Source organism: Solanum stenotomum, chromosome 12, assembly GCF_019186545.1.
Source record: "Solanum stenotomum isolate F172 chromosome 12, ASM1918654v1, whole genome shotgun sequence".
Classification (NCBI taxonomy): domain Eukaryota; kingdom Viridiplantae; phylum Streptophyta; class Magnoliopsida; order Solanales; family Solanaceae; genus Solanum; species Solanum stenotomum.
The window spans coordinates 7,351,754-7,404,596 of record NC_064293.1 but is presented as its reverse complement, the minus strand read 5'-3'; the positions used below and the strand labels follow the sequence as shown (position 1 = coordinate 7,404,596).

The 52,843-nt window shown below is 35.0% G+C and overlaps 2 protein-coding genes across 2 annotated transcripts; one reads left to right on the top strand and one right to left on the bottom strand.

The window, feature by feature from the left end:
* Positions 1-13,478: 13,478 nt before the first annotated feature.
* Positions 13,479-25,723, top strand: LOC125847965 (ADP-ribosylation factor GTPase-activating protein AGD12-like). The gene is made up of 9 exons (XM_049527731.1): positions 13,479-13,624; positions 14,356-14,432; positions 16,293-16,374; positions 17,939-18,014; positions 19,043-19,206; positions 19,375-19,513; positions 20,438-20,554; positions 22,364-22,459; positions 25,318-25,723. The coding sequence occupies exons 2-9, from the start codon at positions 14,393-14,395 to the stop codon at positions 25,597-25,599; spliced, it is 996 nt and encodes a 331-aa protein (XP_049383688.1). The 5' UTR covers positions 13,479-13,624; positions 14,356-14,392; the 3' UTR covers positions 25,600-25,723.
* A 1,491-nt stretch (positions 25,724-27,214) lies between these two features.
* LOC125847968 (uncharacterized) lies at positions 27,215-28,026 on the bottom strand. Its single transcript, XM_049527738.1, has one exon. It carries the CDS (start codon positions 27,895-27,897, stop codon positions 27,451-27,453), a length of 447 nt encoding a protein of 148 aa, XP_049383695.1. The 5' UTR covers positions 27,898-28,026; the 3' UTR covers positions 27,215-27,450.
* Between the last annotated feature and the right edge of the window lie 24,817 nt (positions 28,027-52,843).

Genomic DNA, 52,843 nt, shown 5'->3' with positions numbered 1-52,843 from the left:
GAATGTATTAATGAGTCTATATTATCATCACGAGATCCTTCATATCATGAATCAAAACTCTGGAATTCATAATTCAAATTCAAGAAAGAGTTAAAGAGTAGAGTTCAAGAAAGTCTTTGAGTTCAATTGTGAATCCATTGAGATCAACTATTGATTTGAGCTAAGTTTTGAGGAAGTATGAGAATGAGAAGAGTCATATACATGAGTCCCATATTTTTATGTAGACCCTCAAGTTGAGTCATTCATGCCCATAAATTCCACACGAACTTCGTAAACTGAGCATGTTTGAGAGGAGAAGTATCTTTGAGTCCTTAAGTTGAGTAGTTCATGCCCATAGTTCCGCATGAACCCTCTGAGTCGAGCATTCTTGAAACGAGTATTATCATTGAAGTTCTTGAGTTCTGAGTTGTTGAGTTCTGAGTATTGAGTTCGATGTATAGTTATGGAAAACCTTGAATTGAGTCGTTCAAGTCCATAATTCGACATGAACCTTATTTTGAGAAGTCTTTTACAAATTTTTCTAAACTTGTTTTAAGACTTGAGCACTTGAGTTGAGAAAAAGTAGAGTTGAGTTCATTTTATTTAAAATGATATATGGGAACTAAGTATTCCTAAGAGTAAATGTTTTCACATTTAAAAGAGGAGGAAACTGAGATTTCCAAAAAAATTTTGAGCAGTCGAGTACCATCTCTTTTTAGAGAAAGATTTTGAGAATAATCTCAAACCACAAAAAGAGTTATGTTTTTAAACATATGATCTAGTTATATTTTGGGAATAGTATTGAGCACCAATATGGGGGAGAGTTCAGACAACTCACAGCCTCCATAAACCATGTAGCCAACGTGTGTAGAAAGGGTCATACTTTTTAGATGATTCCTTAATGCTTTTTAGCATAGACTAGTGGATCCACTTAGTTGAGGAATTATATAGCCCGACAAGGTATAGGATAGTTCTGGCAGCGTGGGACGTTGTATAATCACATAGCTCATAGTGATGGTTGTCAGTAAGAGAAACCCCCATAAAGATATTTTTGTATTCTTATAGACACATAATTTACTTTGTATTTTCATTTACAAACATAGTTTATCTTGTATCCTTGCATTCAAATTGATTTACTATTGTATTTTTCAATACATAGATTTGCCTTCTACTATTTTGAAAGCTTTCCATATATTGCATTATTTATTATTGCTTTATCGAGAGTTGAGTATCTAGAGTTGTGTATCTACTTGTTGAGTTGAGCCTTATTTCAATGAGTTGAATATCTTATCATTGAGTTGAGTTGAATTATGTTTTCTTGAGTCGACTTGAAATATGTTTCTTTGAGTTGAGTTGAGTTGAAAAGAGAAGAGGTAAGTATGTTCTTTTCCACCAGTACAAGATTATGTTTATTCTTTAGAATTCCCTTTACATGCTCGTACATTCCATGTACTGAGCCATTTGGCCTGCATCGTTTCATGATGCAAATACAGTTATTTAGGATCATCAACAGACGTTTTGTTGAGGTCATGGGATATTCCAGTCAGCTTTGGTGAGCCTTTTTACATTCCGGAGGACTTTACCCTTAACTTACAGTTAGTAGTTTGAGATGTCGTGGGTCTTGTCCCGATATCCTTCTGTAATAGTAGAGGCTTCATAGATAGACAAAGTTGAGTAATTTTCAGTATGTATCTTCTTTGAGTTGTTTATACAAACTCTAAGCTATCTATTGAGTAATGTTCAAACTATTTTAAAGTTGAGTTTATTGAATATAATTTAGTTTTAAGCTTTTGTATGATTGAGTTAGTCTTCCACTTGTAGTCATCCAGGATGAGGGTTCGCTTGGGGATTAACAATGGTTCTCAAGTGCCGGCCATGTCCAGGGTGTAGGCTCGGGTCGTGACAATTGAAGTTGTCTGAAAACTCTTTATACCTTTTTTGAAAATAGTACTCTCTTTTCAATGTAAAAATGATACATTTGATACCATTTAAGTTCCCTTAAACTTTTGTGAAAATAATGTTTTTAAAACACTCTCTTGGACTTACTTTGATTCTCAACATCGGTGTAAGAAAATACTGGCTCGAAAATACCTTTAAAAGAACTCACTATATATGGGCTCATGTGGAAATGCAAACATGAACAACAATTCAAGAATATAATCTCAATGCATAAAATATTGCAATTCATAATATAAAGATTTAGAATTCGGAATAAACATATAACTCATATCAAGAATTCCATAAAATTGAGGGTATAACCCTAGATTAAACTTTCACAGACTGAATTGAGATGTAGGGCGTGAAGACGAACTTAGTCCAATACTATGATTAGTATTACATACTTGGATGAACAAAATTCTTGGCAAAACTAGAAGAACACTTGAAAACCCTACTTTTCTCCTCTTGGATCCTTGCTTTAAGACTTGGAAGCATTAATGAGAGTAATGGGGTCGATTAATACTATTTAGATACTTATTTAGGTGTAAAAACGTTAGGATTTAGGCTAAGAAGAAGTGGAAAAACACTGAAACACCCCTCTTAAAAACTGTCAGATCAACTCTACGACTTCGGTCTATGGGACCTTCCTACGAGTCGTAGGACTTTCTATGTTCTGTAGGACCTTCTTGTAGAACCCATGGTTCCTCAATTTTTCTAAGTCTAAATCTACTCTCCCGCCGCAGCTCCTACAGCCCATCTTGTTGAACCTCAGACACTTATCAAAGACTTGGTATGTTTTCAAAAATCAAGCCCATTCCTATGATTGATTTCTCTGGACCGTAAGACTTTCTACGGTCCATAGACCAGGTCGTAGAAATTGGAACCAAATCATTTTCTGCAACTTTTCCCCTTTTAGTCCAAGTCCCAACTTTCGATGTGTTACAATATCTCCCCTTGGGAACATGTTCCCTCGAATGAGATCAAATTAAGTATGAGAGGAGTAGGGAAAGGTATAATAGCCCCATATAACTCAAAATACACATAAAAGCTCATGAACTCAAAACACAAAGAATATCTGAATTGAAAGAGTACAGTAGGATGAGTTATTACCTTGGACTGAAGCTGAATCAGAGGAAAAAAGATGAGAGTATCTAGTTTTCATATTTCTTTCGATTTCTTATGTAGCTTTTTCAACAAACTAATTTCTCCACAAAATTTTGACGGATGCAACCTTTTTGGTTCTCAACCTGTGAACTTTACGATCAATAATCTGAACTAGAGTCTCCTCATAGGACAAGTTGTCCTTCACACCAACACTGTATATAGGCATAGTAAGTGAAAGATCTCCCAAACACTTCTTTAGCATAAAGATATGAATTATCAGATAGACAACTGCTAACTCTGGTGGTGGCTTCAACTCATAAGCTACATTACCGATCTTCTTGAATATTCGGTAAGGACGAATATATTGGGCACTGAGCTTCCTTTATTACCAAACCTCATAACACCATTCGTGGCAGAAACATTCAAATAAACCCAATCATCAATCTCAAACTCCAAATCTCTTCTTCTAACATTTGTATAGGATTTCTGACAACTCTGTGCTATTTTTAACCTCTCTTGAATAATCTTCACCTTTTTCCATAGCTTGATGAGTCAAGTCTACCCCTATTAACTCAGCTTCACCAACCTCAAACCATCCAATAGGAGATCTACATATTCGTCCATAAAGAGACTCATAAAGAATCATTTAGATACTAGAGTGATAACTGTTATTGTAAGCAAACTATATATAAGGAAAGTGATCATCCCAATTACCTTTGAAATGCATGACACATGCTCTCAACATATCCTCTAAGGTCTTGAACTATGCGATCTGCTTGACCATCTATCTGCGGATGTAATGTGGTACTAAGGTTTACCTTCGAACCCAAACTTTTCTAAAAGGTCTTCCAAAACTAAGTGGTGAACTGAGTACCCTCATCTAAAATATGGACAACGGGACTTTATGAAGTCGGACTACCTCCTGAATGTACAATCTGGTGTAGTCTTCTACTAAATCTATAACCTTAACTGATAAAAAGTGGGCTAATTTAGTCATCCGATCTACAATCACCCAAATCGAATCATGTTGCAAACAAAATTGGAGTAAACCAGTAATAAAGTCCATATTAATCATCTCACACTTCCATTACGGGAGGGCTATGCTCTAAGCCACACCACATTGTCTTTGATGCTCAACCTTGACTTGTTGGCAATTTGGGTACTTAGCAACAAAATATGAAATACACCTTTTCATACCATTCCACCAGAAGATTTCTCTTAAGTCATGGTACATCTTCATAGAATCCGGATGAATCAAATATCTAGAACTATGAGCTTTAGTCATGATCCTCTTGTAGAGTTCATCTATCTTTGGAACACACAACCTGCCTTGATACCTCAACACAACATCTCTCCCTTGTTCAAAAGTCATTACCTTCTATTTATGAACATTTATTTTTAGGTCAAGTAGGATGGGGTCTTTATCTTGCTTCTCCTTCACTTCCATCACTAAGGACGATTCCACCCTTACTGAAAAATATTTTTAGCCAGGCTTATTAATAAATTGCATGAACGGACTCCCAAACGGGTAAGTCTATGCACTTCCTTTGCCAACTCATTCTTCCCTTCCTCAACATGAACAGTGCTACCCATGCACAACCGCCTTAGAGCATCATCAACAACATTAGCCTTACGTGATAGAGAATACTCATGTCATAATTTGTGAGTAACTCTAGCCACTTTATTTGTGTGAGATTAAGCTTCTTCTGACTGAAAACATACCGAAGACTCATGTGGTTAGTGAACACATCCACATGCATGTTATAGAGATAGTGATGCCATATCTTGAGAACAAATACTACTGCCGCCAACTCAAGATCATGAGTCGGATAATTCCTCTTGTGGATATTAAGTTGTCTAGAGGCATAAGTTATAATCTTACCATTCTGCATCAATACACAACAAAGCCCAAGATTGGATGCATCACAATAAATAACAAAACCATATATTCCCTCCGGTAGGGTCAACATCGAGAAATAGTCAATCGAGTTTTCAATACCTGAAAGTTTTTCTCACAAGCCTCAATCCGTTGAAACTAAATTGTCTTGTGAGTCAATAGGGATGAAATAGATGAAAACTCCTTGATGAACCTTCTGTAGTAACACGCTGAACCCAAGAAACTCCCTCTATCAGTTGGGGATGTGCGTCTGGGCCAATTCTGCACCGCCTCAATTTTCTGAGTGTTGACTCGAATTCCCTCACCAGATAATATGTGGCCTAAGAATGCCATGTATTTAAGACAAACTTCACACTTAGAAAACTTGGCATATAACTCTTGATCCTTAAGAGTTTGAAGGACTACTGTAAGATGACTGACATAATCTTCCTTATTCCTTGAGTAGATCAAGATGTTGTGATGAGCATGTTAACAAACATATCCAAATACTACTTAAATACTCTATTTATGAGATTTATGAATGTTGAATGAGCATTAGTCAAACTGAAAGACGTAATAAGAATTCATAATGACCATAACGGGTCCTTAAAGCTATTTTCGGAATGTCACTTTTTCTCAATTTCAAATGATGATAGCCAGATCTGAGGTCTATCTTAGAGAAGCAAGTGACACCCTAAAGTTGGTCGAACATGCCATCAATTCTAGTAAGGGGTACTTATTCTTTATAGTGACATTGTTCAACCTGCAGTAATCAATGCACATCCTAACAGAACCATCTTTCTTTTGCACGAATAAGGCTGTAGCGCCCCTAGATAAGACACTTGGTAAGATGAAACCCTTATCAAGGAGATCTTTCAACTGCTTTTTTAACTCAACTGAAGTCATTTAGTATGGCGGAATAGAGATGAGTTGAGTATCCAGAAGAACGTCAATTCCAAAGTATATCTCGTTTTCGAGAGGGACTTTGGGAAGATCGTCGGGAGACACTACTACAAAATGGGGCATTGGCGGCAATTGTTTAGCAGCAATTTAGTTGGTTTTTGGATAGGATTTACCAACCATCTAAATTGCCGCAACCATTTGCTGCTAGAACAAATGTGTTTTAGCGGCAATTTAGTTGGTTTTACCGGCTATAAAAATGGACGCTACATGAGCATAACCAACCGCTTTGGATTGGATTTGGCAGCCTTTTAAATTGCCGCAATCAATTGCCGCAAAATCATCTTAGTTTTAGCGGCAAATGATCTTGGCTTTACCAGCGCTTGTCCTAATTGCCGCAACAGCCTTTGCCGACCCCTGATACAACGGCCAAAGAGCATTGGCTGGTAATGGCTATAGCGGCCATTTTTATGGCCGTGAAAACCATTTTTAATGGCTGCTAAATCCCCCTTTTGTTGTAGTGANTGAAGTTGGTCGAACATGCCATCAATTCTAGAAAAGGGTACTTATTATTTATGGTGACATTGTTCAGCCCGCAGTAATCAATGCACATCCTAATAGAACCATTTTTCTTTTGCACGAATAAGGTTGTAGCGCCCCCAGATGAGACACTTGGTAAGATGAAACCCTTATCAAGGAGATCTTTCAACTGTTTTTTTAACTCAGCTAAAGCCATTTAGTATGGCGGAATAGAGATGAGTTGAGTATCTGAAAGAACGTAAATTCCAAAGTATATATCATTTTCGAGAGGGACTTTGGGAAGATCGTCGGGAAATACTTCTGGGAAATCACTTACGACTGGAATTGACCAAAGAAGTGGTGTCTCAACACTAGAGTCATTAATTCTGGCTAAGTAATAGAAGCACCCCTTGGAGACTAACTTTATTGCCTTAAGATATGAGATGAAATGACCCTTAGGCACTGTTGAATTAGTTCTCAACTGTAAGACTGACACATTAGGAAATTAAAACTTGACTACTAGAGATCTATAATCGACTAATGCATAACAAGCGTAAAGTCAGTCCATGCCTAGAATGACATCATATCTATTATGTCTAATTCAACTAAATCAGCTATGGTGTCACTGTGATAGATGAAGATGGTACAATTTTGATAAACTCTTTCTGCTAGAATAGACTCACCAATAGGTGTAGAAATATTAGACCACTCAAGAAGTTGTTTGAGGCAAGTCTGAAACCGCATGGCTACATAAGGAGTTACAAAAGATTAACTCGCATTTGGATCAAGTAAGGCATAAACATTTAGATAAAGGACTTTAAGCATACTAGTGACAACATATGACAAGTTGTCCTGATCCTGGTGACTAGCCATAACATACAAACAGTTTGTTCCTCCGTTTATTCATGAAGTAGCATCCATTTGGGTGACCCTATCAGCTGGAGTTATTGAAGAAGATTAGGCTTTATTGCCCCCATTACCTTCCCCCCCTTCCCCCTTGGGAAATCTCTCAGGAAGTGACTTATTTGACCACATCTAAAACACCCATTTGTGCTATCACGCCACTCTCTTAGATGGTTCCTTCCATACTTAGCGTAAGCTGGGCTTCGAGTAGCTCATTGTGCTACGCTACCCTGGGATTGAGAACGTTGTCTGCTAAAATTTTGGAAATTCTGATTCATATGGTAATTCATATTCCTTGGTGTAGGCGCACTAGATTAAGATGGATAGGGTCCAAACGACCTCTGTTAAGAGGAGGACCAATTCTCATTTCCGGTCTTCTAATGATCGGACTCATGGTTTGTTATCTTGGCCCTCATATTTTGATAATCTTCTATATCCTTCAGCTTATCCTCTTCCACCTGTTGTACATGACTCATAATCCTAGAAATGTCCATGTCCCCTATCAACATAGTCACCTTACCCTCCCTATTTAATAAGCGGGAGAGTTCCGACACAAACTCATTCTACTCATTATATCAGCCACCATCTCTAAAGCATAGCAAGATAACTCGGTGAACTTAAGGTTGTATTCTTGCACACTCATCGACTCTTGCTTTAGGTTAAGGAACTCTCTTACATTTGCTTCTCTTAACTCTCAGGGAAAGAAACCTCTCAATAAGGCGTTCTTGAGCACAATCTAGCCTAAGAATGGTACACCTTCTCCCCTAGTCTTTTTCCATTGGTCGTACCATATCCCAACAACACCCTTGAACTGATATGTAGCCAACTCCATACGTTATGCATCATCAACATACATAACCTCAAACCCTTTCTAAAGCTCATCCACATAGTTTTTGGGATCTTTATTGAGTTTTGACCAATGAACTCCAGGGATTTATCGTCAACAACTCCCAACTCTTAAAGTTTCAGCCCTATCTTGATAGTCCGCTACCTGGCGACCAACATGTGCTGTCACAGCCTGAGCCAATAACTGGATGACATTTCGAAACTCAACAGTAGTGACGTTAGCCTGAGGTGGTTACACAATAGGTGCACTAGGACCTCCTGGTCCAACTAGTATAGATGGATCCTGAGGATTCACTTTCCTTCTTGTAGGACGTCTTCTAACATTTATTCATGGTGGTATAATATGAAAATACATGTAAGCACGATTTATAAGAAACCTTTATAAAGTTAAACTATATCGCACGAACGAGAGTATGAAAAAAAAGACAATTCCTAATTTTTTTATAGGCTCTCTATGATCGATGTGGCGTGTTTCATATCGATAAGAATGACTCTACTAGACACGACTTTATAGACACACTAGGACACTTGAACTCTGTGCTCTAATACTAAGTTTGTCATACTCTGAGCCTACACTCTGGACATGACCGACACTCGAGAACCATTGGTGGTTTCCAAGCGAACCCTTGGCCTGACTGACTACTTAACAAAAGATTTACTCAAGTCAAACAACTATTATAAGTTTAAAACAACTGAAATAAAACATCTAAGTCAAATATTGAATCTAAATTATCTGAAAACATTGAATGTATAAGTGATAGTTTTAGCAAAGCATCTAAAAGAGGAAATCCTGAAAGACTCTCAGATATTGTCTATTTATAAAGCCTCAACTGTTTTAAGATAGGCATCAGGAATAGACCCACGACAGCCTTAAACAACTACTAAAGCAAATAATGACTGGAGTTCTCCGAAAGCAATGAGATGTCAAGCTAATAAGAAGTTAGGTGATCTCAATAAAATGCCCGTTGATGATTCTGAACACATGTATCTACATCATAAAACGATATAGTTCGAATGACATTAGTTCATTGAATGTACAGTATGTAACAAGACTGAGTGAACAGTAACTGAACCAAAGAGCTAAAATGCAATTGAAGTAAAGCATAAACATGAGATAACAATCATTTAAGCTTCACAAATAAAATGCAATAAGAGCAATACTGAACTAAGATAATATATATATATATATATATGGATGTCAAATGGGCGGGTTGGGTTGAAATTGGAGATATTAAAATGGGTTGAAATAGAAATCGGGTTGGGTCTTGACCAACCCAATTTGACCAGATTAATCTCAATAATTTTAACATAGTGATATTTAACTTTTATAATCACAATTCAAATTTCAGTTCAAGATTTTTTTTATAAAGAAGTAACAGATGGATAGATAAATCCTAAAAGATGTTAAATAGATAATAATTCATACCTTTAATATAGGAACATATCTTAGTAAAGAGTTTTAAAACGGGTTGCAATTGGAGATTTAATTGGGCTCAATTGAGGATTCTCTTAAAATAGGTTAGGCTTGAATGAGTTGAGATTGAACCCAATTCAAATTATCTTGAGCCCAACCCTTAAAATTTTGGGCAGGTTACCTATGTTTGGGTTCATTTTATATATATATATATATAACACTCTTTAGTTTACGATGAGTTTCTCTAACCGGCAACCATCACTATGAGCCTCGTGATGATACAATATCTTGTCCATGTTGCCAGATATGTCTTATACCTTGCCGGAGTATAGAAAAAAACTCAACTCATGGATTCATATAAAAGGTCTTCTCAAGAGGCAGTGAGTAGTCGCCCTAATGTTGGTGTGATTATATTCCACGTTGGTTACGTGGTTTATGAGGTTGAGAGTTATACGAACTCTTACCTAAATCAGTGCTCAATACTACTCCCAAAATATATCACTGAATTCTCATGTAAAATTACTCTATGGGTTGAGATAATTTATCAAAAAGGCCTCTTAACCTCTGGAGTTGTATTGAATCTATTTGAAAACTCTGTATACCTTTTTTTGAAAAGAACAAATGCGTGTTTTCACGCATAAAAAGAGCGTGACACAAAAATTTAGATAAAAAATAATTAAAAGAAGAATAAAAGGACCAAAAAAAATTCAAAATTAATTTCACTTCTATCTTCTTTCCCCACCTCCTTTCCATTTCTTTTTCTCTTATGTTTTTCCCCACCCAGTCCCCCTTCCCCACAGCTTTCCAATTTCTTCCTTTCTCTTTTGTTCTTTCCCGCTCAGTTCTCCTTCCTCACGGCTCTCCAATTTTTTCTTTTCTTTTCTTTTTTACTTTTTCTTTCTCCCCAAATTAGGAACAAAATCAAGCTACAATTTGTGAGGAGACAAATCTTATAATTTTGATGGGTAAAAAGTAATTATTTCATATTTTTTATGAAATCATGTGGAGTGGATTGTGTAAAGTTGTATATAAATATTAAGATATATTTAAGTGTTTTTTGTTGACATAATGGAGAAAAGAGGTTTATGGTGTTTAAGTGATGGACGAAGTGGTAAAAAAATTGTGACTGGAAGTTTTGAATGATTAAAATATAGAGAAGAATGGTGAATTTTAGTGATATTGATGGTAAGAATGAAAGGTTGTGATGGTGAGATCTAATGTAAAAAATGGAGAGAGGGTGGTCAAGAAGAATGAAGAGAAATGGAGTGAAAAAGAAGAAAAAATGATTTTTTTAAAAAATAAATAATAAATGATGTGTAATTTCAAATTTGACATGGATGATGACATGGATGATGATGTATCATTTTTGTTGAGAGTTTTAAGTACACGCAGAATCAAGGGGGTTTAAAATGCTAAGTTATATTGAATTTAAGGGTTCAATTGACAAAGAATTAAGTAAAAGGATCCAGAATACAAATGCATACAAGTACAAGGGTCTATCATACCATTTCGCCATGTAAAAATAATACATTTGGGACCATTTAAGTTCGGTTACACTTTTATGAAAATAATGTTTTTAAAACTCTCTTGGACTTACCTTGATTCTCAACATCAGTGAAAATACTGGCTCGAAAATACTTTTAGAAAAACTAACTATATATGGTTCATGTGAATACTTTTAGAAAAACTAACTATATATGATTCATGTGGAAATACAAACATGGACAACAATTCAAGAATCTCAATGCATAAATTATTGCAATTCTTAATATAAGAATTTAGGACTCCGAACAAGAACATAGCTCATATAAACAGTTCCATGAAACAAAGGATATAACCCTAGATCAAACTTTTATTGACTAATTTAAGATGTAGGACATGAGGACGAAGCTAGTTCAACACTATGATTAGCCTTACATACATGGAAGAAAAAAGTTCTTGGTGAACTAAAAGAACACTTGAAAACCTTAGTTTTCTCCTCTTGGATCCTTGCTCTAAGACGTGGAAGTGTTAATGAGAGTAATCCGGTCAATTAATACTATTCAGAACCTTATTTAGGTGTACTAACATTGGGGTTTATGCTTAGAAGGGATGGGAAAAGACTGAAATACCCCTCTTAAAAATTGTCGGATAAACTTTATGGCTTCAGTCGACCGTACTGTTGATCCGTAGGACAAGTACTGGAGACCAACTTTGGGGTAAACTTCTAAGGGACCCTTCCTACAGGTCGTAAGACTTTTTACGGTCCGTAGGATCCTTTCGTAAATCCCATGGTTCCTCAATTTTTTTCTAAGTCTGAAATCATTCTACGGTAACTTCCAACAGCCCGTAGAAGGTCCTACAACTCGTCCTATTGAACCGTCATAGACACTTATCAGAGACTTGATATTTTTTCAAAAATCAATCCCCTTCTTACGATTTCCCTATACATAGTAAGACTTTCGATGATCTGTAGACCGACTCGTAAAAACTGGCACCATATCATTTTCTGCAACTTTTCCCATTCCAACCCTAGTCCCAATTTCCAAGGTGTTACATTAGGTCATGCATCGGGTGTCGAGGTCGTGTTTCGATTTCGAATCTCTCAAATTGGGGTTCAGAGTCGGGTCCTAAATTGGGTTTTAAGGTCGGATCTCGATTCATAAATTAGCTTCTACATCGTGTGTTAGGTTCAGGTCCTAGTTTTGAAGTCAAGTATCGGTTCAAAAGTTGGGTCCCGATTTGAAAGTCAGGTTTCGTATAAAGTGTTGGGGTCGAGTGCTAATTCGAAAGTTGAGTATAAATTCAGGTGTAAGGTCTCGATTTAGGTATGGAGTCTTGAGTTGGGGTCAGATGTCGGGATCGGGACCTAAATCAGTCTTCGGGGTTGAGTGTTGGTGTTGGGGGTCAAGGTTGGGTCTAGTTGGAATGTCGAGTTTCAGGTCGGGAGTCGAGGTCAAGTCCCAAGTCGGGTGTTGGGTTTGGATCTCAGATCGGTCGTCAAAATCATGTCTAGGTTCGAGTGTTAGGGTCGGGATCAGGTCTCAGTTTAAATATAGATTCTCGAATCGAGAGTCGGGGTCATGTCCTTGGTCGACTCTCAAGGTAGGATCCTAGATTGATCGTCGGGGTCATATCCTAGTTCAGGTATCGAGGTTGGGTCCCAAATCGGTTATGGAGATCGATTTTAGGATCATAAACTATTGTTCTAAAAAGTATTTTCTATTCTTTAGCTAAAAGTAAAAGATATATTCTGAAAAATATTTTTTATTCACCACCTAAACGCAAAAAATATTTCTTGAAAAGTATTTTTCACCCACCAACCAAAAATGAGTAAATAAGTTAGAAACCAATTTGTTTTCAAAGAAAACATTTTCTAGAAAAAACATTTTGCATAGAAATTTTTTTCCTTCATGTGTTTAAATATGGTAAAAGTAGCACATGAAGTTCATTGTTTCTCCCCTGTGAAGACTACAAATTGATATTTTTGAAAATTGAATATAATAATTGTAGATCTACCAAATGTTGAAATCGTGAATATTACGGGTCAATTTCATCGAAATAATAAGGAAAATAAACGACATGATATTTTGAGACAATTTTCTATGATTTGAAATGAAAAAGTAATACGACTACAGTTCATAAGCTTCAAATCTGTAGGAAAAAAGATGACCAACTAAGACAAAGAAAGGAGAGCAAGTAGAGAATGAGAGAAGAAGAAGAACTGGGGATGATAAATATCCAATATTTGTTAATTCTTCCCGAATGAATTTACCGTGTGTAGTGGAAAGGCATGATGTCTGTCACGTGACCTCTAACACATGTTTCTCATGTGACAAATAATTCGAATCATGACATCTACCTTGATTTAAATGACTTATATATAACATATTGGTCCATCGACTTAAAGCCATGGACCAATATTATTAATTAGGTAAAAGATAATAAAAATTATTGAGACCCATGGGTTGTGGGTAAAGTTGATAGAATATATTAGTCTAATAGAGGTAGTTTGTTATTGTTACTTTATTAATCAATGAATCAATCAAATTAAGACATGAGATGTAAAAGTTCGCATTTCTCTCCCACCTCCTTCTTATTCTCTCTCCGTCTTTTTTCCTTCGCATAATCTCAGATTCCAAATCAATATTCTTGCCACAAATTAGGTGATGATTGTTCTCTCCCTGCTTCGATCTTTTATGCATTTCACCTCATGATCTGGGTACTCGATGACATGTTTTCTTTTTTAATGCTCGTATCTTTGTATTTTGGGATTCATTGATTCTTCGAATTATCTGAGTTTTCTGTACCTTGATTCCGCTTGCATGATTGCTCCGATTACCATTTATGTTGTATGTGTCTGTTGTGGAATTCGAACGGCTTCTATTTTTTTTTTAAAATTATTTTTGGGCATCTGATGCTACCAATTACTTTTACAGTTCTCTTTCCTAGTTGTTCCTTGTACTGCTAGCACCCTATTTCCTTTCTGATGTTTAGCTTTGCCAGAGTGTCATCCTGTTTGGATTGATATGTTTCCTGATTTATGGAATGTACATTATGACAAGAAATGTTTCCAGGGGAAAATGTTTTACCTTGGGAATTTTTTTTTGTGGGCCATTTTTAAGTGTTTGGTTGGTGTGAAGTTGGTTATATAGGTATAAGGATAGTGTCTTGATGATAGTTTTGAGTATTGAAGGTTGATAACAATGTCTATCGAGTAAAATAATATGAGAGTTGGGATATTTGTATAGGAAATGACTTCAGGTAACCAAAAGCAAAAAGGCATTTGCCTCAAGGGATTTTTACAAATACAAATATGTGAAGGCCCTTGTCACATCCGTATCTTCCTTAAGCTTTTCAGCTGACTGACTCATTATATGTTGGTTCCTTGTAAAAGGTGGTCAAGTTGAAGGAGAGAAGCTTAGTAGAGAGCAATGAGCCAGCGCCCGTCTGCACTTACAAGACCAACTTCAAGTACGATCTCACTGCACTATCAAACGTCTGCTTATGTGCTAATTTAGCTCTGTATGAGAGTAGTTACTTCACTGCAATCATCTTATTGTGTCTTATGTGTTGTTCATGATGTATCTGGAAATTGCATCTAATAGACTTTTTTTTGTAAATTGACGCATCTAAGCTTAAGAAAACTGCAAGTTTGCAGTCGTTGATACAAAGGTGTAAATAATTACTTCTCAAATTTCTGAGATGATAATGTCTTTCGATTTTATTGGAGATTGTGTCTGTATTCTTACAATTATCCGCATGCTAAGACTTCCTCATTGGTTGATAGCAATATAAAGATGCTCCTAGGAGAATTTCAGGCATACTCTTTAGAAGTCAAACACCTCTTGTTTAGTTCTGGTTCCTTTTGTTCATCTCTTAAGGTTATGGTGTGAGCTACAAAGGCCTGGTCATTCAACTAAGTTGTGAAGGAGAACATTGAAGAATAGTTGTGTCCATAGAACACTTATGTTGAGACCGAATAGACCTGTGTCTTCAACATGGGTTAAAGAGGTCAAGATCTCTTGTTTTATAAGGGAATTGGAAGCTTCTATGGTCATGTTTGGTGTAGAAAGGCTTGTTGCCACCTGTTTTTTTCTTTTAATTTTTTGTTTGGTAGATTATCCAACTCGTCTTAGAAGAAGTTCACATGAAAGTTGAAATGATTACACTAAAGAGCCATATTTGTTAGCCATGTAGGTGGATCCCCATGTCTGTACTCAACCTTTGATTGTTAGAATGGTGGTAGAGCTAGGAATTTCATCAAGGGGATTCAAGAAAAGCTCTCGTGTCTAGGGGATTCAACAATTTTTATATATACACATAAGAATATTTTTCACTTGTATTGCACCCAAGGGTGTGACCTAGTGGTCAATGAAGTGGTTGAGAATCCTGAGGTCGAACTCAACGGAGACAAAAAACACTAGGTGATTCTTCCCATCTGTCCTAGCCTTGTTGGACAGAGTTACTTGGTACCTGTAGCTGGTGGGAGGTGACAGGTATCCCGTGGAATTAGTCAAGGCGCGCGAAAGCTGGCCCGGACACCACGGTCATAAAAAAAATGATTTTTTACCTGTATACATAGTACAACTTTCCAGTGAAGAGGGTTTAGTTGAACCCCTTGGCAGAAGTGTCTCCGCTACTGATGTTAGAGCATTTTTAAAGGCTGAAGTGTATGCTTGTCTTTTGTTATTGCTGTTTACTTCATCCAGTAATTGAGAAATTACAGATTCATTTAATTGAGAGTGGACTATAATGAAAGACACCTAGCTTAATACTCCAAAATTTAATCGTGCATGCTGAAACTTCTTACTTTTCTTAAATTTTCTTCTACCTATTCCTTGTAAAGTGGTCTATGGGATCCAGTTAGGCGTTGGTCATTTACAAAGATAAAACTGCTTATAAGAAGGAAAAAAAAGTTGCATCCTTTTTATTTGTTTGATGGTTATTGGGCCATAGTTTCTACAACTTTACATGCCAAACATTGATGGCTTCACTATTGATAGTTGGAAGAAGTAGTCCTTTGTGAGATAAATGAATGAGGATTTGGAGTTATAAGTTTTAACTTTGAAGTACCAATTTTCTCTTCCTCATTGCATAAAAGATAGCCCATATGGTGTATTGACTGACTCTTGTGCTGTTTGAGATAGTTCTATGCTTCTATTTCTTCCAAACAACTGTTATGTTTTGCTACAAATTGATAACTCAGTCTTCATTGGTCAAAGTAAGCTATTACCATGTCCTTGTATAGATAGATACCTCCAACCTTTTCAATCTTTGAATAATTAGATTTATCTTTTACTTTTTGTGTGACTGGTAATTGTAAATTCACAGGCAAGAGAAGATTGAAAGACCTTTTGCTTCAAAAAGATAATCGTGTATGTGCTGATTGTGCTTCTCCAGACCCTAAATGGGCGTAAGTTTCAGCACCTGATGCCTACTTATCTTTCTATTCGAATAAGTGTGGGTACTTTTCGGATAATAACAGGAACATGAAATGCAGAATCCACATATATAATGATTTTATAGTTGTAATTTATGGGCCTCTCTCTATATATAGACGTAAATGTGAAGTTCTAATATTGTTTTTTTTCCTTTTGGAGGTGGGGAGGGGGTTGTCATTTCTTAGATGTAGCTTTCTTTATTATTTCTTCCTGTTCTTCTACAACTCTTGCCATGTATATAGTCAAGCTGTTCCCTGAGGACTGTATGTTCAGCTAGCAAAGCTTCCCTCATATAGAGATCAACCATATACAGATATCTGTCAGGTTGAGTGGAAAAAGGAAAAAGCGATTAGATGAAAGACTATTTAGTTCAGTTTAACGTCTGACGTAAAAGGTTAGCAATTAAAGACCTTTGTATTGGCCAATCATTGTAATGATATGGTGAGAAGAAATTCATTTGTTATGATTCTGGTAAAAGACAGCTAACTCCTTCCTGATATAAGCTTCTGGGCTCAACTACCCTATTGGTGTAGCCTATTACGACCATACCTATCCTACATCATAATTCAAGCAACTGGAATATTATTACATAAAAAGCTATGGTGACAAGTACAAGCTATTAGCTTGACTTTTCCTTTCACCGTGACTTAATATTGAAAGACATAGATCAAATGTTAATGCTACTTTATGAGTAATAAAATTCACAACTTTCTCAGTGTCAAACTGATAGTGTATAAAGGTCTTTATTTAATGAAATTATGAACCAGATGAAGATGTCTATACAACAAAAAAACTATGCCCAAGTTCCAACCAAGTTGGGGTGTCATTATATATGCAAATAAAGATTAAAAAAATTTAAGTAATTATTTATGAAAAGATGGAACATGTGGACCATTTTCCAAAATTGAAACAAAAATGCAGGTGTCAAAACTTGGATTGCAAATTTCAATCACCAAGAACAAGCTAGAAATTAAGAAAATGAGAGCTTGAGGGAGTGGTAGGAGAATATTAAGTGATAACTGTAAATTGGTCTTAGAAAAATAAATAATTAGCGGGTATTTTGTTGTTTTAGGTTTTAGGTAATAGTGTAAATAATTGTACAAAAAAAGGGGACTCACTTGACTCATCAGATTGGGAAAATGGAGGGATTGCATTGAGCCTCACTTGGCCAAGCCGGTTCGAGCTATGGCTTGTTCCATGGCCCTCTTACCAGGTCTGGTCAGTCCAACTTCTTAGTTGACATGACCCTTTTATCAGGTTTAATTGAGACAGTTCGGAAGATGATGGCATTGCTTCAACCTTAAAAAATATTTATTAAGTAAACTATGTGCAGTTGCTCTAGTTCTATCTGCCTCTTGTTTCGGAAAACTACTTTTAAGAAAAACAGCATAAGTGACGAGGTGGAAGGTTATTTTCTTTTACTGGTCAAAAATCTCTTCCTGGCCATTTCTGTTCCAAGTATCTCAAAATAACTTTCTCGTCTTCTATTTCTCTCCCTGAATTTTATTGTGCTTGCATTGTATTCATCGATTCCAGGTCAACCAATATTGGCGTTTTCATATGCTTAAAATGCTGTGGTGTGCACAGAAGCCTTGGAACTCACATTTCAAAAGTAAGTTTTTCACGGGTATTTTCTTCTTTTCTTCAGAGTTGATGCTGGCCATGATTTACTGCTTGAACTAAGCTTTTCTTTTTTGAGATATGTATGTAACTTAGTTCTATGGATTTACTTTTCCTAGGCAGAGAACCTAATTTTTTTCCCAATGTCTTCATAATTGACTGCACAATGATGTTCTGATGTTCCAAATTCTATAGAGATTGCTACTATAACCATTATCAATGTAGAACATCACCAAGTTCTTATTGCCTTGAACTATTTGTTTGTTGTAGTTTAACCAAATTGAGCTTGCTTCCTGTCACTGTCAACGGTAAAGTATTTTTTTCCCTTTATGATTGATATCAACACACATGTTTGGTAGCTTGCAATTTGTTCATTGAAAAGGAGAATATGGTAGCAGTAAGATTGACGAATGGCTGGTCATCTTCGGTTTGACCCATGATTTACTGTTATTGGCAGGTTTCCAGCAACAATTTCCTGCTAAATTTGATTTTAAGTCGTTGAAATATCCAAGTTATCTCAGATTATACTTTTTGATTTCTTAAATCAGTTTGCCAAGATTACAGAAAAACTTAATAAGTATTCTACTTTTCATGGCACATTTTATGTTTAGCTCCATCCTGACAGTGTGATGCTTTGCTAATTGTCTTCTAGCAATCTAGCTCCATATAACTATCTGTTGCCTCAACAATTTAGTGAATGTTTCAATATTTCTCAAGTAGAGAGATTTATATTGACTTGAAAGGTCTGTTACTCACCTTTGTTTTTAAGTCGAGACTAGGACTGGTAAAACGCTAAATTTCTCAGTTTCATTTAGCTTACTACATAGCAGGGAGACAAGAACATATACCTTAGCAATGTTTTTTTTTACTAAAAGTCATGCTATATCTCTAAAATTGTCAAGTGTGTAGATTCATGTTTGCATTTTTTTCTGTCATGAGAAATGACAATATCGTTCTTGTTAATACAAATTTTGATTTTTCCCCTCCTTAATATGACTACGATTGACTATGATGTTGCAGGTTTTGTCTGTGACATTGGATGAATGGTCTGATGATGAAATTGATGCAATGGTTGAGGTCGGAGGTAATGCTTCAGCAAATTCAATCTATGAAGCTTATATTCCTGAAGGCATTTCAAAGCCAGGAGCAGATGCTAGCCATGAGCAGCGTTCTAAATTCATTAGGTTAGTTCAGATGTGGAAGTGTTTTTCTTTCTATTCATCTTTACTTCTTAAAGCAATTTGTATCACTGAATATCAGCCTTCATGACCCTTTCCTTATTGATTGTTGTGTTAGTTTTCTAACTTCTAATGAGTCTTGTTTTCATTGCTGTAAACACATTTCTTTTCAAGGTCCAAGTATGAGCGACAAGAATTCTTGAAACCAAGCTTGCGTATATTGTCAAATCAGAAAAAAGGATCTCTCAAAACAAGTTTATCTAACAAGATCACAGACAGCTTTCGAAGTTCGAGTTCAACTTCACAAAAATCTGTAAGTTCTAAATACAATATTCATCCTCTTTCCAGCTAATTCTATTGCACAATGTTTGATTTATATGGAATATTTGATTATTTCTCTTTGACAAACTGAATGAAATATCTCAGTATGACATCTTTCTGCATCAAGGTTGGTTCAATAAATTAGTGCCATAAAGCCAAATTTATTATGATACTTTAAATTTTTTTGATATAATTTTATATCGATACATAGACAGAGAAAATTATAGTATCACCATTTTTTTTCCAAAACTGATTGTAGTTTAGTGTTCTTACAACACATAAATAGAAATATTATTATTTATATTGAGAATTGTTTTTATTTACTATTATGAAGATTTGAGTTCTTTAATTTGAAGTTCTAAAATATTTCTATGGTAAAAAATAGGCAATATTTCCCTTTTTCTCTTTTAATAAAGAATTTGTACTTTTTATTTTTTTCTACAAATTTCAATATTGTTAAAGTGAATAAAATTCACTATTAAAATTTGACGCCTCAAAATTTTGGGAGCCTAAGCATTGGTCTTACTAACTTCCCCATCATGCATGTAATGTGTCAAATAATGTTGCCTAAGACATTCCTTTTTAATGTGTAATGTACTAAAATGCTCTTTTATTCTTGTGGTAAAAAACTAAAGATATGTGTAATGTATCAAAATGCCCTTTTAATCTTGTGGTCTTAAACATGTCATGTGGGTTGTTGAAATAAAAGAGTTGCCAAATTAGGAAAGAGGCATTTTTTTTTTGAAACACACTATAAAGTAAAGTAAGACAAACAAATTAAAACAAAGGGAGTACTTCATCACAGGTGAAGTTTAATCAATATGGAGTTATTTCACAATAATGTTGAAAATATCATTAAATGTTTATTGCATTTCCATAACCAATTTTATGTTGTTAATGTTCAATTTGGTCACAGGAAGGCATGGTAGAATTTATTGGAATGCTGAAGGTTAAAGTAATTAAAGGCACAAACTTAGCCATCAGAGATATGCTCTCAAGTGATCCTTATGTTGTCCTGAATCTTGGGAAACAGGTTAGTCATTTTTTGACATGTGACTTAAATTTCGAAATGAAGAGAAAAAAAGTTAAAAGTCTTTTTTTTTTTTTTATAATCGAGAAATCCGTCTGTGACCCGTCCTTTGGACCAATCACAGCCTTCTAAACTCGGTGGATAATGGGCCCGCCNAAGGCACAAACTTAGCCATCAGAGATATGCTCTCAAGTGATCCTTATGTTGTCTTGAATCTTGGGAAACAGGTTAGTCATTTTTTGACTTGTGACTTAAATTTCGAAATGAAGAGAAAAAAAGTTCAAAGTCTTTGTTTTTGGTCATTTGATGAGAAAATGGTCAAATACCCCCAACCTATTATCGGATTCTCAACTACGCACTTAAACTTCACGGGGGGGTCCTATCATCCCCAGAACTGTTTAAAACTGAAATTGTCATCTCCCTAAATGCTTATGTGGCGAAGTGAGTGTATTTCACTCTCCCTGAGAGAGTGAGCACCGAAAATAAATATTAAATTCCTTATATCTTTTTTTTCTTCTTCAGAGAAACTTCTTCCTTCTTCATGATCAAATCTGTCCATCTCCCGCCCTTCCTAAGTCGTTGCCGCCACTACTGTCTCTACCGGATTACCATAGAAATTCAATATTCCTCTTGATTCTAATTTGTGTATGGATGTAGGAAATTTTGAAAATCAACTCTTTATCGATATTATTGGAGTTGTTAATCATCCTTTTATATGCCAACCTACGAGGTCAATTCTGTTGGCAAATTTTTATTTGGTTCTTTGGAGCTCCAATTTTGTAATTTTAATCCAAACCCACAAAGAATTTTGAATTTTCGATGAAACCCAGATTTAATTTTGAGAACAAAAATGTTTCTGGCTATGGCGATTGAAAATAACAATGGAATGCTTGTTTGTACAATCAAGAGGTGTAAGATCAAGATTAGTATGCACTTTAGGCCCTACATCTTGATCTGTTCACATGGTCGAGATGCTTCTTCGGGCTGGCTCGCCAGATTCAACTTTTCTCCATTGTTATGTATTCATTGCTCCAATTTGAGAAATTTGACATATGCATTCATGGAAATGATCCTAATACCAATCAAATAGTGGACGAAACAACATATGAGAATCAAAATCCTTGCCGACCTTTTCCTTTTCTAAATTACAATCGTCGCTGCCGGCGATGATGATGATGTGGAACACATCGTCGGCTTCTCCTTTTCCCTGAGATTTCTGTTGCAATAAGTCAACATTTGATAGAAATCATACACACTAAATTGATTAATGTATGAGAGATTGTGGTGATTGGCAGACTTTTGGTGTTTATAGTAAAGGTGAAAATATATTTGAGTTTGCAGAGATGGTGAAAAAAGAAAAGAAAAGAGTAAAGAATAATGAAAAAATTGAAGAAAAACTTTTTTTTTATGGAATTTCCACGTGTCAAATGCGTGAGTTTCACCCATCAACATAAATGTGGTTGTGGCTTTTTAAGGATATAATAATTTCAATTTTAAACAGTTCAGGGGGTGATAGGACCATCGTGAAGTTTAAGTGTAGTTGTCGTCAAAAAAAATATTTAACTGTAGTTGGGAATCCGATAATAGATTAGGGGGCCATTTGGCCATTTTCTCGTCATTTGATTAAAAGACTGAATTGTGGTAGAATTTGTTGAAAGTTGTCTCTATATTTTGAAAAAATCTTGCCTGTTTTACTTGGCAAATAATTATTAGACCTTTTGATGATGCATACTCTTACTTATACATAGATTGTCGAAGAACTAACAAGTAGAAGTTGATTATATGTGTCTCTTATCTGGTTCTTTTGTTCAGAAAGTGCAAACAAGTGTAGTAAAGAGCAATTTGAATCCAATTTGGAATGAGGAAGTAATGCTTTCTGTTCCACAAGATTACGGAGCTGTAAGACTGGTAATAATTCTATTCTACTTGTCTCGAGAATAATGTCTAATAACTTTTTCATCTTTTCTGTTTTTCTTCATCTTGATATGCTTATTTTTATTTATATAACTTTTTAAGGATTTATTTTGACGATACAATTATAAACATTTTGTAAGAACTTCCTTTTATTGATTATACAAGATTAAATATAGAACTTCTACTTGCTGAATGGATTATTTTATGGAACTTAAGGGTGTCAGAAGGATGAAAATGATTATGTAAAAGAAAAATAATTGCAGTTATTTGGTTGTTTTTCGGTGAGCAAGTTTTATTTAATTGTTTTTCAGTGTTAAGGAGTTTTAATAAAATTAGTGACGTAAAAACAAACTTTATTAATAGGTGTTAAGTATTTACACAACAATATCATACCAGTGTAAGTAACACATATACAAAGCTAGTAGAAAAAGAAAAATACATAATCAAATTCAGGGAAAATGAACAATAACAATAAATATGGATTGTCTTTTCTATTTATTTATACTTATTGTTTTAGTGTAGCATTCTTAAACGCATAAATTTTTTTAATTTTTTTTTGATAAATGTAACTTTGTATTCACAAGAAAATATCATCCAAAAAATAATGAGATGGTTAGTTACAACCCTCATTGGGCATTGCAAAAAGAAACAAACAATTCAAGACTAAACAATTTTTCTATGAAGTCAACTAACAAATCTATATCCCACCATAATTTATTTACACCAAACAGCAAATCAAAAGTGTTTGTAGGCATTGTCCAGTTTTAACTTGACATAGTAATATTATTATTTATAATAGTAAAAATTAAGTCAAGTTGATAAGATGTCAGCCATGTGTTTATAATACATTATTTTGGATGTTGTTGTAAAAACTTAATCGATTAATATGAAAATTTGAGTAGCTTATTTAAAGTTCTAAAATATTTTGTTAAGAAGTAGATAGTTTTGTTCTAAAAGGATATATAAATATAAATTTTGTATGTATTTACAATCTTCAATATTGTCTTAAGGAAAATAAAATGTGGGTGACTAAAGCAAACACTAAACCAACGTCTCTCTAGAGCCACCCATGTTCCTATCAACTAACGAGGCAACACCAATCCGAAGAATATACTTGCATAATTTTGTGAGACCATTTATTGTGAGATATGGAGATAATTATTGAGTGAAATTGCATTGCCTTTTTCAATTATAATTTATTGACACGAATAGGACCTCGACTATAAGGATATTCACATGGGAATGAAGGGAGGGAAAAATAATTGGAGCTGCAATAGAGTGCTCTAGAAAGTTGCCCAAAGCAGAAGAGGCCTTTGAAGAGTATATGAGAGCCAAGAGGAAAGCTAAGAAAGCTATTGTTAAAGCTTGAGGGGAAGCCATATATGGGTTGTTTCGAAAGTTAGGACATGAAAAAGGGAGAAAGAAATATCTAAACTAGTACTACTTGAGAGAGAAACAGAGTAACGACTTAAACAAGGTGAAGCGTATTAAAGACGATTCTCAATAAGTGTTGACTGGAGATTATGAGATTAAGAAGAGATGGAGGGCCAATTTTGGTCAACTAAACACAAATACGAGAACAATACTTCAGATCACCATACATTTGTGTATGATAGAAATTTAGATACACATAAAATTAGGCCAACAGAGTGAAAGATGCCATGAAAAATATGAGAATTGGAAAAGCTTGTGTTCAAGATGGTATCCTATTTGATGTTTGAATGTGTGTTGGAGAGATTAGAGTGGGATGGGTTACCAAGCTATTCAATGCTATATTAAGAAGTGGTTGGATGTCCGATGAGTGGAGAAAGACTACCTTGAGTACCATCGTAAGAGCTCTTTTCCTGGTGTACTGTACTCAACAGCATTTATCAAGTCAAAAGGATGCCTGATCTTTAGTGAGCCACTTAATGACTTTTGCAAAAGCTATTTGGATAAACAAAATTCGTATCAAGCACTTAGCATTTCTCGGTCCTCTCTTTACTTCAATCTTTTGTTAAACTGAATACTGCATACTGCCAAAAATGACCCTGATGCGTAATTAAAATCTCATGTGCAAGAAGAAAGTTTGTGGTACCAATGGTACTATTGGAAATCTGTGGTAAAATGAGAGTGTTATCTCAGGAGACCTTGTTGTTGCTATCTAATCATCATCTTTGTCACAGTCTCAGCCGTTGCTTGATCTTATTCATTCTTTCTAGGAAAAATGTTGCTTGGTTGCTCAAAATATTTCAATTAAGTCCTATGGTGCTTTCCGAATTATGTGTACTATTGGATTCTAATGCATATGTTCTTTTTTAAGAAAATCTCTAAGCTATGTTTTGCTCTAACGCAACAATTGCTTGGTTGCTCAAAATATTTCAATCAAGTCCTATGTTGCTTTCCGAATTATGTGTACTATTGGATTCTATGGCCTATGCCTCTTTAAATGAGCTTCTTAGGACTAGCATTTGGGGTTTCAAAAAGTGAGGTAAATCAGTAAGGGGTCGTTTAGTAGAGTGTATACAAATAATGCTAAACAGAGTGTATTAGTAATGCTTGCATTAGTAATGTTTGTATTAGGTATGCTTGCATTAGTTATAGAATATATTATTTCTTATGCATTGTTTGGTTTGGTGTATTAAAAATAACATGTATTGTACAAATAACCCTTCTTTTTCTGTCTGGCATCTTTATGCCAACGCATTCCCTTGATGCATGTCAGATAACCGAGACTTATGAAATTATGGAACTATTTACTGTAAATGCACCTTTGTTTGTGGCAATATTATTTCCTTACTCTTTATTTTGCATTCATTTTGTTATCCATTGTTCACCATTACTCTCATCTTTCTTTTTACTTTGAACTGCAGCAAGTATACGATCATGATACATTCTCTGCTGATGATATAATGGGGGAGGCCGAGATAGACATCCAGCCTATGATAACATCTGCCATGGCATTTGGGGATGCTGGAATGTTTGGTAACATGCAGATTGGAAAGTGGCTAAAATCAAATGATAATGCCCTGCTGGATGATAGCACTGTAAACATCGTGGATGGGAAGGTGAAACAAGAAGTAAATCTTAAGCTACAAAATGTTGAATCTGGAGATCTTGAATTAGAATTAGAGTGGATCCCTCTTGACCAATAGGTGTATATAAGATTTTAGAATTTTTTGCTACTTACCCTCCCATTTGTGTTTTTGAAATAATCACATGTATGAACTTTTGAATCAGAAATATTGGATAATCCTTGCTGTTGTATTCTCTCTTGCACACTCAGGTGTTTTTCTTCCCTAAATTATGCACATGGACTAAATCATATTGGCCAAATCTATGCTTTCGAGAAGTGTGGTGGAATGACTGAGATTCCTATTCATTAGTGAGAACTGAGAACAGTGAGTTTCGAATATTGAATGCTTCAAAATTAAAAAGAGAAAAAAAAGAGCTTTTGGACTGTCACAGCATATAGGTAGAAAATTAGTCCCCCAAAGTGAGTGGAGTGGTTTAATTAATTAATTATTTTTTCTTTTCTTTTTTCTCAACTCTTATATTTTTTCTCCCTTTCTTTATTTTTCTTTCTTTTTTCATAACTCTCATTATTTTGCTGATGAATCGAAAGTTGAGTAATCCGCAAATATGATCATCTTTTTTTTGACATGTAAATAAACTTAAGAGTTTTACTTTCAAGTTAGTCAACAACATCTGTAATCAAAATTGGTCATATATTTAATGTAAGAAAAATAGTGTATGTTAGCATCTAACTGACTGAGTAATAATCTACGGAGGAGGATACTGTAGTTTTAAATTAGCGTTGCTCATGAGGCATAAATTATTTTTTAAGCTCTGAAGTATGTGTTGCATCTAAGACAAAAGTTATAAAGTATCTCATAAGTTAGACATGGTGAAATAGTGTAAATTGTTGTTCATAATGCATATGTTCTTTTTTAAGAAAATCTCTAAGCTACGTTTTGCTCTAACACAACAATTGTTGTGTTCTCCATAAGTTAGACTTAGTGAGGATGGTGTAAACAGTTGTTCATGAGGCACACCTTGTTATTTGAAAGTCACTGGGCTATGTTTTGCCTCTAAGGCAAGAATTATAGTGCATCTCATAAATTAAGATACAATATGGTAGTGTTAAGTCTTGCCCATGGAGCATAACTTGTTGTTTGGAAGTCCTGGGCTAATAAGTCTTGCCTCTAAGGTAATAATTATGAGGTATCTCATAAATCAAGATCTCTTGCCTATGGAGTGTAACTTATTTCAGTGGCGGAGTCAGAAATTTAATTAAGAGTGTCCAAAAATAATGGTTTGTCGCTATCAAGATAAAATAAATAAAATATGTGGAGCGAACCCAAAACTCTTTCACTCAAATGGACACCTGATACCACTACACCAAAGGCATAACTTTTGTCTAGGGTGTCCAACTTTAAATATGTCTCCTTTAAATGCAGAATTTGACATATTTATACAACATAATTTTTCGACACTGGACACCCTGGGATAGCTCTAGCTACGCCCCTGAGTCTTATTCCTCGGAAGTCCTTGGGCTAAGTCTTGCATGTAAAGCAAGAGGTATAGAGCAATCTGATAAATCAAGACAAAATGTGATAGTGTCAAGTCTTTGTCTCTACGAAAAGAGTTATAAACATCTCATAAATCAAGACACAATAAGATAATGTCAACTAAAAATGATGATATAAAATTAAAGTTTTCATTGTTTAGCTAGGTTTGGAGGGTAATTATGTCCAGAAAATTTTCATAAAAAAATTCTTATGAAGAACAAACTACAAGAGTAACCCTTATAGGGCCATTGACAACTAATTAATTTTCTGAAAGAGAGAAATAAAAATAAGAGGGAAAAAGTATATCTCACTCATCTCAATAATTAAATGATGAATTATTATGTACACATAAATGAAAATGTAAGCGGATTAAGTGGAATTAAACTCTTATCCTTATCGTGACATTATTATAATAATCACTATACTTTTACTTCATCATTTATTAACGACGTTAGGCACTGACGTTGACCCTAACGTTGACAATGAGGTTTCTCTTTGATTTCTCCTTCGTAGCCTAACGACGAAAACAACCGCCGAAACGGCGAGCAAAACGACGCCGGCTGCTCCACAAACCAAGCTGGAAACCAATAGCACTTCTCTCACGTGATCTTTACGGTTGCTGTCACGTGACATTTGATCGCCGGAATTATTCCACCACGTCAAATTCCTAGCCTCCGGTAACGACGACGGCGTTTTCTCTCCGGTGCCGGCGAAGAATGAATGCAATTCTGGATCGGTGGATTTTGCAGTTGGGTATGACGAGTGTTGATATGGTAAGCCGTGCTCCGATGGACGGAGTTCTCTGCCGTGTAATTTGGGGGAAAAAATGGAGACGATGATGATGACGATAAGGAGGAGGGACTTGTGTAAAATTTGATCCATTTTTTCTATAGCTTTAGCTTTGGCTTATCCTCACAACACTTTCTCTCTCTAAATACTGGGGAAAAAAAGGGAGAGTTTACTTCTCATCAAAGGAACAAGGGAAAAAGTTATCAAGTGTTTGTATGAAAACTTACAAAGTAGTCCTACATATGTATTAGTATCAAAATTAAGTACATATTTGTCACTAACTTTTAGTATCACTCTACTACTATTATACTCTTTCCTTCCATTTAACAAAAAATAACCGATTTTCTCTTTTAGTTTGTTTTAAAAAGAACGAAAGAAGAATAAATATATTAATGTCTTTACTGTCTAATTTAAAATGTATATATTTTTTGGACTAACGGAAGAACACATGTCATTAAATTTTATGAACTTGTGTTGCTGATTGACTCGACTTCGAAAACTCCAAATTTATAATCGACATCGTTCGAAATGTTAAAACGGGGCTATAGTTAGACATAACTATCTATTTAGCTTTGTAGAGCATCAAGAAATTAGGGATATTCGTCATTTTTTTTATTCATAGTGTTTAAACCTTTTCAGGAAATATCGCAGAGGCTGACGTTAGTAAGTTGTATGAGAATCATAAAGAAATAGTATAGTAAAGGATGAACTAGTATACATTTTCGGATGACCTTACATACATTCTCAGTAGAATACGTTTGGCATATGATTAATGGACTTCAATCACCTCTGAAAGTTATATGTGCGTCATTGCTCAGATATATAATTTTTTAAATATTTTTGGCAAAACTTCATATATTTGAAAATAACATAAAAAGTATTATTATAAGTCTCATAAATGACAATTCAAATTCTAAGAGACATATTAAAAAATTAGGGGTCACAGGAAAATTTGTTGAATCTCAAAATTTAAAAAGTATCGTATAAATTGAGAAAGAGGAAATTTAGTTATTTCGAATCACGTTTAATTTTCTTGCCTTTCAATTAAATCATCGACATATCGTTTAAGACGTTTCAAAGAGATTGATTACTTTTTTCATTACTAATTGTTTTCTTAAGCGATCAACTTGGTCACATAAATTTCGAAAGAAAAACTATTTTTTAAATTATTTAATTAGAAAAGGCTCATAAATACTCTTCATCCACCTTTTGATTTCAAAATACCCTCAACCTATTTTTTTTGGCTCAAGAATACCCCTAACTTACTGAAAATGACTCAAAAATATTTCTCTTCCACCTTTTTGTCTAAAAATACCATTAACCAGTGTTTTAGGTTCAAGAAAAACCTCCATTTCACGATCAACCAAATTTAATTGAATTAAATTCTTTTACTAATTAGTTAATGATTTTATTTTGTTCGAAAAAATAATTTTTTATTTATTAAAATTCTAAATATTAGCTCGTTCTAAAATATTCAAAATATATAAGTGTAACTATATTTGAAATAAAAAATAAATTTGTTATCTTATCAAAGTTTATAATAATGGAGTGCAGAATAAAGGAAGTAATTTGGCTAATTAATATATTCATAGACTTGACGATTTTTATCACACTTAAAAAATATAGCTATATATTGATTACTTCATTACCTAATCATAGGGTATAACCACCTTTCTAGAAATAATACTAAATAAAAAAGTGATATAAACAACTCTACATTTTACTAACATAATGATCGGTAATGATACTTTGAGAACATTTGTTGCATCATATGTTGATCTCGTGTTATGTTTGCTTATGATAACGCTAATGATACATTCTTGTATTGATAATTTTTAATAAATTATAATGATAAATTTAAGCGAATAAATTAGAATTTGAGTTGTGTTGAGTTCTGACAATGTTATAAGAGCTATAGGAACTATTAGTTAAACTCAAGAGAAAGAAAATATTTTTTAAAGATATGTTCTTCTTACAATTAAACCCTCGTCTTGAGGGTCGAGAGAAAATATGACAACCAGTCTAGCAATGCTCTTTATAAGATTATCTTCAACTAAAGATTTCAAGCATAAACAATTTAAAGAGAAAAAAATCATCTAGTTCAAATAACAAAATTACAAATTTTTATATGGTAAAAGTTTAACTGATATTAAAATCATAAATATTAGATATATAAATAAATAACAAAGGCTAATGATAATTTTAAACTAAAAGGTGAAAGGGGGTGTTTTTGAACCAAAAACAAAGATTGGGAGTATTTTAAATTAAAAAGTTGAAGAATGAAGGATATATTTGAGTCATTTTCAATAAATTAGAAGTATTTTTGAGTCAAAAAAATAAATTAGGGATATCTATTTAAACCAAAATGTGAAACAAGAATATTTATAAATCTTTTTTCACTAGAGAGGGATATATTTATGAGCCTTTTTATGGTAGCTGTTATGTTAGCCCAAGACAAGTGTCACTTTGAAGGTTGTTGAAAAAGTGAAATCATTGGAGCCAATAAAATTATAGTAATTGATGGAACAAATCACGGCATTGATTGAGGCTATGTTCATCTTTCCATGAAAACAAGAATAATTTTCAATTAAAGTTTGATTACATAAGGACATGCACTTGATGACTTCAAATTGATGTGATGCGATGAATAAGATTTTTTTTACTTATTTAGTCAAAACAATAATAGATAAGTATGCACTTAGGATCCAATGGACATCTTGTTATGTATTTTCTCATGTTGGTATAGTGTTGACTCAAAATTTTCTTGATTAGGTACATTGTCTCAAGATGTTGTCTTTGGAAACGGAGGAAATATTTTCAATGACTTTCTCAGGTTCAGTTGATCAAAAAAAAAAAAAAAAAAAAAAATTTCTCTAGAAAGTAAATTTCTTAAAATTAAGAAAAAAATACTTCTTCTCTAATGAAAAATATGAAAAACAAGTTATACAAAAATAATATAGTGTATTTGGTATAGTGTATAAAAATAATATCCAATAGAGTATATTAGTAATGCATGTATTAGCTATACTTGTATTAGTTATGCATAGATTATTAATGCATTGTTTGGTTTGGTGTATTAAAAATAGTATGCATTGTATAAAAATATTTATTAACAAAAGTATCATTCACAATTATGGTGGAAAAGATGTAAAAGGTGTAATTGAGTCTTTAACCATATTAATGCATGCATTAAATCCTTTGCATTACTAATACCATGGATTTCTAGGTATTACTCCTCAATACACAATAGAGTGTATAACTAATGCAAGTATTAGTTATACATATCATGAAAAAATGCACAAACAAGGGATTACTAATACATATAATTAATGCATGCATTATTCTTGCTAATACACTCTACCAAACGATAGTATTCTCCCCATCTTCCAACATACATCATCTCCACCTCACACTATTACCTCCGCCTTCACCTCCACTTTCCATAGTATTGTCTAGATTATATACAAATACTTTTTAATTCTGACTGTATACTTCACAAATAGGTTTATATATTTGCCGCCAAGTGAAGACGATGCAACAATATCTTTTAATTAGCTCTAGCAATTCCAATGACAATCATTAAGATTTCTTTTAATTGATGTATTATGATAATATGATTAGTTGATTAATATGAATGATTTGTGATGAATTTAGTTTGATGACATGATGCTACTTCCTCTTAATATTTTGTATGTTTAATGGAACGTTAATATTTCTTAATTATGATAATTTGGTTGTAGTGTTAAATATATTCAAATTTATATTAGAAAAAAGTTGGCTCAAGAAGTTGTTTTTTGGTAATTAAAAAATCAATTCTATAAAATAAATAAAAATAGTGAGCGCTAAAATTCACTAAAGATGAAAATTACAAATTAATAGGGGTTGCTCAAATAGCAAGCACCTTCCACCTCTAATTCTATTATGAGTTCAAGTCATCAAGGAATGAGAAAAATGAAAGTTTCTAAGGACTAAAAGAAAATTTCAAGATGAAACACAAACAAATTAGTAGAATAAAATTGTGGGGGCTAATAACCCCCTTGCGCCCAAAAATCACTTTAAGTTTTTTTTTATTTAAAAAAAAAACATTTTCATTAAGAGAAAATGTCCAAAAGCCCCCCTAACCTATAACCATATTCTCAACTATACACTCATACTTTACAGGGGTCCTATTATCCTCCGTCTTTCAAATTATTTTAAAATGAAATAAGTAGCCCCTTAAAACACTATAACCAGATATGTGTCTTGTGGTGAAATACACGCGCTTGACACGTGTATTTCAACTATTGATCTTTTTTTTAAAAGACGTTTTTTCTCTTTCTTCTTCATTCATTTTTTTGCCCTAATTATTTTGTGGGAACTTTGATTTGGAAAAAATATTGAGGGTTAAATTGGGGGTCAAATTGTGGGTCTTTTTATTTTGTCTGAGGGATATGTCGCCGCCACCGACATAGTTTGAGAATTTCGCTGCCATAACCATCTCCACCTATGCCTTTGTCATTTCTCCATGTGCCTTCACCATTAGCTCCTCCACCTACTCAAAGAGCTCCCCACGACTTCTTTCAAAGAATAAAGCTCAAAAAAGAGACTATGAGTCTAATCTAAGCCTACCACCAAAGGAGAAAAAGCTTAATCAGGTGAAGAGACTTCGGTTAATGTTCGTGAGTATTGCCACAATTTTACAAGTCTGTGTAAAGGGTTTTTTTTTTTATAATCAAGAGAAGGTAATTGCTTGTCGGAGAATTTAGAAAACAAACTAAAAACCATGAGGGATTATGATCTACAAGTAAAAAATATTTTTTCTTTTTAAGGGTTCAACTGCATTTGAACCCAAATTGATTATTCAAATTTGATTCAGCTTATTTTTTGGTGATTGAAGATGGATGGAGATGGTGGATTTGATTGTTTTCTTTTTCAAACTTTTTACATGAGAGTTGTTAGAAATTTACAATAATGAATCCAGTGGAGATGGTGGTAGTGGCGCGATGACTTTGGGATGATGAGAGGTGGAGAGACTTGGCATATGCTACTATGGAGAAGAAAGAAATTAAATTTTAAAAAATAATAATTAAAAATACATATATTTATTATATAATATATTTAAAACAAAATTTTAATATTGTTTTGGCTGCTCACTCTCTCAAAGAGAGTGAAATACACTCACTTTGCGAGGTAAACATTTAGGGGGTAATAATTTCAATTTTATAAAATTCAAAAAAGTAATAGGACCCCCATGAAGTATGAGTGTGTAGTTGGGAATCTGGCTATAGATTGGAGGGATTTTTGGTCATTTTCTCAATTATTTATAGTGATTAAAAACCGATGTTATTTATCGTCACAATGACTTTGAAAACTCTCTCATTTATCTGGTGCAAATCGATTGTGAGAATATTAGCTATGGATACAATTATTGAATTTTATGTTCACTAAATTCACTTATTGTTCCATATAAATGCTACTCAAAGAGGTACCATGATTCTTTTTCTTTAGATATTTCTTGAAATTGTATTTATTAATGAATTTTTGGATATAGTCTATCACTTTCATGTTGCAGTTATTTGGCCATGGATATTTTTCACTTTATCTCAAAATATTTATTCACTTTATTCTGAAATACTTGTTTGGTCATATAAATAGCAAATATAACTTGAAGTTATATTCAGAATTTTGGAAAACACTTTTTACTATCACATTATTTTTTAAAACGACCTCTAAGTTTTTATTTTCTACGAAAACCACCTCATTTATTTTACCCAACAACCAAATTAAAAAAATTTCAATGGTAATGTAGTTTACTTTTTGTATTATAGTAATGTAGGATGATTTTATTAAAGAATAACTAATTACTAGCTAAAAACATGAATTTACCAACACAAGTTCAGTCTAAGATCGGTAAGTCGTAGCCTACCTGAAAGGACGACAGAGCGTACTCCAACACTACTAAATCGGAGCTTTACCCTTTCAAACCATCCAATCGCTACCACACAACCAAATAAATTATCACAACATCAATACGGTCGTTTATTTGACACCCAAATCACAAAAAATGAAGACGTCCCAAAAATTAGTCAAAAACAACATTGTGGGACCACACCGAGAATTACAAAATTGACTCTGTCAACTGATCCCATTTAGTTCTAAGAACTTGTGTCCTAAAATTGGGTAAATTCCAAACTCAAAATCATGCCAAAATAGATCATGCAACAAGAGGACAAGCAATCACCATTAAAGCTAAAAATTAAGAAGATAAGAGAAGACTTACGGGTTGACACGTACAATTAACGAGCTACAATCATCCCAAAACAATCCCACAGAAACCCCCAACAATAACAAGCACTTCCCAAGAAAATACCCCAACAATTCCAGTTCTTAAGAGCAATATTCAATCACAAACTTAAGAGAAATAAATCTAAAAAATGGGTATAACTACCAACTAATGTCGCAAAAACAGTCACTTTGGCCACTTAATGTCCCTGCTAAAGTGACTCACCTACCTCTTAAACAATTGGGATTTTACGATGGAGGCCCACTAAAGCATCTTTATACCCGCTTAAGCAACCACTGGTTAAGTGAATCTAGGTTCGCTAAAGCGGCTAGCCACAACCGGTAGACCTCGCTTAAGCAACACCCTAGCCACTAAGGAGGCTTCCACTTAAGCAGTTTCAGGGCTGCTTAAGCGACCGCATCGACATAGTGCACCAGCCAAAATGAGCAAAGTGTACCACCCCGAAAGAAGCTACATTAATTTCCAGTGTTTTTGGGAGAGGGGTAGATTCATATTGCACATCAACGAGTCTCGAACGTTGTGTCAATATTCACCCAGCCTTGGAATATTATTTGGGACTCTTATAAGCCAATTAGTATCATTGACAAGCTTGTCAAAACGAAATCCAAGGCCTTCCACAAAGTTGAATTGGATTTGATTGGGGAAGTGTCCTTTTTTTTCCATTTATGGAAACATTTGACTAGTTTTTCCCACCTACTATTGTACTTGTGTAAAGACACTCATATTTAATATTTTTCTCTTGGGACCTTGATCCTCTTTGTTTGTAAGCTTATTTTCAGTTTGTGTATGTCTTATAAGGCATCTCATTTTATTTTAACACTTAGATAAATATCAAAACGAAAATTGGCACTTGCCTCCCAAAATTGTTCTTGTTTTTGCTTTCTTGTTGGTTGATTCGTGTGGACTGTTTGTGACGTTTTTTTTATTGCACTTGTGTGCTAATTTGTTGTTAGGACTGAACCTTAGAGGTGTTGTGCAAGCCCATCTAGGTTGTCCCACGAGACCTTTGAAAATAGGTCTGTGACAAATGGTATCAGAGAGTAGGTTTGAGCATGACTTCAAAGTCGCAATGTAATGAAGAGGTTGTTCATGAAAGAGAGCAGGAGATTCAAAAGGATACTGCAAAGAAACTTGATAAAAGTATGGTAATGGACTCCTTTTCCAACCCACCAGTTGGTGGAAAGGGCCATGGTCAGGATTGGGATGGTTCTGATACTAGCCAACTCAGTGAGAAAATTATCGGAGTTGAGGCTGGTTTGTTGGCTTTGAATAGATGACTTGTTGTTATTGAGAACAATGTTAGTTCTCTTGAATCAATAGCTATTGAGGGTCTTGATGAGGTTAAGGATAACCTTATTGAGCTTAGGGAAGAGAACAAGGAAGGGTTGACCAACTTTGAACTCAAACTTACTAAAGCTATATCCTCTCTACATAGAGAGTTTGAGGCTTTGAAGGCGCAGGTTGAAGAAGCTGCCATTGCGGGGATTGCTGCCCCGATTCTGTTCCTGAAACCCGTATTGAAGCTCCTAAACCAAATGAGTTTCGTGAATAAATAAATGCCAAAGACGTTCAGAATTTTTTATGCCAAATGGATGCTTATTTTGAGCATGTGAGCATTACTAGTGAGGCTACCAAAATCCCTACGTCAGCAATATATTAGAGTGATACTGTCATGTTGTGGTGGTGAAGGAAAAGGCAGAAATGGAGAGAGGGGTATGTTCCATTGACAATTGGGGGCAGTTCAAGGAGGAGTTAAAGTGTCAATTTTACCCTCAAAATGTGGTACATGAGGCTCGTCAGAACTTGAGGGAATTGATGCAAACTTTCGTCATTCGTGACTATGTGAAAGAGTACACAAAACTCACTCTTCAAATTCCAAACCTGACCAACGAAGACTTGTTGTTTTATTTCTTGGATGGTCTCCAAAATTGGGCCAAACAAGAACTTCAAAGGCAAAAAGTTAATGATGATGATGAGGAGATTGTAGTGGCTGAATTGTTAACCAATTTTTGTGTCGATGCAGCGAAGTTGAGGGACAATCGAGAAAAACTATTCATCTCAAGGTGGATAACAATCGAAACAAAGCCAAGTTCGTTCCCAATTTAGGCAACGACAATAGAGGTAATATTTGAAACCATCCTTTTAATTTCTGCATCAATTATGAAGGTTGTAAGAAAGGAGTTCCAAATTGTGATGGTTGTTATATTTATAGTGAGACTACCCATGTTGCTTGTTATTGTCCTTCATTGAGTAAATTAAGTGATATGGATGATACTCACAAGCAGCAAGAAAAGGCAACGATGCAAATTGGCCGACCGTCTAGGTAGCAAGTTGGACAGGTTGGTGGAGCGGACTAGGGGAAAAACATGACAGTTGGCTTGTTCAACCATATGACCTTGTTTAGTCATATGACACTTACAGTGTTGGCTGCCCAACTGGCTCGTGTAAGGCCATGTGAGTCACTGGTCGTTAATGCCAAGTTGAATGGCAAAAACGTTTGCATCATGGTGGACACCGGTGCAACACATAATTTTGTTACAGAGGAAAAGGGGCAAGAATCTTTGTTTGACTTATGTTTCCAGCGATACATTGTTGAAAACCGTCAACATCTTCCCCACTACTGTCCATGGTTTCGCTCCTAAAGTCCCCATTGATTTTGGAGGATGGAAAGGGGTTGACGGACTTCACAATTGTTCCCATGGATGTGTTTGATATCATTTTGGGGTTGGATTTTTTTGTATTAGACTAACACGTTTATTTCACCGCATCTCAACCAACTTCACATCAGCGATGCCGGAGGTTCTTGCGTGGTACCCCTTATTTGGGTACCACAAAATGAAATGCACTTGTCCGCGATGCAGCTTGTTAAGGGTTTCAAGAAAGGCGAACCAACCTTTCTTCTTTCCCTTGTCGGAGGTATAGAAAATTCTATTGAGGCAGTAGCTCTGCCTCCTTGTATTGAGCAGGTCCTTCTTGATATTAAGGAAGTGATGTCAGAAGAACTCCCCTAACAGTTGCCAACGCGAAGGGAAGTTGATTGCAAAATTAAATTGATTCTCGGGGCAAAGCCACCTGCCATGACGCCTTATTGCATGGCACCCTCGAAATTGGAGGAATTAAGGAAGAAATTTAAGGAGTTGTTTGACGCTGGACATATTAGGCCGTCTAAGGAACTATTTGGGGCACATAATTTGTTTCGAAAGAAGAAGGAAATGATGTTGTGTTTGTTCATTAATTACCGGGCCCTCAATAAGGTCATGGTAAAGAACAAATATCGTAATTCTTTGACTGCTGATTTGTTTGATATGTTGGGACAAGCCAAGGTGTTCACAGAAATGGACTTGAGGAAGGGCTATTACCAAGTCCAAATTATCGAAGGAGATGAATCGAAGACAACTTGTGTTACTCGTTATGGGGCCTTGAGTGGCTGGTCATGCCATTCGGTTTGACAAATGCTCCAGCGACATTTTGTACTTTGATGACCAAGTTGTTCCATCCCTTTTTGGATTAATTTGTAGTCATTTATTTGGATGATATTGTTGTCTATAACAACAACATGTCAGAGCATGTTGAGCACTTACATAAAGTGTTCATAGTTTTGAGGGATAACGACTTATGTGTGAAGCGAGAAAAGTGCAGCTTCGCGCTACCCATTGTCCAATTCCTTGGTCACACCAATAGCCACAGTAAGATAAGGATGGACAACGATAAAGATGAGGAAATTCGTGATAAGGTACCCGAATTACGATCCTTTCTTGGTCTTACCAATTATTATCGACGCTTCATATTTGGTTACTTCGCTATTGCTGCTCCACTCATCAACTTGTTGAAAAATATTCATGAGTGAAAGTGGTCTGGTTTGTGCAATGACGCCTTTGAAAAGCTTAAGGCAACCATTACCAAAGAATCGATTTTGGCGCTACCCGATTTTACTAAGCCATTCGAAATACAAAGTGACGCATCTGATTGTGCTATCAGTGGTGTCCTTACGCAAGATGGCCACCCAATAAAGTTTGAGAGAAGAAAATTGAATGATGCCGAAAGGCGTTGTTCAGCACATGAACGGGAGATGACGACTGTAGTCTATTGTCTAAGGACTTGGCGTCATTATGTATTAGGTGTTCATTTTGTTGTTAAGATGGATAACATCGCGACAACTTATTTTCAGTCCCAAAAGAAGTTGACGGCCATGCAAGCTCGTTGGCAAGATTTTTTTGCTGAATTTGATTTCATTTTTTAGTACAAGCCGGGGAAGGCTAATGTTGTAGCCGATGTGCTTAGTCGCAAGGTTGCCTCGGCTACTATTGTAAGTTCAACTTGCAATGATATTGTTGAAATTATTAGGAGGGCATGCAGCATGATCCAGTTGCAAAACAACTTCTCATTTTGGCCCAACAAGGCAAGACGAAGAAGTTTTGGAAGGAGAACAATTTGATGTACACTACGGGCATACGTGTGTATGTTCCGAGATGGGCTAACCTTAGGCGTACTATGATAAAAAATGGTCATGACACTGCGTGGGCTGTTCACCCGGGGCAGAAGTGGACTTTGGCATTATTGGAGTCTTCTTATTATTGGCCTCGAATGTGAAATGATATTGAGGTTTATGTGTGTACTTGCCTCTTTTGTCAACAAGGCAAAGTTAAAATGAAGGCGCCTCGCGAACTTCTCGAGCCGCTGCCTATTGCTGAAAAATCATGGGAAAGCATCACCATGAATTTCATCATGTGCTTGCCGAATTTGGAAGGGTTCGGTACTATTATGGTTGTAGTTGATCGCTTCTCCAAATATGCAACATTTACTACTACAACGGCCAGCTGCAAAGCCTAGATGGTAGCTCGCTTATTTTTGCGAGATGTCATGAAATATTAGGGTGTGACCAAACATATCATTAGTGATTCACTGGTCCATTTTGGAGGGAATTATTTGGTTTGATTGGGTCGGAGTTGCACTTCTCAATCAACTTCCATCCAAACGGATGGGCAAACGAAGTGGATCAATGCACTTTTGGAGTGTTATTAATTTGCGGCACCATTTTTGTGCCAACCAAAAGGATTGGACGAAGCTGCTGGACATTACCCAATTCTCCTATAATTTGCAGCGAAGCGAGGCGATAAGGAGAAGTCCATTTGAGTTAGCTACTAGGCAACAACCTATTACACCACAATCCTTACCTGTCGATCTCGGTTTGAAGAGTCCGGGTGCTTATCACATGGTGAAAGCCTGGGAGGAACAAGTTGACCTTGGAAGGTCTTATCTTGATAGGGTAACTCGGAAGATGAAAAAAATTATTGATCGAAAGTGGCGATTAGACAACTATGAATCAAAGTTTGATTAAACTTAATCCTAGGCACTTCAAGTCGATGCAGAATGTGAATCAAAGTTTGATTCGCCGTTATGAGGGTCCTTTTGAGATTATTGCCAAGGCAGGCAGAATCTCACATGGGTGCGATATGCCCCATCATTTGAAGTTACATTTGGTCTTCCACGCTAGCAAATTAAAATCATATTTTGAAGACATGGAAGACAAGGAACAGGGGCAGTCCGATCGCACTAAGATTTTTATTATTCCACCAGCCGTGGACAAGTAGATTGAGGCTATTATTGATCACCAATTAGTTCGTGGCAAATGTTGTAACATTTCGAGCGCACAGTTACTTATCCATTGGAAAGAAACATCACTGGAGCAGCCAACTGTTAACACCCAATTTTGACCCTCATTTCTTCTAATTCAAATTTTCGAGCTTCTAAATTAATAATGTATCAAATTATACTTTTTCGCAACTATTTTTACTACTAGGACTATTTATCTACTAAATTTTAATGTTTTACGAAATTACTATTATCATTTTTTATCCTTTTTTTTTTAAAAAAAATAATGATTGTCGTCATTTTATTTCAAGTTTCCTATTAATTATAAGTTAATATTTTGTATCTATATTTTTAAATTAACATAAATTCATAATATTGATATTATTTTAGTTGTCATCTTATAACATATTTTGTATGAGTTATTAAGATAAAAGCTCAAATTTATATAAAGAAAGAAAGGAAAAGGCCAAGAAATTCAGCCTTAGACCCATCAAATCAGCNCTATTTTAGTGCCAACCAAAAGGATTGGGCGAAGTTGCTGGACACTGCCCAATTCTCCTATAATTTGCAACGACGCGACAAGGAGAAGTCAATTTGAGTTAGCTACTAGGTAACAACCTATTACACCATAATCCTTGCCCATCGACGCCGATTTGAAGAGTCCGGGTGCTTATCACATGGTGAAACCTAGGAGTAACAAGTCGACCTTGGAAGGTCTTATCTTGATAAGGTAACTTGGAAGATGAAAAAAATTGTTGATCGAAAGCAGCGATTAGACAACTATGAATCAAAGTTTGATTAAACTCAATCCTAGGCAATTCAAGTCGATGAGAAATGTGAATCAAAGTTTGATTCGCCGCTATGAGGGTCCTTTTGAGATTATTGCCAAGGCAGGTAGAATCTCACATGGGTTCGATATGCCCCATCATTTGAAGTTACATTTGGTCTTCCACGCTAGCAAATTAAAACAATGTTTTGAAGACATGGAAGACAAGGGAACAGGGGCAGTCCGATCGCACTAACATTTTTATTACTCCACCAGCCGTGGACAAGTAGATTGAGGCTATTATTGATCACCAATTAGTTTATGGCAAATGTTGGAACATTTCGAGCGCACAGTTCCTTATCCATTGGAAAGAAACATCACTGGAGCAGCCAACTGTTGACACCCAATTTTGACCCTCATTTCTTCTAATTCAATATTTTCAAGCTTCTAAATTAATAATGTATCAAATTATACTTTTTCGCAACTATTTTTACTACTAGGACTATTTATCTACTAAAGTTTAATGTTTTACAAAATTACTATTATCGTTTTTTATCCTTTTTTTAAAAAAATGAAATAATGATTGTCGTCATTTTATTTCAAGTTTCATATTAATTATAAGTCAATATTTTGTCTCTATATTTTTAAATTAACATAAATTCGTAATATTGATATTATTTTAGTTGTCATCTTATAACATATTTTGTATGAGTTATTAAGATAAAAGCTCAAATTTATATAAAGAAAGAAAGGAAAAGGCCAAGAAATTCAGCCTTAGACCCATCAAATCAGCCCAATTTTGTTCCAACACTTGACCCAAATCTAACTCAATCTTCAGCCTAATGAAATGCAATTTTGCAGCTCTAAATTTATCGCTCTCTCTTCCTCAATCGTATCTTTCACTCTGTGAAAGTTGTATTTGGATTCATCTTCATTTTGGAAAAGTTTGACCTCATGTCTCAAAATTGCAAAGTTTGTGTACTTATTTCGAATGATTTCCTGCAGCAAATCACTTGAAATCTGAAGACTTTGACCAAAAGTTCTTGATTTTAAACTCTTTCGTAAGAATAGGCAAGGGTGAGACCTTTGGATTTATCTTTTTTGTTTTCTTACTTGCCATTTTTGGCTCACATTTCTGCTCAATCTCTACCGTTGTTGTCATCTATTGAAATGGCTTTCAACGTTCAAATTCAAAGTCCATTTTTCATCCAAATCCCGCCCAAAATTTCAATCACAAAAACCTTAGTTTATTACCTTTATAAATAGCAGCCTTGACATTTCACTAGGATGGAGCTTTTTCCGTCGCACCATATCACCTTTGACCGTTATCTTTTGCTCTACAATATTGTCTCTGTGTTATCTTTCTATCTCAGTCGTAACTCTATTTTCAAGATTGCTCGAGTTCATCGTTGTTTGGATATAGACTTTCGACCGAAGCACCTTCGTTCACTGCCCCGTAATAGGTGACATTCGCATTCATTTTCTCAACTTTGTCATCCCTGTTATGAACTATTAGACTCATTTTATGAAAAATCATGTCTTAAAAAATATTTCACTTATTATAATTATAATATTTATTGAGGCCAAGAATATATTTGAATTTTGTTCAAGGAGGGTATAACTTTGTAACTATGTTTGCTTTGTGTATTAAATATCATGCTTCTGTTACTTGAAAGTTTTTAGTTAATGCAAAAAATATCAATAAGAGTGTTATTTTTAAACCAAGCTAATGATCAAAAAGAGACAAACGTTCTCGGTTTGCTTATCTTTATTTATTTTTTAAAATAAAAACTTATCTTTGTGTATTATCCAGAGTTGATTTTCATTCGATATCTTTATATGATAAGCAATTTCCAAAGCTCATATATTTCTACGCACATGTTTAGGGGAGATGACCGTAGTTTTTGTTTTACTTAGAAATAGAAAAATGGTTATGCATATTAAATGTTTCTTATTTAAAATGTAAAAGAAAGTCATTGATTGTAGGCATTCTTCTAAAGTTTTACTCTTTGTGTAAGTACTAATTTTAAGTTCTCTTTTATTAATTAACTGTGTATATGAATTTCCTTCGTATTTTTTTATAATTTTAAATAGTAAGTGGCAGTTAACATATATATATATATATGGATCAAGTTTTCACGTGAACCTTTAGGGAGTTATAGCTTAAATATAATGAGACTTGAGTTTGTTTTATTCGTAAGAAAGATGTTATGTTTTAATCTATTTTAGTTGGTCTCAAAGTTGTCAGTTGGAAGGTGGTCTTGTATGACATTTAAATATTTTATTTTTTGGATAATATATTCCTCATATGGTTTTACTTGGCTCTGTTTTTAATTTATTTGCTATCATTTAAAGTTGAATCGTTTTACTAATCTCTTTACCCTCTCTTTACATGCATGAACTTTAAGAGCAAAAACGAAATCTTTGAGCCAAGACTCTAGCAAAATTAGAGTCTCATAGACTCGATACTGGCATACCCACGTATGGAGTCGACATCTTAGACTACCCTAATAGCAAGCAAAACAAGCGAGTCTCGCTGGGAGTCACTCATGGCAACTTATATTTAAGCATTAATTTTTATTTATTTTTTACATGTTAAACTTGCTTATGTGACTTGAATATATTCTTTTATTTAGCTAACGTATTATAGATGTTTGGGTTTGGATACCTTTATCTAGAAACAAACCTTTATAGTTACTTTAACTTTTATAAATTTCATTTGGCATATTCTTTTTAAACACTTAATTTTGCACCATTCAAACCCACTAAATTTATTTATTAAGTTTTGTTCAAACTTGGCAGTGTCTTTCAAAAAATGTTTTAGTCTAAACTCATTTTTCTTTACTACTACTTTGCTTATAACCATGGATTACGATCAACAACAAAATGGTTTTAGACAAATAACATTTTCTTTAATCTTCACCATTCTAATGTGAATACAAAAGAGTTTTTCAAATGCTAAAATATTTATTAACTTGCCTACTCGACTTTTATTTAACCTTTTAGCACCCATATTTAGTTTTGAAAATTAATTAACCTAAGTTCGACCGGTTAACTATTTTTAACAGATCATAAAAGATGTTTTACCCCTTCCCTTTAGGATAAATCAGAACTCTTATCTAGAATTGTATAAGTTTAGGTAGAACTTAACATAGAGTTAATTTTAGCATAACTTTAGCAAAATAGGTGTCCTAATTCACCCTTAACTTAATTAGGGGTCGACTCTTTAAAATAGCATAAGAATCACCAATATGTTGTACACCGTTTGGACCTTGAGTTAAAATGGGGTATAACAACTTGACGATTCTACTGGGGACTTTAGGTTCTAAACCATAACAGACTTAGGTTAATAATTAAGCTTTTAACATTTGATTGTTTTATTTTAATTGCCTAATACTTTGTTTTTCATGTTTAGGTGATATAAACTGCTTATTTGTTATCGTTTTATAAAAATTATTTATTTGTTATTGCTTCATATAAACTGTCATTTCGTTCATAATTCCTCTAATTCTAAAAAGATCAGACGTACACACGAGGTGTGTTTTGCGCACCCGCAAATTTCTTTTAAAATTCCAAAAGTTAGGAGAGTTGGCGTATGCGCGGGGTGTCCGGATCTATTTCCGTGTGACTGTGTAGCCTTCTCACTCGAGTTGTCCACTCGAGAACCTTGTGTCTAACAAACCAATTCTCAACAGAAGATAGAGCTAAACCAACACCTTTTAAGGAACATACATCATGCAAACCTAAGAGTCTTAATACCCATGGCGTATTAAGACCATTAGTTTACCTTACCAAATGTCCAAGCAGATTCATGACCCAAGTGAAACTTTATCATAATATGTGCGTATATTTGAAGGACAATTGTGCCTAAATAGTGACTAGACCAAATTCGACGTTCCTTAAGCTAATGAACCGTCAGAATATCATTTTGAGGTCGTCTACATGAATTTTTGACTGAACTGTTGATTCCAGCAAGTCATAAATGACTTGGGGTCTATAGGAAATCTCTAAATACCAAAATAACACTGTAAAGAGGATATGACCTAGAGGGTCATTACTATGTAAAGTAATATTTTTGCACATTACGCTCTTCTCATGAGCCCTCAAATTTATAATAAACAATCGTACAAGGTTTAAGTCGTTAAAGACAATAAGTACTATAAAGACTCTTGTAGACTACCAAGTATAATTGTACAATGACTCTATTTATGTTCTAATACACCCCATCAATCTGGACGGGCAACTGTGACAGAAAGATTGTCTCGTAAGAAACAAAAACGAGAAGAGGAGAGACCCTTTATGAAAATGTCTGCTAATTGCAAGTGTGTGGGAACATATTGAACCATAATATCCCATTGGGCAACCTTATCACGAACAAAATGGAAGTCAACATCAATATGCTTTGAGCGTTCATGAAGAACCAGATTACGAGTCATGTATGTGGAACTGACGTTGTCACACAACACGCGGATAGGGCCACGAATAAAAACACAAAGTTCACAAAGAATATGACGAATCCAACAAGTCTCAGCAACAATGTATGCAACAGTCCTGTACTCAACCTCCTTAGAAGATTTTGAGACTGTTGGTTGCTTCTTTGCACGCCTAGCAATAAGATTGGTACCCATGAAAATAACAGATCTTGTTGTAGAACGCCGACTATCAGGACATCCAGCCCAATCAACATTCGAATAGGCAATAACCATGGAGGTGGATAAAGAGCCACACTATAACACCCCAGAAAAAAAAATCGAACTAAGACTCGAACCGTTCTTCATAATGAGTGAGATTTTATCAAGGAATTAAAAATTTACTAAGTGTTAAGGTCACTAGATGTAGTACCTTGAGTTCCAAATATAATTAAATTGGAAATAGCAAAATCTGAAATTTTGCAAGTTAAGCTAAGTATGAGTTTTGGGTCGACTTCAAATGACCATAAGTTCTAGCCCAAGATGAGTTAGGTGTGATACTAGATACCGTAGGGAAGATCTTTGAATTAACTTTCCAACGCCATGGAGTTTTCTCAGTTTCAAGTTCATATGAGGGAGATATGTCCATTCGAAGTTGGGTTGTTTAGATAAGGAAAGTCAAAACCGGATTTTAGAGAGGTATTTTGGTCTTTTCCTTACCCAATCAGATTTAATTCATTTTTAGTAATATTTTAGTGGTCTAATCTGATTAGGTTCAGTTTTATAATCCTAGTTTACACCTAGGGTTTTAGTTGAGAGTTCAAGAAGAGAAAAGAAGAAGAGAGAAAAGGAGAAAAGAGAAAGGATCGAAGCGTTCGTCGATATTCTTAAGAGTTGTTGCGGATTGTCGCCATGGGTTTGATCCCTAAGAGGTATGTAAGCTTCCACAGTGTTGGTTTTGTTCACCCACACTCCAAACATATTATTTTCAGCGAAGTTTCATTCTCAAAAAGTTGAAGGATTTAAGTTCTTGATAGGTGTTCTTGAATTTCATTCTAAATCTTGTTTTGTTGGGGTTGTGATGATATCTTGAGATTAAAGTGATTATTTTGAGTGGATTAGTGTGTACTTAGGTTGGGTGATTGAATCTAAGGAAGACTTGAGAAAATAAATCGATTAAAAGCGATTTAGGATCAGAAAATGAGAGGTGAAATTCATCGAATTTGACCTGGGGAAAGGCTAGGGCGGCGCGCCCCAGATGTGCCCAAGGGGCTAGGGCGGCACCCGTGCAGTGCGCCCATATGCAGTCTCTGAAGTTAGGGCAGGGTCGCCTACCCCTACTCATTTTCCATCGGTTGTCCCGTTTGAATCCCTTTTAAGTGTACCTTCACTCCCTTTGATTCTAATCACTTTAAAATACTTCCAAACACCTAGAAATCATTCATAAAATGATCATAACCTTGAATTCATAATTCAAATTTAAGGTAAAGTTAAGAGTTAAGTCTTGAGAGTTCTTCTGATCATTTTGAGAGAGTCCCTTTCAGTCCTTCTGAGGAGTCTTCTACAAGTTCTAATAAATTGTTTCAAGACTCAAGTAAGTGAGAATGAGAGTGAGGAGAATGTATTAATGAGTCTACACTATCAACTAGATTCCTCATATCATGAACCATGACTCTTGAATTCATAATTCACATTCAAGAGAGAGTTAAGAGTAGAGTCCAAGAAAGTCTTTGAGTTTGAGTGTTAATCCTTTGAGATCAACTATCAATTCGAACTAATTTTGAGTAAGTAAGTATGAGGTTGAGAAGAGTCATTTACATGAGTTCCATGTTGTTATGTAGACCTTTGAGTCGAGTTGTTCATGCCCATAAATTCCGCATGAACTTCATAAGTTGAGTATCTTTGAAATGAGTAGTATCTTCTGTTTTAAGTCTTGAGTATTGAGTTCCTAATCTTTTTTTTTTAGATTAATCATGGGACTATTACATGTTAGCCATAAAGTCCTTGAGTAGGGTTATGCATGTCCATAATTCTGCATGAACCCTATAAGTCGAGCAGTCTTGAGATGTGAAGTACCTTTGAGTCCTTGAGTCGAGTAGTTCATGATCATAATTCCACATGAACCCTCTGAGTTGAACATTCTTGAAATGAGTAGTATCATTGAAGTTTTTGAGTTCCAAGTATTGAGTTCTATCTATGGTTATTGAAAACCTTGTATTGAGTCGTTCATATCCATAATTCAGCATGAACCATATTTTAAGAAGTCTTTTACAAACGTTTTAACTTTGTTTTAAGACTTAAGCTTTGAAGTTGAGTAAAGAGTAAGAGTAAAGTTCTTTTTCTTTAAAATGATATATAGGAACTAAGTATTCCCAAGAGTAAATGTTTTCACATTTAAGATGAGAGGAAACTGAGATTTCCAAAAGAGTTTTGAACAAGAAAGGGAACATCGATTCCAAGAGAGCTTTTAAGCTAAGTTTTTGAGTAATTATCTCAAACCAAAGAAAGAAGTTTTGTTTTCACAAACATATGAGCTAAGATATTTTGGGAATAGTATTGAGCACCGATATGGGGACGAGTTTGAGTTCAGATAACTCACGTCTCCATAAACCATGTAGCCATTATGGGTAGTAAAGGATCATACTTTTTAGATGACTCCTAAAGGTGTTTTTAGTATTTAAGCGTTCTATATGACGGCAAAGTACAGGACAGTTCAGGTAGCGTGGGCAAGACATTGTATCACCACTTAGGCTCATAGTGGTGGTTGTCGGTTAGAGAAACTCCCAGAGAAACTATATTACTTTATTATATAAGTAAAGTTGAGTTTGTTATTGCATTTTCTTTAACGAACTAAGTTGCTTTTACTGTTTTATAAAGCTTCCATATATTGCATGTGTATTGTTGCTTTATATTGAGTTGAGTACCCAGAGTCGAATATCATATCTTTGAGTTGAGTATCTAATCTTCTGAGTTGAGTAAGTTTGAGTAGTTTTAAGTATTCCTTCAGTTAAGTAAGTTTGAAAAGAGGTAAGTATGTTTCCTTTTTTTTACCAAGTTTCAAGCTTATGTTTATGTTTTAGAATTCCCCTTACATGCTCGTACATTCCACGTACTGAGCCATTTGGCCTGCATCTTTTCATGATGCAGACACATGTATTCAGGATCATCAACAGGAGATTCGTTGATACATCCAGGAGTTCGAGTTAGCTATGGTGAGCCTCCTTGTTTTCGGAGGATTTCATTTACTTTTCAATTTAGTCAGGATATCGTGGGTCTTGTCCCGACTTCCATCTTTATCAGTTAGAGGCTTCATAGATAGTCAGTATAGTTGAGAAGTATGTATTATTTATTTTATTAAAAGTTTTAAAGACTTAAGTTGCCTATTTTATGGCGAGTTGAATAATTTATTTTTATTCAGTTTTCTTTTGAGTTAAAACTTGTGTTTAAGTTTCATGAATTTTATTCAATTTTTAAGCTTTTGCATGCTTGAGTTAGTCTTCCGCTTGTAGTCATCCAGGATGAGGGTTCGCTTGGGGACCAACAATGGTCTTCGAGTCGTGACACAGACAAAGATAAACCATAATATAGTGTACCCTACAAATACCTGAAAATGTGTTTGACACAATGCAAATGAGTGGTGTGGGGAGCATGCATAAATTGAGAGACGACATTCACGGCATAGGCGATGTCTGGACGCGTCATAGTCAAATATTGAAGAGCACCTACCATGCTCCTATACTCACTAGGCTCTGAAAGTAACTCACCGTCCATAAGAGAGATAGAAGTGTGAGAAGCTAGGGGAGTACGCACATGATTACATGTGTGCAGGTGGAATTTATGAAGCATATCAGATAATATTTTGTTTGAGAAAAGTGAAAACCTTTAGACGTACGGACTGCTTGAATACCAAGAAAAAACTGAAGATCACCTAAATCTTTCATAGCAAATTGATTAGAAAGCCGCGAAATGAATTGATTCAGAAGACCAATATGACTACATGTGAGAATGATATGATCAACATAAAGTAATAAAATAAGAACACCAAGGCACGAACGATAGATACACATTAAACTATCAGATTTGCTACAAACAAACCCATGAGAAAGAAGAAATGAACTAAAACGATGAAACTAAGCGCGGGGTGCATATTTCAAGCCATATAAAGTTTTTGTTAGTTTGCAAACATGATTAGGATAGTCGGCATGAACAAAACCTGGAAGTTGATTCATGATGACTTCTTCATTAAGGACGCCATGTAGAAATGCATTCTTAACATCCAACTAATGAATTGTCCAAGAAAATTAGACTGCAAGAGAAATAACAAGTCTCACAATAGTGGCACGGACAACAGGGCTAAACATCTCATGATAATCAATGTCGGGTTGTTGATGAAAACCTTGTGCTACCAAACGAGCTTTGTACCGCTCAATAGACCCATCTGAGTTATATTTTCTGCGATACACCCATTTACAACCGACTAAATTCATGTTAGAGGTAAAGGGAACTAGGACCCACGTTTTATTATGTAAAAAAGCATTAAATTCATCCACCATTGCTTGTTGCCACTTTGGATTTTTCACATCTTGGGAAAAGCAAGAAGGTTCAGGTTCATGGATAACAACACTTAGAGAGAAAACTTCTCTTGGCTTAGAAATACAAGATTTTGAACTGGTTTGCATTGGATACAAAGAAATGGTGGATGAGAAGTGCGGAGTGAAGGAGATGAAGAACTGATGGGGCAAGATGCACCAGTGCTAGTTGAAGTTAAAGTAGGCTCAGTGGTAGAGATCTGATCACTCATAAAATCAATAGTTACTGAGGAGGACAGATGAGACAAATCAGAAGCACTATGTAAAAACGGTAAGTTGGTAGATATACAAAATGCACGTTGTAGGGTTGGAAGTGCATGATTTAATGACGATGTAACAACTAAAGGGTTAGAGGTGATAGATGATGGGGATACAACGGGAGAACTAGCTAACTCAAGGTATGGAAAAATCAACTCATAAAACATAACATGTCGACTAACATAAACACGACCAGATTTGGGATCCAGACATTGATACCCTTTATATTCTGAGGCATAACCAAGGAAGACACAACTAACAGAACGGGGTGCAAGTTTATGAGTGAGTTAAGCAGACAAATTATGAAATGATGCACAACCAAAAACTCGAAGAAAGTTATAGTCTGGACTTCGGTGAAAAAGCTTATCATTGGGTGAAAGACTATGTAAAATTGGCGTAGGCAACCTATTGATGGTATAAACAACATAAAATGTTGCATCAACCCAAAACTGAAATGGAATACTAGCATCCGTAAGAATAGTTCTAACCACTTCAATAATGTGTCGATGTTTGCGTTCAGCGACCCCATTTTGTTGAGGAGTGTTCGGACATGACTTTCTAAACGAAATGCTGCAATTAGTAAAATGTTAAACCATAGCTTTGTTAGAAAATTCACCACCTCCATCACTTTGAAAATATTTTATTCTAGTGTTGAATAAATTTTCTGCCAACTTTTGAAAATCACAAAAATGAGTAAAAACCTCAGATTTATTTTTCATTGGATAAAGCCATGTAAAGTGAGAAAAATCGTCAACAAAAATAACATAATACATAAAACCAAGGTTGGATAATATAGATGATTGCCAAACGTTTGAATGAATAATATTTAAAGGAAAAAAACTACAATGTTCCACTAAATTGAATGGTAAACGATGAGATTTACCTAACCGACAAGAGACACAATTTTCAGTAAAAAAATTCAATAAACTAATAGAATGATTATTCCTAAGGTTAGATAAGACACGAGCTCCATTATGACCCAAACATTGATGCCAAATATCACCAGGCTGACGAAAAACAACATTCGCTTGAGGAGAAGAAGATATGGATCAAGGAGATAGAAGATAGACATCACCCTTGCTGGAAGTTTGAAAGAGAATTTGATCCGAAGCTTTGTCCTTAATAGAGATAGAGGATGAGTCAAAACTAACAATACAATCATTATCCTTACATAATTTTTTTACAAAGAGTAAATTTGTCGAAGGTGGGGGACATGAAAGATATAGATCAAGATTAGGGGACGAGATGAAGTGGGTAACTGAGCATAGCCAATATTATCAATTTTAAGCAAAGATCCATTTCTGACCAATACACGATCATAATCGTTGTAAATAGATTTACGCAAAAAATTACCTTCAGATGGAGTCATATGAGTTGACGCAACGGAATCAAAGTAGCAGGTAGCATCATTTGATTCACCAACAAACATGGCAACAAAGGACTTAGGTAGATCATTAGCAATAAAAGCATGGTTAAAACGATTGTTACACTGCAGCGTACTATGACCTGGAGTTCCACAGATTTGATAAATAGTATGAGAAGGTGTGGGACCTAAAACTCCCATGGACGGTAAAAATGTACTAACAAATGGTGAATTATATAAAGCAGTGGGTGCGCTACCAATACCTGACGATGATTGTCCAGGGAAATCAGTGCGCGAAAAAGTGTTGGGTGAAGAGACATGTTACGGCTGACCACAACCAACAAAACCTCGACCTCTGCCTTTAGAATTAAAAGAACGTCTTTTTCCACGATCCTCTTGAGGAAATTGTACACCTGAAACATTATATGGATTTGAATAAACACTTTGAGCAGCAAACGCTTAATGAGTAGCACTAGAATCAACATCCTTGAACCATTGCAAGCGTTGTTCATGAAGCAGATGCTTAGTTCATACTTCTTCAAGTGACAAAGAACCTGGAAAGTGAGTAATAATCCCAACCAAAGTGTCATACTCCTTGCCTAATCCAAGAAGAACATGATTAATTAAATTTTTGAGAGGGAATAGGGGAATTAATCGCTGCAAGAGAATTGACGATCTGCTTGGCTTCCCGATGATATTGATCAACTGACATGAAATCCATTTTGTGTAAAATTGTAAGTTGTCTCTTAAGTTCCACTGATTTCTCTTGACTTGCATCCATGTAGCGGCGTTGTAAGGAGTTCCAGCTATCACGTGAAGTAGGCAATAAATGAACATCCATAAGAACTTCTCGAGAAAGTGTGGCGAATAACCAAGAACAAACACTTTGATCAATCATAAGCCATGAACGATAAAGAGGATTTGGCTGTTGGATTCCCAATGCATCATGGACAAAAGGATTCGGTGGTGGTATAGATTTATCTACAAAGCCAAGAAGTTCATGTGATAACAAGAGAGATTGAGATTGAGTACGCCATGTTAGATAGTCTTCAACAGAGGCAAGTTTTATGGTAACCAAATTTGCGACGTTAGATGCAACAAGAGCTGCAACAGGATTATATTGGGACATAGAAGTTGTATTGATGGTACCAACAAAAGGTGACTGAAAAGGCGAAGAAACAGTGCTAACAAATGGTCGAGGTAAAGTATATGAAGGAGAAGGACAAGAGATTGAAGTATGCAAGGATGAGACAAAAGAAGATAGAGGGGGAAAAGGGAGTGGCGGGTGTGGAGCTGTAGAAAGAGGAATACTACCGTCGTTTGGTAAAGAAAGCAAAAGTGGTGATGATGACTGCTCGTTACCGACAGAAGTCGACATATTTTGGCAAAAGGATCACAAGAAAAGGGAAATAGGAGATAGAATAGGTCCTTAACAATCAATGGTTATTTGATACCATGTGTAAAGTAATGTTTTTGCACATTACACTCTTCTCGTGAGCCTTAAATTTATAATAAACAATCGTATAAGGTTTAAGTCGTTAAAGACAATAAGTACTATAAGGACTCTTGTAGACTACCAAATATAATTGTACATTGACTCTATTTATGTTCTAATAATTACAACGGTCTTCTACAGTGATTTCCAGTTCACAACTGAACTCTCTTTGGGTGGGCAGGTATTGTATAGACAACTCAGTATCTTTTCTACCTTAGGAGAACCATTTAAAGCGGAAGAAAAACCTCCCTTTACCAAATTCACCAGTCTGAAGTGAAGAAGTG

What these genes read in the sequence shown, in the direction of transcription:
- LOC125847965 (XM_049527731.1), top strand. Translation starts at nt 14,393, where the DNA reads ATGAGCCAGCGCCCGTCTGCACTTACAAGACCAACTTCAA. An exon ending in TTGGAACTCACATTTCAAAA is followed by an intron (nt 18,015 to 19,042) that starts GTAAGTTTTTCA and finishes ATGATGTTGCAG; the next exon opens with GTTTTGTCTGTGACATTGGA. An exon ending in GTTCAACTTCACAAAAATCT is followed by an intron (nt 19,514 to 20,437) that starts GTAAGTTCTAAA and finishes ATTTGGTCACAG; the next exon opens with GAAGGCATGGTAGAATTTAT.
- LOC125847968 (XM_049527738.1), bottom strand. Translation starts at nt 27,897, where the DNA reads ATGGATCAAATTTTACACAAGTCCCTCCTCCTTATCGTCATCATCATC.